We start from the raw sequence: 72,089 nt of genomic DNA, 5'->3' as shown, positions 1-72,089 counted from the left end.
TCTATGTTTTACTTTTAATGTTCAATGACAAAAGTTGGAAGCTACAGCACTTATTGTTATTTGATTGGAAACAGAAAATGCCTCATATTGTCTTGGATAATTTGACACTTGGCAATTGTTTTGAGCTCTCAAGTAGATCATGTTTAATTTCATGCACCATGTAGTTTAAACCTATTAATGGAAAACTACCGTAGAGCTTGTTGAAATTGGTTTGCATGATTGGTCTCTCTAAGGTCTAGATATTTTCTGGTAAAAGTGTTTGAGCAACAAGGAAGACAATGTAGAGTATTATAATTCTTGCAATATGTTTTATGTAAGTTTTGATGTACCGGTTCATACTTGTGTTTGCTTCAAATAACCTTGCTAGCCAAAGCCTTGTACTGAGAGGGAATGCTTCTCGTGCATCCAAAACCTTGAGCCAAAACCTATGCCATTTGTGTCCACCATACCTACCTACTATGTGGTATTTCCTGCCATTCCAAGTAAATACTTCATGTGCTACCTTTAAACAATTCAAAACGCTTCTCAATTTGTGTCAATGTTTTATAGCTCATGAGGAAGTATGTGGTGTTTTATCTTTCAATCTTGTTGGGCAGCTTTCACCAATGGACTATTGGCTTCATCAGCTTATCCAATAATTTTGCAAAAAGAGCTGGCAACGGGGTTCCCAGCCCCAATTAATCACAAATAGACACTCCTCCATGGTATATGAAATGTTGGAAGGCACCCGAGGATTCGGTTAGCCATGGCTTAAGAAAGCAAAGGTGGGGAGGAGTGATGCGCGTGGTTGACGTATTGTCTTTCCGTTCGACACGCGTCCGTTGGGAACCCCAAGAGGAAGGTGTGATGCGCACAACGGCAAGTTTCCCTCAGTAAGAAACCAAGGTTTATCGAACCAGTAGGAGTCAAGAAGCACGTGAAGGTTGATGGCGGCGAGATGTAGTGCGGTGCAACACCAGAGATTCCGGCGCCAACGTGGAACCCACACAACACAAACCAAGTACTTTGCCCCAACGAAACAGCGAGGTTGTCAATCTCACCGGCTTGCTGTAACAAAGGATTAGATGTATAGTGTGGAAGATGATTGTTTGCAGAAAATAGTAGAACAAGTATTGCAGTAGATTGTATTTCAGTATAGAGAATTGGACCGGGGTCCACAGTTCACTAGAGGTGTCTCTCCCATAAGATAAATAGCATGTTGGGTGAACAAATTACGGTTGGGCAATTGACAAATAGAGAGGGCATGACCATGCACATACATATTATGATGAGTATTGTGAGATTTAATTGGGCATTACGACAAAGTACATAGACCACTATCCAGCATGCATCTATGCCTAAAAAGTCCACCTTCAGCTTATCATCCGAACCCCTTCCAGTATTAAGTTGCTAACAACATACAATTGCATTAAGTATTGCGCGTAATGTAATCAATAACTACATCCTCGGACATAGCATCAATGTTTTATCCCTAGTGGCAACATCACATCCATAACCTTAGAGGTTTCTGTCACTCCCCCAGATTCACGGAGACATGAACCCACTATCGAGCATAAATACTCCCTCTTGGAGTTACTAGCAAAAACTTGGCCAGAGCCTCTACTAATAACGGAGAGCATGCAAGATCATAAACAACACATAGACATGAATTGATAATCAACATAACATAGTATTCTCTATTCATCGGATCCCAACAAACACAACATATAGCATTACAGATAGATGATCTTGATCATGTTCGGCAGCTCACAAGATCCGACAATGAAGCATAATGAGGAGAAGACAACCATCTAGCCACTGCTATGGACCCATAGTCCAGGGGTAGACTACTCACACATCACTCCGGAGGCGACCATGGCGGCGTAGAGTCCTCCGGGAGATGATTCCCCTCTCCGGCAGGGTGCCGGAGGCGATCTCCTGAATCCCCCGAGATGGGATTGGCGGCGGCGTCTCTGGAAGGTTTTCCGTATCGTGGCTCTCGGTACTGGGGGTTTCGCGACGAAGGCTATTTGTAGGCGGAAGGGCAGGTCAAGGGGCATCACGAGGGGCCCAGGAGACAGGCCGGCGCGGCCAAGGGCTGGGCCGCGCCGCCCTACCTCCTGGCCACCTCGTGGCCCCACTTCGTTGACTCTTCGGTCTTCTGGAAGCTTCGTGTGAAAATAGGCCCCTGGGCGTTGATTTCGTCCAATTCCGAGAATATTTCCTTACTAGGATTTCTGAAACCAAAAACAGCAGAAAACAGCAACTGGCTCTTCGGCATCTTGTTAATAGGTTAGTTCCAGAAAATGCATAAATATGACATAAAGTATGCATAAAACATGTAGATATCATCAATAATGTGGCATGGAACATAAGAAATTATCGATACGTCGGAGACGTATCAGCATCCCCAAGCTTAGTTTCTGCTCGTCCCGAGCAGGTAAACGATAAAAAAGATAATTTCTGGAGTGACATGCCATCATAACCTTGATCATACTATTGTAAAGCATATGAGCTGAGATCAAATCATTCAAAGCAAGTATCTATATTGATATAAGAGATGATAATGCAAGAGTTAGACAAGCTAGAAGTTTTCATGAACTATTGCTTTAAAGACATGCAACCGTACAAAGTTCATTAAAGATGTATTAAGTATTCAGCATAGAAGTTCTATCCTTCATTCCAAGCATCAAGTAAATTTTCACAACATAAGAAGGATTCAGTCAAGTAAACATAAACATGAACGTCATGAATCAACTGTTTCGAAGGCTACTCAACCGGTGAGCGCAAGCATTTGGTATTAGCACCAGGATGTTATGGCATAAAGAACGTTAATGGGGGTTTGGAAGGCCAAATGGAAGAAAGGCTTGCAAAGCTGTAAATGACCATTAGACAAGAGGAAGCCTTATGATCGAAGCTATGCAAGGAGTAGTGATTGCCATGCAACAGATGCACATAGAGCTATATGTGTATGAAAGCTCTCCAATGGAACTAGTGGGGGTGCATTCAACTTGGTTGCTCACGAAGACCTAGAGCACTTTTGAGGAGGCTCATCATTGGAATATACAACCCAAGTTCTATAGTGTAAATTCCCCACATAGTTATACTAGTAAAACATGAAAACTCTCTCATATGAATGTAGGTGCTAAACATGAGCACAAATGATGACTATGAATAATGCGGGTGCTAAAACATGAGCACAAGTGTGGATAAAAGATAGTAATGTTGCCCCCTTTTTCTTTATTCTCTTTTTTCCTTTTTTCTTTTTTTTTCTTTTTTTTTCTTTCTTTTCATTTTTTTCTTTCTCTTTTTTTTTTCTTTTTGATGGCCTCCACGGCTCTTTTCATTTTTTGGGGCAACATCCTAATATGACAACACACTTTTTGGTACAAATAACTCATAATGAATGAAACATGAAACTGTATGCCTCTGCCAGTGTAGCAGGATGTGCAATGATCTAGCGTAACATGGGTAACCACACATCAGCTGTATATGATCATGCAAAGCGATATATAAATAATAAATGACAACATGACATGTAATGTAAAAATGGATGTCGCATGGCAATATATCTCGGAACAGCTATGGAAATGCTGTGGTAGGTAGGTATGGTGGCTATTTTGAGGAGATGTATGGGCTTATGTGTAGGAGAACAAGAGAAAGTTCTCCCACGGGTTTGGATGTACCGGCGAAGTATGCACAATTCTCAATGTGAGCAAAAGGCAATGCACAGTACCGAAGAGGCTAGCAAATTTGGATGGTGGAAGTGCCAAAAACCGTAGCTTAACATTAGTCAAAAAGAACTCACAAGCTTATTGCAAACAACTAGCAGGTTCATCATTAAGAGCATGATTAAAATTTACTCCAAGGAGGGCCGTTCACGGTGGCACAAGTACCCCACTAGCTCCCTCGACCTTCAGCACAACTTAGTTATTACGATGAACTCTCAGACATGGAAAGCTATCAAGTCCAACTACGCCTTCAACTATTTAAATAGAGTTTGTAGTACGGCACAAGCTTAAAGACAACAATCCAATACTAATTTTAACTTATTTATCCAGCAAGCCTTACCATCTAAATACCTCAAAACATTTGCAAAGAATCAAGTTATCAAAGCTCAATGTTCTACAAGTATTTTATTATACACTACCACATGCAACATTTCCCGTTTCCAACCATACAACAATTTAACGAAGAAGAAACTTCGCCATGAATACTATGAGTAAAGCCTAAGGACATACTTGTCCATATGCAACAGCGGAGCGTGTCTCTCTCCCACACAAAGAATGCTAGGATCCATTTTATTCAAACAAAACAAAAACAAAAGCAAACCGACGCTCCAAGCAAAGCACATAAGATGTGATGGAATAAAAATATAGTTTCAGGGGAGGAACCTGATAATGTTGTCGATGAAGAAGGGGATGCCTTGGGCATCCCCAAGCTTAGACGCTTGAGTCTTCTTGATATATGCAGGGGTGAACCACCGGGGCATCCCCAAGCTTAGAGCTTTCACTCTCCTTGATCATGTTGTATCATCTCCCTCTCTTGATCCTTGAAAACTTCCTCCACACCAAACTCAAAACAACTCATTAGAGGGTTAGTGCACAATCAAAATTTACATGTTCAGAGGTGACATAATCATTCTTAATACTTCTGGACATTGCAAAAAGCTACTGAAAGTCAATGGAATCGAAATATCCATCGAGCATATCAAAACAGGCAATGCGAAATAAAAGGCAGAATCTGTCAAAACAGAACAGTTCGTAAAGACGAATTTCATTGAGGCACCAGACTTGCTCAAATGAAAATGCTCAAATCGAATGAAACTTGCGTACGTATCTGAGGATCACTCACGTAAATTGGCATAATTTTCTGAGTTACCTACAGAGAATTTTGCCCAGATTCGTGACAGCAGAGAAATCTGTTTTTGCGCAGTAATCCAAATCTAGTATGAACCTTACTATCAACGACTTTACTTGGCACAACAAAACACTAAACTAAGATAAGGAGAGGTTGCTACAGTAGTAAACAACTTTCAATACTCAAATATAAAACAAAATACTGTAGTAAAAACATGGGTTGTCTCCCATAAGCGCTTTTCTTTAACGCCTTTCAGCTAGGCGCAGAAAGTGTGTATTAAGTATTATCGAAGGATGGTGCATCTACAGCGGGGTTTGGAGTTTTCTCAACCATGCATAGTATATTGGATACATAAGTTTTAGCGGCTCCCTTTTCATTAGTCTTGGGCTTGCTACTCTTCATCGAACAAATTTTCAGGAACAAGCCAAGCATAGTTATTTTCTAGTGCGTCATTCATCGCTAGGAGTTTACATGGTATTGGTGCTTTGATCTCCCCACCATCATTAATATTATTAGTGTACCTTATTCTCTCCATGTCCATCTTTTCAAGGAGACTAACAAAATTGGTATAAGAACCAAGCATCTTATATTTAATAAAGACCTTTCTAGCCTCTCTTGCTATACCACCAAATTCTCTAAGAAGGGTTTCTAAAACAAAATCTTTCTTTTCCCCTTCTTCGATATCACCGAGTGTAAGAAACATGTGTTGGATTATAGGATTGAGATTAACAAATTTAGTTTCCAACATGCGAACTAAAGCAGCAGCAGCAATTTCATAAGTAGGAGCAAGTTCTACCAAGTGTCTATCTTCAAAATCTTCAACGGTACTAACATGATTGAAAAATTCTTCTATATTATTTCTTCCAATTATAGACCCACGTCCTACCGGCATGTCTTTTACGGTAAAATTAAAAGGAAACATGTTGAAACAAGTAAAGCAAATGCAAGTAACTAATTTTTTTGTGTTTTTGATATAGCAAACAAAATAGTAAATAAAGTAAAACTAGCAACTATTTTTTTTGTATTTTGATTTAATGCAGCAAACAAAGTAGTAAATAAAACTAAGCAAGACAAAAACAAAGTAAAGAGATTGGGATGTGGAGACTCCCCTTGCAGCGTGTCTTGATCTCCCCGGCAATGGTGCCAGAAATTTGCTTGATGCGCGTGGTTGACGTATTGTCTTTCCGTTCGACACGCGTCCGTTGGGAACCCCAAGAGGAAGGTGTGATGCGCACAGCGGCAAGTTTCCCTCAGTAAGAAACCAAGGTTTATCGAACCAGTAGGAGTCAAGAAGCACGTGAAGGTTGATGGCGGCGAGATGTAGTGCGGCGCAACACCAGGGATTCCGGCGCCAACGTGGAACCTGCACAACACAAACCAAGTACTTTGCCCCAACGAAACAGCGAGGTTGTCAATCTCACCGGCTTGCTGTAACAAAGGATTAGATGTATAGTGTGGAAGATGATTGTTTGCAGAAAATAGTAGAACAAGTATTGCAGTAGATTGTATTTCAGTATAGAGAATTGGACCGGGGTCCACAGTTCACTAGAGGTGTCTCTCCCATAAGATAAATAGCATGTTGGGTGAACAAATTACAGTTGGGCAATTGACAAATAGAGAGGGCATGACCATGCACATACATATTATGATGAGTATTGTGAGATTTAATTGGGCATTACGACAAAGTACATAGACCGCTATCCAGCATGCATCTATGCCTAAAAAGTCCACCTTCAGGTTATCATCCGAACCCCTTCCAGTATTAAGTTGCTAACAACATACAATTGCATTAAGTATTGCGCGTAATGTAATCAATAACTACATCCTCGGACATAGCATCAATGTTTTATCCCTAGTGGCAACAGCACATCCATAACCTTACAGGTTTCTGTCACTCCCCCAGATTCACGGAGACATGAACCCACTATCGAGCATAAATACTCCCTCTTGGAGTTACTAGAAAATACTTGGCCAGAGCCTCTACTAATAACGGAGAGCATGCAAGATCATAAACAACACATAGACATGAATTGATAATCAACATAACATAGTATTCTCTATTCATCGGATCCCAACAAACACAACATATAGCATTACAGATAGATGATCTTGATCATGTTCGGCAGCTCACAAGATCCGACAATGAAGCATAATGAGGAGAAGACAACCATCTAGCTACTGCTATGGACCCATAGTCCAGGGGTAGACTACTCACACATCACTCCGGAGGTGACCATGGCGGCGTAGAGTCCTCCGGGAGATGATTCCCCTCTCCGACAGGGTGCCGGAGGCGATCTCCTGAATCCCCCGAGTAGGGATTGGCGGCGGTGGCGTCTCTGGAAGGTTTTCCGTATCGTGGCTCTCGGTACTGGGGGTTTCGCGACGAAGGCTATTTGTAGGCGGAAGGGCAGGTCAAGGGGCGTCACGAGGGGCCCAGGAGACAGGCCGGCGCGGCCAAGGGCTGGGCCGCGCCGCCCTACCTCCTGGCCACCTCGTGGCCCCACTTCGTTGACTCTTCGGTCTTCTGGAAGCTTCGTGTGAAAATAGGCCCCTGGGCGTTTATTTCGTCCAATTCCGAGAATATTTCCTTACTAGGATTTCTGAAACCAAAAACAGCAGAAAACAGCAACTGGCTCTTCGGCATCTTGTTAATAGGTTAGTTCCAGAAAATGCATAAATATGACATAAAGTATGCATAAAACATGTAGATATCATCAATAATGTGGCATGGAACATAAGAAATTATCGATACGTCGGAGACGTATCAAGGAGTGTCATCTAAATAAAACTAAAATAAATAGACACTCCTTCATGGTATGTGATTGATGGAAGGCACCCGAGGATTCGGTTAGCAATGGCTTGTGAAAGCAAAGGTTGGAAGGAGTGTCACCCAAAAATAAAAATAAACTACATCATGGGAGCCGCTCTTCGAAAGTTTGTTTGGCAAGGGGGTTAGAGTGCCCACTACCATTCGTTGACAACAACAAACACCTCTCAAAACTTTACTTTTATGCTCTCTTTATGATTTCAAAACTTGAAAAGCTGTAGCACATGATTTTATCCCTGCTTCCCTCTGCGAAGGGTCTTTCTTTTACTTTATGTTGAGTCAGTTTACCTACTTCCTTCCATCTTAGAAGCAAATACTTGTGTCAACTGTGCATTGATTCTTACATACTTGCTTATTTGCATTCATCATATTACTTTGTGTTGACAATTATCCATGAGATATGCATGTTGAAAGTTGAAAGCAATTGCTGAAACTTAATCTTCCTTTGTGTTGCTTCAATGCCTTTACTTTGAATTTATTGCTTTATGAGTTAACTCTTATGCAAGACTTTCGATGCTTATCTTGAAAGTACTATTCATGAAAAGTTTTGCTATATGTTATCTATTTGTTAGCAACTATAGATCATTGCCTTGAGTCACTTCATTCATCTCATATGCTTTACAATAGTATGATCAAGGTTATGTAAGTAGCATGTCACTACAGAAATTATTCTTTTTATTGTTTACCTACTCGAGGACGAGTAGGAACTAAGCTTGGGGATGCTGATACGTCTCCAACGTATCTATAATTTCTGATGTTCCATGCTTGTTTTATGACAATACCTACATGTTTTGCTCACACTTTGTAATGTTTTTATGCATTTTCCGGAACTAACCTATTAACAAGATGCCGAAGTGTTTAAAGATAGCTCTCAAGCAATTTACTTTTGGAATGGCGGAGAAATACCATGTAGTAGGTAGGTATGGTGGACACAAATGGCATAGTGGTTGGCTCAAGGATTTTGGATGCATGAGAAGTATTCCCTCTCGATACAAGGCTTAGGCTAGCAAGGCTATTTGAAACAAACACAAGGATGAACCGGTGCAGCAAAACTCACATAAAAGACATATTGTAAACATTATAAGACTTTACACCGTCTTCCTTGTTGTTCAAACTCAATACTAGAAATTATCTAGACCTTAGAGAGACCAATTATGCAAACCAAATTTTAGCATGCTCTATGTATTTCTTCATTAATAGGTGCAAAGTATATGATGCAAGAGCTTAAACATGAGCACAACAATTGCCAAGTATCACATTATCCAAGACATTATAGCAAATTACTACATGTATCATTTCCCGTTTCCAACCGTATAACAATTAACGAAGCAGTTTCAACCTTCGCCATGAAAATTAAAAGCTAAGAACACATGTGTTCATATGAACCAGCGGAGCGTGTCTCTTTCCCACACAAGCATTTATTCAAACAAAAACAAAAACAAAAGCACACAGACGCTCCAAGTAAAGTACATAAGATGTGACCGAATAAAAATATAGTTTCAAGAGAAGGAACCTGATAATTTGTCGATGAAGAAGGGGATGCCTTGGACATCCCCAAGCTTAGATGCTTGAGTCTTCTTGAAATATGCAGGGGTGAACCACCGGGGCATCCCCAAGCTTAGACTTTTCACCCTTCTTGATCGTAGTATATCATCCTCCTCTCTTGACCCTTGAAAACTTCCTCCACACCAAACTCAAAACAACTCATTAGAGGGTTAGTGCATAATCAAAAACTCACATGTTCAGAGGTGACACAATCATTCTTAACACTTCTGGACATTGCTCAAAGCTACTGGAAGTTAATGGAACAAAGAAATCCATCCCACATAGCAAAGGAAGCAATGCGAAATAAAAGGCAGAATCTGTCAAAACAGAACAGTCCGTAAAGACGAATTTTATTGAGGCACCAGACTTGCTCAAATGAAAATGCTCAAATTGAATGAAAGTTGCGTACATATCTGTGGATCACTCACGTAAATTGGAATAATTTTCTGAGTTACCTACAGATAATTTTTGCCCAGATTCGTGACAGCAAAGAAATCTGTTTCTGCGCAGTAATCCAAATCTAGTATGAACCTTACTATCAACGACTTTACTTGGCACAACAATACACAAAACTAAGATAAGGAGAGGTTGCTACAGTAGTAACAACTTCCAAGACACAAATATAAAATAGAGATACTGAAGCAAAATAAACACATGGGTTATCTCCCAAGAAGTTCTTTCTTTATAGCCATTAAGATGGGCTCAGCAGTTTCAATGATGCACTCGCAAGAAATAGTATTTGAAGCAAAAGAGAGCATCAAGAGGCAAATTCAAAACATATTTAAGTCTAACATGCTTCCTATGCATAGGAATCTTGTACACAAACAAGTTATGTAGGCATAATGCAACAAGCATAGGAAAACTAGACAAGCGAAATTTCAAGATTTTTAGCATATAGAGAGGTGTTTTAGTAACATGAAAATTTCTACAACCATATTTTCCTCTCTCATAATAACTTTCAGTAGCAACATGAGCAAACTCAACAATATAACTATCACATAAAGCATTCTTATCATGAGTCTCATGCATAAAATTATTACTCTCCACATAAGCATAGTCAATTTTATTAGTTGTAGTGGGAGCAAATTCAACAAAGTAGCTATCATTATTATTCTCATCATCAAATGTAGGAGGCATACTGTAATCATAATCAAATTTATCCTCCATAACAGGTGGCACGAAAAGACCACTATCATCATAATCATCATAAATAGGAGGCAAAGTATCATCAAAGAAAATTTTCTCCTCAATGCTTGGGGGACTAAAAAGATCATGCTCATCAAAACCAGCTTCCCCAAGCTTAGAATTTTCCATAGCATTAGCAACAATAGTGTTCAAAGCATTCATATTAATAACATTCCCATTAGCATGCATATAAAGTTCCATGGGTTTTTTAATTCTCTCTTCAAACACATCATGTCCTAATTCAAGATAAAGTTCATAAAGATCTCTCATATTTTTGTTGTTTTCCATTATGCCTTACTAGTGTAAACAAGAAACAAAAAGATGCAATTGCAGGATCTAAAGGAAATAGCTTCGAGCACAAACACAATGGCGCCAGAAAAGTACTGTTACCTGGAACCGGAGTATGAGTGCCTTTTACCTTTCCTCCCCGGCAACGGCGCCAGAAAAGTGCTTGGCGCGTACAGTTGACGAGGGAGGAAATGGTGTAGCTTTCCTTCGTTCCCCGGCAACGGCGCCAGAAAAGTACTTGATGTCTACGGGAGCTTCTATTCTTGTAGACAGTGTTGGGCCTCCAAGAGCAGAGGTTTGTAGAACAGCAGCAAGTTTCCCTTAAGTGGATCACCCAAGGTTTATCGATCTCAGGGAGGAAGAGGTCAAAGATATCCCTCTCATGCAACCCTGCAACCACAAAGCAAGAAGTCTCTTGTGTCCCCAACACACCTAATAGGTGCACTAGTTCGGCGAAGAGATAGTGAAATACAGGTGGTATGAATAAATAGTAGCAGTAGCAACGGTGCCAGAAAAGTGCTTGCTGGCGTGTAGTTGATGGTGGTAATATTGCAGGCAGTAGAAACGCAGTAAAATAGTAAACAAGCAGCGATAGCAGTATTTAGGAACAAGGCCTAGGGATCATACTTTCACTAGTGGACACTCTCAACTTTGATCACATAACAGAATAGATAAATGCATACTCTACACCCTCTTGTTGGATGATGAACACCATTGCGTAGGATTACACGAACCCTCAATGCCGGAGTTAACAAGCTCCACAATTCAATGTTCATATTTAAATAACCTTAGAGTGTAAGATAGATCAACACAACTACACCAAGTACTAACGTAGCATGCACACTGTCACCTTCACGCTACGAAAGGAGGCATAGATCACATCAATACTATCATAGCAATAGTTAACTTCATAATCTACAAGAGATCACAATCATAGCCTACGCCAAGTACTAACACGGATGCACACACTGTCACCTTTACACCGTGCAGGAGGAATAAACTACTTTAATAACATCACTAGAGTAGCACATAGATAAATTGTGATACAAAAAACATTGCAATCATAAAGAGATATAAATAAGCACTTCACTATGCCATTCATAACAGTGAATAAGTATTCTGTGAAATATAGCCTAAGAGACCCACACAGTGCACACACTGTCACCTTTACACACGTGGGACAAGGAATCTCCGGAGATCACATAAGTAAAATTCACTTGACTAGCATAACGACATCTAGATTACAAGCATCATCATATGAATCTCAATCATGTAAGGCAGCTCATGAGATTATTGTATTGAAGTACATAGGAGAGAGATTAACCACATAGCTACCGGTACAGCCCTTAGCCTCGATGGAGAACTACTCCCTCCTCATGGGAGACAGCAGCGGTGATGAAGATGGCGGTGGTGTCGATGGAGAAGCCTTCCGGGGGCACTTCCCCGTCCCGGCGGCGTGCCGGAACAGAGACTCCTGTCCCCCAGATCTTGGCTTCACGATGGCGACGGCTCTGGAAGGTTTCTCGTACCGTGGCTTTTCCGTGTCGAGGTTTTTGGTCGAGGGCCTTTATATAGGTGAAGAGGCGGCGTCAGAGGGTCGAAGAGGCGGCGAGGAGATAGGGGGGCGCGGGCCACCCCCAGGCCGCGCCGGCCACCCTCCTGGTGGGCCTGTGGCCCCCCTCTGGCGACTCTCGGGTGTTCTGGAAGCTTCATGGAAAAATAGGATGCTGGGCGTTGATTTCGTCCGATTCCGAGAATATTTCCTTACTAGGATTTCTGAAACCAAAAACAGCAGAAAACAGGAACTGGCCCTTCGGCATCTCGTCAATAGGTTAGTTCCGGAAAACGCATAAATATGACATAAAGTATGCATAAAACATGTAGATATCATCAATAATGTGGCATGGAACATAAGAAATTATCGATACGTCGGAGACGTATCAGCATCCCCAAGCTTAGTTTCTGCTCGTCCCGAGCAGGTAAACGATAACAAAGATAATTTCTGGAGTGACATGCCATCATAACCTTGATCATACTATTGTAAACACATGTAATGAATGCAGTGATCAAAACAATGGTAAATGACATGAATAAACAAATGAATCATAAAGCAAAGACTTTTCATGAATAGTAGTTCAAGACAAGCATAAATGAGTCTTGCATAAGAGTTAACTCATAAAGCAATAATTCAAAGTAAAGGTATTGAAGCAACATAAAGGAAGATTAAGTTTCAGCGGTTGCTTTCAACTTGTAACATGTATATCTCATGGATATTTGTCAACATAGAGTAATATAACAAGTGCAATATGCAAGTATGTAGGAATCAATGCACAGTTCACACAAGTGTTTGCTTCTTGAGGTGGAGAGAGATAGGTGAACTGACTCAACAATAAAAGTAAAAGAATGGCCCTTCAAAGAGGAAAGCATCGATTGCTATATTTGTGCTAGAGCTTTGGTTTTGAAAACATATAGAGAGCATAAAAATAAAGTTTTGAGAGGTGTTTGTTGTTGTCAACGAATGGTAGTGGGTACTCTAACCCCCTTGCCAGACAAACCTTCAAAGAGCGGCTCCCATTTTATTTTATTTTTGTGTGGCACTCCTTCCAACCTTTCTTTCACAAACCATGGCTAACCGAATCCTTCGGGTGCCTGCCAACAATCTCATACCATGAAGGAGTGCCTTTTTATTTTAGTTTTATTATGATGACACTCCTCCCAACCTTTGCTTACACAAGCCATGGCTAACCGAATCCTTCGGGTGCCGTCCAACAATCACATACCATGGAGGAGTGTCTATTTTTGTTAATTAATTTGGGACTGGGAATCCCATTGCCAGCTCTTTTTGCAAAATTATTGGATAAGCGGATGAAGCCACTAGTCCATTGGTGAAAGTTGCCCAACAAGATTGAAAGATAAACACCACATACTTCCTCATGAGCTATAAAACATTGACACAAATAAGAGGTAATAACTTTTGAAGTGTTTAAAGATAGCACTCAAGCAATTTACTTTTGGAATGGCGGAGAAATACCATGTAGTAGGTAGGTATGGTGGACACAAATGGCATAGTGGTTGGCTCAAGGATTTTGGATGCATGAGAAGTATTCCCTCTCGATACAAGGCTTAGGCTAGCAAGGCTATTTGAAACAAACACAAGGATGAACCGGTGCAGCAAAACTCACATAAAAGACATATTGTAAACATTATAAGACTTTACACCGTCTTCCTTGTTGTTCAAACTCAACACTAGAAATTATCTAGACCTTAGAGAGACCAATTATGCAAACCAAATTTTAGCATGCTCTATGTATTTCTTCATTAATAGGTGCAAAGTATATGATGCAAGAGCTTAAACATGAGCACAACAATTGCCAAGTATCACATTATCCAAGACATTATAGCAAATTACTACATGTATCATTTCCCGTTTCCAACCGTATAACAATTAACGAAGCAGTTTCAACCTTCGCCATGAAAATTAAAAGCTAAGAACACATGTGTTCATATGAACCAGCGGAGCGTGTCTCTCTCCCACACAAGCATTTATTCAAACAAAAACAAAAACAAAAGCACACAGACGCTCCAAGTAAAGTACATAAGATGTGACCGAATAAAAATATAGTTTCAAGAGAAGGAACCTGATAATTTGTCGATGAAGAAGGGGATGCCTTGGGCATCCCCAAGCTTAGATGCTTGAGTCTTCTTGAAATATGCAGGGGTGAACCACCGGGGCATCCCCAAGCTTAGAATTTTCACCCTTCTTGATCGTAGTATATCATCCTCCTCTCTTGACCCTTGAAAACTTCCTCCACACCAAACTCAAAACAACTCATTAGAGGGTTAGTGCATAATCAAAAACTCACATGTTCAGAGGTGACACAATCATTCTTAACACTTCTGGACATTGCTCAAAGCTACTGGAAGTTAATGGAACAAACAAATCCATCCCACATAGCAAAGGAAGCAATGCGAAATAAAAGGCAGAATCTGTCAAAACAGAACAGTCCGTAAAGACGAATTTTATTGAGGCACCAGACTTGCTCAACTGAAAATGCTCAAATTGAATGAAAGTTGCGTACATATCTGTGGATCACTCACGTAAATTGGCATAATTTTCTGAGTTACCTACAGATAATTTTGCCCAGATTCGTGACAGCAAAGAAATCTGTTTCTGCGCAGTAATCCAAATCTAGTATGAACCTTACTATCAACGACTTTACTTGGCACAACAATACACAAAACTAAGATAAGGAGAGGTTGCTACAGTAGTAACAACTTCCAAGACACAAATATAAAATAGAGGTACTGTAGCAAAATAAACACATGGGTTATCTCCCAAGAAGTTCTTTCTTTATAGCCATTAAGATGGGCTCAGCAGTTTCAATGATGCACTCGCAAGAAATAGTATTTGAAGCAAAAGAGAGCATCAAGAGGCAAATTCAAAACATATTTAAGTCTAACATGCTTCCTATGCATAGGAATCTTGTACACAAACAAGTTATGTAGGCATAATGCAACAAGCATAGGAAAACTAGACAAGCGAAACTTCAAGATTTTTAGCATATAGAGAGGTGTTTTAGTAACATGAAAATTTCTACAACCATATTTTCCTCTCTCATAATAACTTTCAGTAGCAACATGAGCAAACTCAACAATATAACTATCACATAAAGCATTCTTATCATGAGTCTCATGCATAAAATTATTACTCTCCACATAAGCATAGTCAATTTTATTAGTTGTAGTGGGAGCAAATTCAACAAAGTAGCTATCATTATTATTCTCATCATCAAATGTAGGAGGCATATTGTAATCATAATCAAATTTATCCTCCATAACAGGTGGCACGAAAAGACCACTATCATTATAATCATCATAAATAGGAGGCAAAGTATCATCAAAGAAAATTTTCTCCTCAATGCTTGGGGGACTAAAAAGATCATGCTCATCAAAACCAGCTTCCCCAAGCTTAGAATTTTCCATAGCATTAGAAACAATAGTGTTCAAAGCATTCATATTAATAATATTCCCATTAGCATGCATATAAAGTTCCATGGGTTTTTTAATTCTCTCTTCAAACACATCATGTCCTAATTCAAGATAAAGTTCATAAAGATCTCTCATATTTTTGTTGTTTTCCATTATGCCTTACTAGTGTAAACAAGAAACAAAAAGATGTAATTGCAGGATCTAAAGGAAATAGCTTCGAGCACAAACACAATGGCGCCAGAAAAGTACTGTTACCTGGAACCGGAGTATGAGTGCCTTTTACCTTTCCTCCCCGGCAACGGCGCCAGAAAAGTGCTTGGCACGTACAGTTGACGAGGGAGGAAATGGTGTAGCTTTCCTTCATTCCCTGGCAACGGCGCCAGAAAAGTACTTGATGTCTACGGGAGCTTCTATTCTTGTAGACAGTGTTGGGCCTCCAAGAGCAGAGGTTTGTAGAACAGCAGCAAGTTTCCCTTAAGTGGATCACCCAAGGTTTATCGATCTCAGGGAGGAAGAGGTCAAAGATATCCCTCTCATGCAACCCTGCAACCACAAAGCAAGAAGTCTCTTGTGTCCCCAACACACCTAATAGGTGCACTAGTTCGGCGAAGAGATAGTGAAATACAGGTAGTATGAATAAATAGTAGCAGTAGCAACGGTGCCAGAAAAGTGCTTGCTGGCGTGTAGTTGATGGTGGTAATATTGCAGGCAGTAGAAACGCAGTAAAACAGTAAACAAGCAGCGATAGCAGTATTTAGGAACAAGGCCTAGGGATCATACTTTCACTAGTGGACACTCTCAACTTTGATCACATAACAGAATAGATAAATGCATACTCTACACCCTCTTGTTGGATGATGAACACCATTGCGTAGGATTACACGAACCCTCAATGCCGGAGTTAACAAGCTCCACAATTCAATGTTCATATTTAAATAACCTTAGAGTGTAAGATAGATCAACACAACTACACCAAGTACTAACGTAGCATGCACACTGTCACCTTCATGCTACGAAAGGAGGCATAGATCACATCAATACTATCATAGCAATAGTTAACTTCATAATCTACAAGAGATCACAATCATAGCCTACGCCAAGTACTAACAAGGATGCACACACTATCACCTTTACACCGTGCAGGAGGAATAAACTACTTTAATAACATCACTAGAGTAGCACATAGATAAATTGTGATACAAAAAACATTGCAATCATATGAATCTCAATCATGTAGATTACAAGCATCATCATATGAATCTCAATCATGTAAGGCAGCTCATGAGATTATTGTATTGAAGTACATAGGAGAGAGATTAACCACATAGCTACCGGTACAGCCCTTAGCCTCGATGGAGAACTACTCCCTCCTCATGGGAGACAGCAGCGGTGATGAAGATGGCGGTGGTGTCGATGGAGAAGCCTTCCGGGGGCACTTCCCCGTCCCGGCGGCGTGCCGGAACAGAGACTCCTGTCCCCCAGATCTTGGCTTCGCGATGGCGGCGGCTCTGGAAGGTTTCTCGTACCGTGGCTTTTCCGTGTCGAGGTTTTAGGTCGAGGGCCTTTATATAGGCAAAGAGGCGGCGTCAGAGGGTCGAAGAGGCGGCGAGGAGATAGGGGGGCGCGGGCCACCCCCAGGCCGCGCCGGCCACCCTCCTGGTGGGCCTGTGGCCCCCCTCTGGCGACTCTCGGGTGTTCTGGAAGCTTCGTGGAAAAATAGGATGCTGGGCGTTGATTTCGTCTGATTCCGAGAATATTTCCTTACTAGGATTTCTGAAATCAAAAACAGCAGAAAACAGGAACTGGCCCTTCGGCATCTCGTAATAGGTTAGTTCCGGAAAACGCATAAATATGACATAAAGTATGCATAAAACATGTAGATATCATCAATAATGTGGCATGGAACATAAGAAATTATCGATACGTCAGAGACGTATCAGCCATCTCCATTGACGCCACCGCCTCCATCATGCTCCGTGAGTAGTTCCCCCATGGACTACGAGTTCTAGCAGTAGCTAGTTGGTACTCTCTATCCCATGTACTTCAATACAATGATCTTATGAGCTGCCTTACATGATTGAGATCCATCTGATGTAATCGGTGTTGTGTTTGTTGGGATCCAATGGATGATACATTGTGATTAGTCTATCTATAAAGTTTGTGAAGTTATTGTTGCTGCAATCTTGTTATGCTTAATGCTTGTCACTAGGGCCTGAGTGGCATGATCTTAGATTTAAGCTCTATAATTATTGCTTAGATTGTATCTACAAGTTGTTTGCACATATTGCTGTCCGGAACCCGAGGCCCCAAAGTGACAGAAATTGGGACAACCGGAGGGGAAGGCTGTGATATGAGGATCACATGTTTTCACCAAGTGTTAATGCTTTGCTCCGGTGCTCTATTAAAAGGAGTACCTTAATAGCCAGTAGATTCCCTTGAGGCTCGTCTGCCACCGGCTGGTAGGACAAAAGATGTTGTGCAAGTTTCTCATTGCGAGCACGCACGACTATATATGGAAAACATGCCTACATGATTAATAATCTTGATGTTCTGTCTTAATGATATTTCAATCCTATCAATTGCCCAACTATAATTTGTTCACCCAACACTTGTCACTTGTTATTGGAGAGTTACCACTAGTGTAGATCGCTGGGAACCCCGGTCCATCTCTCATCATCATATACTCGTTCTATATGACATTGGAAGTAGTATCAACTATTTTCTGGTGCCATCGCCTCTGTGTTATTGCTACTGCTGATGTGTTACTATTACTACTGCTCTCATATTACTGCTACTTTCACATCACCCCTGTTACTAGTGCTTTTCCAGGTGCAGCTGAATTGACAACTCAGTTGTTAAGGCTTATAAGTATTCTTTACCTCCCCTTGTGTCGAATCAATAAATTTGGGTTTTACTTCCCTCGAAGACTGTTGCGATCCCCTATACTTGTGGGTTATGACCAAGCCATGGGCAGCCCCCTCCCTCTCCTCCTCATTATATAGGTGGAACCCCAAGGGTTTTCCCAAAGTCTTCGAATAAGACCCCAACAGAAAAACTGCCTTATGGACGAAACCTAGAGGGACAAGGACTCTCCCCTTCCCCCTTTACTTGGCCGGCCAAGGAGGTGGAGTCCACCATGGACTCCACCCTCCCACTTGGTTGGCTAGTTAGGGTTTGTGGAGTCCCTTCGGGACTCCTCCTTCCATAGTGATTTATTCCGGATAATTCTAGAAACCACCTTCCATAAATTCACCGGATCATTTCCAAACTTGGAAAGTGACTTCCTATATATGAATCTTATTCTCCGGACCATTCCGGAACTCCTCGTGATGTCCTGGATCCCATCCGAGACTCCGAACAAAACTTCGAACTCCATTCCATATTCCATATCTACTTAAACGACATCAAACCTTAAATGTGTCACCCTACGGTTCGCGAACTATGCAGACATGGTTGAGACTTCTCTCCGACCAATAACCAATAGCGGGATCTGGAGATCCATAATGGCTCCCACATATTCAACGATGACTTAGTGATCGATTGAACCATTCACATACGATACCGATTCCCTTTGTCAAGCGATATATTACTTGTCCGAGGTTTGATCATCGGTATCTCTATACCTCGTTCAACCTCGTCTCCTGACAATTACTCTTTACTCCTACCGTGATATGTCATCTCTTATGAACCATTCATATGCTTGCAAGCTAATTAGATGACATTCCACCGAGAGGTCCCAGGGAATATCTATCCGTCATCGGGATGGACAAATCCCACTGTTGATCCATATGCCTCAACTCATACTTTCCGAATACCTAATCCCACCTTTATAACCACCCATTTACGCAGTGGCGTTTGATGTAATCATAGTACCCTTCCGGCATAAGTGATTTATATGATCTCATGGTCGAAGGACTAGGTAACTATGTATCGAAAGCTTATAGCAAATGAACTTAATGACGTGATCTTATGCTACGCTTAATTGGGTGTATCCATTACATCATTCACATAATGACATAACCTTGTTATTAATAACATCCAATGTTCATGATCATGAAACTATGATCATCTATTAATCAACAAGCTAGTTATACAAGATGCTTACTAGGCACTCCTTATTGTTTACATAACACACATGTATCAGTGTTTCGGTTAATACAATTATAGCATGGTATGCAAACATTATCATAAACACAAAGATATATTATAATAACCATTTTATTATTACCTCTTGGGCATATCTCCAACAAAATATATCAACAACTATAATACCAAATGCATATAGTATGAAAATATAGCTTATGGTGATTCAAATACTATAACTTTTACATTGTGGATGTTGATATTTTTTCCTAAATATTTAGTAAACTTTACAAAGTTTAACTTTGACTAAGTCCAGAACCACGAATTAATTGTAACTGCAGGGAGTATGCACTTTTTTTTTTTGCATGGAGGGTGTACTTTAAATTTTATTATGTTTTCATCTATTGTAGTGTGGCTTATTTTCCTATTAGTTTTTTCCCAAATATATTATTACTTTTAGAATGAATAAATATTTATTTTCTGATGTATGGACTCTACTGTCTGAAGCACACCTATTTTTCATATCTAATTTTTGGACACATAAATTTTTACATGTGGGAGCATGAATATTTGGTTATTAATTTTGATTTTTTAAAATTTTAATGCATGAATATATTTTTATGATATATACACGTTTAATTTGAAACAAATTTTCATTATATTACATTTCAACTGGCCGTTGTTTTAAACATATGAACAATTTGCACGAACCAGAACTTTGTTTGATGCACATACTCTTTTTAATGCATGAATATTTATATTAACATACATGACTATTTTTTATGCAACACAAAAAATGATTTCATTTTTGTACTAACAAAGAAAGTAAGTAGATGGTAAAAAAAAACTATTAGCTATGTTACAAATAGAAAATTATAAAAATAAAACAAATGTTACTGGCCTCTCAGAATACAGCTCATGTGACAAATTGATACTTCCGTATTGCCCGTTGTGAGAGAGGTGAATAGTAGCTCACAAATCAAAACCTGTGGCAATAACTCGTGCTCTTCATGCATGCCACAAATAACACACGAGAAAGAAAAATATCCTAGAATAAAATGAGAAGTTGGTAACAAACTTCGAGAGGTTAATCAGCCCATGCTGAATATTTTTTAAGCAGGCAGAGGATAATTATATTAAGTTAGAGGGCTTCAACAAATTGTGATTCATTTAGCTACCGATTTTTATCTTCCGCCTAAAACACAATTACATAATTCTTATATTTTATTAATAGGTGAAACTACTATGTCTTGGATATAAGAAAACTAAAAAAAAACACTAGAGATTCTAAGGGTTGCAAATATAAAATAAATAATTTAGAAAAAACCCACCTACTGCCAACACATATCTTCTTTCTTTTCATTTTTGTAAATGTAACTTTTTATTGTAATTTCTTTGATTGAATTTTTTATTGTATATTGTTGAATCGGTTCAATTCTTGTCCATCTTTTTGACAATCAATCCCACATATATTTACAGTAGCAAGTAGTACATTGTAGATATACATGAGCTCGAGCAATTACATAATAAAATTTAAAAAAACTAGCAAATCTTCAAGGTATAAAGTCTCTCTTCTTTCATGGCACAATATAGTACTTTTTAGAAGGCAGCTGAATGTAGATACCAAACCAATGATGTGTAAGAGCATCTCCACCAGCGGCCCCGATAGCATTTTGGGCGTCGGCATCGAAAATGGGCTCGCACCAGCGCGCCCCAAATAGCACCGGAAGTTTTCCGAGCCCAATAGAAGCGTTGGCAACCCTGTGCCGGCCCCTTCGTGAAGGGCGCGAATCAGGCGTGCCGGCGCCTTGCGGCACGACGGTTTTTGCGGGTGGGGGCGTCTTGTCAGCGAGAGGACACGACGGTTCGCATCGGAAGCAACACGGGAAGGTTGGTCATCGGCGTTTAATGGTCTTTCGTGCGGAAACTGAGGCGGCGATGAGGGCAGCAACTGGCCACGCGGCAACCACTCGCCTACGCCGCCGTAAATGCGGGTAGTTGGCACTCGTATTAGTACGTACGCCATCCACCGCCGCGGTGCTATCCTCTCATCTCCACCACCGTAGCCGCGTTGTTCTCTCTCGTCTCCACCATCGTCGCCGCGCCATTCTCTCCTCTCCACCTCAAAAATTCCGCGCCATCTTAAAACGGAGTACTCCATGCTTGGCTTCAACGGTCGCGCGCTGCCTGCGGCGCCTCAACCACCACCGCAGCCTGACGCCAACTACAGCTCCGACGACGCAGTCGACCCACGGTTTGTGGTGTGGCACGAGGCCTACGTCACAGACGCAGAAGCTGAGGAGGCGACACAGTGGGGCGATCAGCCGCAGGCCCCCGACGACCCGGAGCAGGCGGCGATCCTGGCGTTGTTGAACGCGCAGCGCTTCTGGAGGTTGAAGGAGGAGGAGCGGCAGTTTTTCAATGACGCGAACTTCGAGCATGCCCTCGAGATCTCGCGCCAACGAGCGGCCACGGAGGAGGTGGGACGCCTCCTCATGGAGGCGGAGCGACAGAAGCTCATCGAGCTGAACGCTCATCGCCATGCCGAGGCGTTCGCCCGCCAGCAAGCGAGGCGCACCGAGAACGAGGCTTCTCGACAAAGGCTGGCAGTGCGGGGACAGCGCCGCCGACAAGCTCCTACGACACCGACCACCATGCTCCACCGCCAGATCGATGCACGAAGCAAGGACCGAGAGGTGGGCACGGATGCATGCGGCAAAGGGGAAAAAACGATGATGAGGCAGGCCCGCCGCGCACCCCAACCGACGGCCAGTAGCTGCCTTGTCAACGTCGTTTTGTAGACAATTATATGAAACACCATTATCGGAGACATAACATCCGGGACAAAAAATTTGAGAACCATACTTCTCTTGATAACCTTGATGCCCTGTTTGGATGCACAGACTTGGGCTTGGTATAGGGGAATCTGGAATTGTGGCCCCAATTCCGCTGTTTGGACGTGTTAGATATTGGGTTCTGGAATCATGGGCCAATTCGGGGCAAACTAACCCGTCGCTCGATTCAGAGGTGAAGAGGTCCGTATTCGCTCTGAATTGGCTCACATCTTCTCTCTCCCGAAAAACTGTGCGAGTACCGGGGATGCTCGCTCGCGTCGCTTGCTGGTGAAGGCGACCCGGCGGTGCTGCTAGGTAAGCTCTAACACCCGCCCTCTCCCCATCCGTTTCTCACTCATGGTGCCCCTGCCCTTCCTCTTCCCCTTCCCCCCTTCCCCCTGGCTGCCCCCTCCCCGCACGCCCCGAACCCTAACTCTAGTTGACTGATGGCGGGAGGTGGTCGACCGGCAGCCTTCCTTCTCATCTGTGTGTGGCGGCGGCCGGAAGCGGTGGTCGACCGGTGGCCTCTCCTCTCCTCTGTGTGTGGAGGCAGCCCGAAGTGGTGGTCGACCGGCGGCCTCCCCTCTCCTTTGCGTACTATTAGTTGATCTAATGCATTTTTTTGATTTCGATTTTGCAGAAATTGATTTTGATTTCAATTTCAATTTTTTGATGTGATGTGAAAGTTAACATTGAGAAACATCTGAAATATAGAGGTTATTGTTCAAAGTCAAAAAAACCTTTCAATTCCACACATTGTACATCCAAACAAGATTTGGTATTCCACTGAAACCTTAATTCTACAGGTGAATACCACGCGCATCCAAACACCCAAAATGGTATTCCATTGAATTGGTTGATTTGGTATTCCATTGCCAATTCAATAGGGAGGTCAATTCTGTGCAACCAAACAGGGCATGATAGAAATTCTAAAATAGATATGGTGAAGCACGTTTCGAAAGACCGTACCTGTGAAGCCTTAATCTTTCCACACCACCATTGATTTTAAAAGAGATATCTCGCCATGAAACGAAATGAGCGAAGGTTGCTTATTGTAGGCGATGCCATCTCCATTGACGTGCAGACAAGAAATAGGAAAACTGCCAAGATTCTAAATTAATCCCTTAAAACACTACTTTTTTTGACAATCAATACCACATATATTCATAACAACAAATAGTACATAGTAGAGATACATGAACTGACTCCAATGATTACAAAATAAAGTCTAAAAGATAGTAACAAATCTTCGAGATCTTCAATTTCTTTCTTCTTCCATAACACAATCTTGTACTCTTCTGAAGGCAGCCAAAGATAGATAATAAAACACAGACCTGTAGATACCGACGAAAGTTCTTCCATAATTTTTTGAGCCGCAATGCCAAGGCTACGTGCACGCACGCATCCATTAAAGCAGTCATACAACATCGGCAAGAGTACCAACACCAGTATGTCAGGGAATAATAACCGACTAGCTTTGTCGTCGTCGTCGATGAAGAGCCGAGAGTACGAATCACCATTGTCGAGGACGTAGCAGCTGGGACAAAAACTGCAAGGATAATCCTCCTCGCGGAAACAACAACAAAAGATCCAAAATCGATCTGGCGAAGTAAGATCCGAAAGCCCATACCTAGAAAATTGTGATAGTTCAACACCATCATTGACGCCGGGAAGAAGATCTCGTCGCCGAACGAAAGGCCGAAGATCACTTATTGCAAACGATGCCATCTCCATTGAGGGGAAACCAACAAGAAGGCGGTTACCAAAATTCTAACATAATCTAATGAAAACAATACTTTTATTCGAAACTCCACGCATAGATCGGGTTCCCTACTCCTCCTAACACCGGCGAAGCCGACCGGAGGAGGAGGAACCAATCTATGGTGGAGGATGAACTGGAGGCGGCTAGGGTTGAGGCGGCGGCTCTTAAAACACGACTTTTATTAAAAACTCAACTCATAGATCGAGTTTCTCATCTCTCCTAACAACGATAAGGCCAGTAAGAGCATCTCTAACAGAGCCCGTAAAAACGCGAACTGAAAAAGTGAAGTTCAGTTCACCGAACTCGTGTATTCGGGTCGTAAAATGACCGGCGCAGATCAGAACCCGAGACTAAAACTGCAAAAAAGCATATTCCTGAAGATGCCACTGGACCCACATGTTAGACTCTTTTTTTCCTTTTCTCCTTCTTCTTCTACCTCCAACCTGTCTGGCCACGCACTCTTCCGGTCGAGGTCCATGTCGGCCGCCCCGCCCGCTCCTGCTCCGCCCCGGCCTCGCCTACCCCGGCTCCGCCTGCGCCTCCCTGGCCTCCCCGCGCCGCGCCGCCCCCGGCGCCCGCTCTCGCTTCGCCTCGCTTCCGCGCCGCCCAAGCTCCGCCACGCCCGACCCCGCCAGCCCCACGCCACCCCGGCCCCGCCTCACGCCGTCGCGCTGCCCCCGTCTCGGCTCGACCCCGCTCGCGCCGGCCCGGCTCCGCCATGCCCTGGCCCGACCACGACCGCGCCGCCCCGCCTCGGCTCCGGCTGTGCCCGCTCCGTCCCGAGCCGCAGCGAGCTCGCCCCTCCCCACCCCGGCCACGCCCGCTCCGCCCCAAGCCGCCCCGCAGCGAGCTCACCACGCCCCGCACCGCCCCACGCCGCAGAAAGCTTGCCCCGCCCCGCACCGTCCCATGCCGTCGCGAGCTTGCCGGAATTTGGTTGGATTCCAGCAAATTTAGTTGGATTCCGGCTACTGTTTCGGCGGAAGCAGTTAGCTCGAGCTGAAATTTCAGCGCGCCACGAGTAAAAGCCTCGTGTTCAGTTCGCACTTTCAGCCCCTACAAATACAACCCGTAAATTAGCAGTTATTTTTCGATTTTGGCCAGTTTACGGGCTCTGTTAGAATGCTCTAAGGGAGACCGAGAGAGAGAAAGTTGGAGGCGGCGGCTGTTTAGGAAGAGGCCCGCTGGGGCTGGGAGTATCTCGGTATAGAGATTGTCCTGGTATTGAAATGGATCGAGGCCTTTGTCTCTGCGCTTATTTTCCTCTTTCCAGGACTGGGCTGTTGGGCTGATATGATTTTATTCTTGGGCTGTGTCTGTTCTGTTTCCTGAAAAAACAAACCGATTCTCTTCCAAGTTACTGTAGAATTCTTTCCTCCGGCTCGCATCCCTTCCAAATCGGCATTTGCTTCCTAAGATAAGATACTAGTGTGAGGATGAAGTTTTGCCACTTTCGCTGCCTCATAATATCTTAATATACATAGCTACAAATAAGTCGGTGATTTGGTCGCACACATTTTGCATGGAAAGCCGTAAATGCGGCCACCCTAAAAAGGAAAATAGTGATACACTCGATCGCCATTTGCCATCCTATCAGCTGCTGGCTGGGATCTGACGAATAAGCTTGATTCCCCTTTCAAGATTTACCATAGACAAACTCAATACCGTGCGCATCCATGCTGGCCTATATATAGTGCCAGTCTAGCGCATGGTATAGCCAAAGAAACATACCCACTGAAATCAAGAAGTATAGACACGCAGCGTTCCCTGCCAGTTGTCAGTCCACCGATGGCAATTCGCGTCTTCCTAGTTTTCCTCGCCGTGCAGGTGTGCCTGGTGCTGCTGACGATGATGGCGGCGGCGCCGACGGTCCAGGCCGCCAGACCCGGCCCCTCCGGGCCGTGGATCTGCTGCCTCAACAACCCCATGTGCTGCGCCCCCAACGACGTCGGCCCCCTCGCAGGCGTCATCGCCGCCAAGCCTTGACCGTCGTTGCTTCGCTCCATCGATCTCCTCCCAGCGCTAGTAATCCGGCCGGTGAACGTGTGTCTTCCGAGTAATGTCATTTGTAATGGTTTACTTTGCTAATAAAACGGGAGGAGCTTCTTATATGATTCAATCTGCTTTCGAATCTCGATTGTGCTGCCAAGATATTCAGGACGTGTTCTGAACTTCTAATACTTCAACTATTCGAAAACTAATGAGTTGGATTTTACTAGATTCATCAGGTTCACGGCCTTGGGGCTAGTGTGTTCGTCGGAGTGGCGGCTCCGGTGTGGTAGGGTGATGATGGCTTGGACAATAGAGCCGGTGGATCAGTTGGTGTGTGGTTTCAAGACCCATGTGTGCCGCAAATGTATTAATTTTCAGCACGTTTTTCATGGTTAACCGGCATGTGACTTTTCCCTCTCGCCAAGATCAGTCACGACGCTTGTGCGGGCACCGATCCTGGTCCAAAACCAACGTTGCATGACTGATCAATAACGGAGGGTACATTAAGCCAAGGATGATCGCCTTTATGAAGAGGAAAACTAAGTATTGGCCTAATACAAAAATTACTACTAGATTTTGTTTTCCATTTTTAATTCACATAAATAACTCCAACGAGGTCTTCCTCCTTGACTCCACCTCCACGGCTCCATTGTGGCTGTTGAGTCGTCCACAGACCACAGTTGTGTCTCCCTATCCTAACACCTCTGGCGAGGTGTCCTTCCTCAGCTATGTTGCCATATATGATAGAAAGTCTTCCGCCTCGGAATTCGCTGGGCCTTGACAATAGAAAAGAAGTAGCCTAAGCTATATATAACAAGTACACAGTTCTCTTATTTTGTGGATTAAGTCAAAACTGGGTAGTAATGAGAAAAGACTGAAGTAGAAAATAGTTCAAATCTCTCTGAAGCATATTCCAAACAAGACAAATAATATCTCCTTCCATTTTATTCATTAGCAGTACAAAAGTTATGAGAATTAGGGGGTACATGCTCTAGCTTATTACTCGAAGGAGAATGAAACCAGATATCAGTTCCCAGTGGAGGAAACGGATCCATTGGCCACCAAGCCACAACAGTAGAGATATCCCTAGGGCAGCAAACTGGATTATATCCCAAAGGCCTGGCAGCTGCCTGAGTTACCGGTGCTGCTATCATCATGAGCAAGCAGACTTGCGCCACGAGGAAAACAATGAAGATTTGTAGGATGCTAGTGTTATTTGCCATCGCCGAAGTGTACAGAGCAAAAGAGACGAAATATGAACTACTCCTTTCCCCGGTATATTTTGTTTGGTCATAACAAGTATGGTTGAATTGCTTTATATAGATGCTATGGCAGGAAGGGTTGTGCTTATCCAAATAAATTCAATTAAAACTAAATATCGTCTTTACAATAGCCGTGGTGTTACTGTCTTAGAATTGGAAAGATAATTTATTCGGTGAATATTAAATACTAAATATATCCAGTACAAAAAATATATGAAATTTAAGGGGGGGATTAACATGGACACGTTCACTGTATCTAGTCAACATCTTTGCATACAAAAAAGTTTGTTTTATTCGAAGAAGAGGGAATAAAAAGTATCTACACAATATGGTAAGTATTTATAAAAATCTGATAACAAATGGGAAAATTAACTAGGCAAAATCTAGTGTATCTTGCTTTGCATACTAGAAAAAAAATGTACAAAAAGGCTAATTAAGGCGGAATCAAGTAAGATTTTGATAATAAATTCCACTAATATTCACATTTATAAGACGTTTTGGCAAGACTACGTCTTATAACAGGAACAAAGGTTGTACAAAATATCAACCTTCATCATAGTATCTTGTGGATGTGTAACACGAAATCCACAAAGATATGCAATGAGATCTTCCGTTACCATAGCGAAAAATGGTAGACCTTGCTATTTGGGCCACGTTCCAACCACACAGTAGTATTTAGATGTGGGGTTTATCGCCACAAAGACCAAAGGCCTTGGGTCACAAACACCGGCGGCTCTTTCGACGCACATGTTCGTGGAGAGATTTCTCGCGGACTTGAAGATTCTGGCGCCTGCGCCTGTAGCTGTAACAGCGGAACGGATGTTAGTCCCAAAGTGGATTCCGCCTCCGGTGGGTTTCGCTAAGGTAAATGTTGACGCAGCCCTATCGAAGAACTCCTCGACTGGGGCGATCACGGCAGTGGTTCGAGGATCAGATGGACTGTTCCTTGGCGCCTCTTCGGTGGTGATCATAGGAGTGACGGATCCGGAGATGTTGGAAGCCATGGCATGTCGTGAAGGAATGGCTCTGGCAGCAGACATTTCGCTTCAGAGGTTTATACTGGCTTCTGATTGTAGCAACGCCATTAGCAGTATCAGAGGAGAGGGAATGGGATCATATGGGCATATCGTCCAGGAGATTAAGGCGCGCGTCATGGAGTTTCAGACGGTGCAGTTCGTCCATGAGGGAAGAAAGTCAAATGTTGATGCTCATGTTCTAGCTCGCAGTTCGATTTATCTAGTGTTAGGTAGACATGTTTGGTTCATTGATCCACCCCAGGGAGTTTGTAAGCAGCAGACTATCATTTAAATAAATGGGTGGTGATTTCTCAAAAAAAAAACAACAATAAAAAAACATTCCTACTACAACAAGCTCTACTACGACAAGCTTTGTCCGGCTCCGGTGATGAAGAGGCTAGGACAACGGCGCGCCTTCGGCTTGCGTCAGTGTTTGTAGTCGTCGCTAGATGGTCGAAATATCTACTTGTAATTTTTATTACTTTTAGGTTAGTTTGTACTGCCATTGATGATTATTAATAGATCGGTGGAATATTCGCAAAAAAAAAACTACATGAAATCTTTCGACTTCACAGGAATCACAGATATTGTCAATTTCCAACACTATATCACCATGAAAACATCACAACTGTAGCTATGTAAATATGATAGTACAGAATACAGGTGACACCTAGAGCATTGGAAGAGCAACTGTAATATCTTGTACTGCTCACCGAGCAACAATATATAGACAATAATAGTGTATATTTGTATGTGGCATGAGTTCATGAACCAGCCGAAGAAACAAATGGTATGATTTGATATAAAAACAAATTTCTAAAACAAACTGCTAGTCTAAAAATAAAAGGACAAGGAAAGGATTCCAGAAGTACTGAAATAACCATTACAAGTCTGTTATACTAGATACTTTTCAATGTCGAGGCGTGCTACTGCCTGCAGCGAAAAAACTTGAGAACGGGTGGATAGTGGAGGTCGTACATTCGGCAAAAGGATTGCGGTCAAAGATTTTCTTAAACTGCATTGTCTCGAGATGAACCATGAAGGCGCCTCTGTTTGTCGACACGAATATCACGTTGTCGTCCCCAGCAACCCCCATGACGGTCTGGAGATTCGTCCACTCCCCAGGCCGCAGCGGGAGAAGCTTGCCCAACTCAATCGCTTGAGCCGGCATCCATTCAGCGGCGCCATCAAAACAGGTGGTCCTCAGCCATAGCTGAGCCACGTAGACGTCCGACACGGTGATGAAGCCAACCCCGCCGCCCAGCGTGCTCAGGTACAGGCCGTGGTGGCCATCAATGGCGTCCTCTGGGAGCTCCACCGCAGCTGGGATCTGCGTGTCCAGATCAAGCTCGAGCATGCCGGTCCCGGAGCCAAAGATGAGCCAGTGGAGCGAGTTCCCGACCAGGATGCTTCGGCTGCCGATGCATGACATGGTGTGGTGCTGAACCTTGGTTGACATGGTGCTGCCCCAGGAGCCGGTCTCGGAGGAGTAGACGCAGGACCGGGCGACGTGCTTCTGGGCGCTCACCAGGACCACCTTGAAGGGGGTCGAGTGGCAGGCGCCGTGCACGTGGCCGTCGTCGCCGCCGGTTCTTGTGGCGGCGACGCAGAGCACATCCGCCTGCACGTGGGCGTTGCCCCAGTCGTGGTCCGGCTGCGGCGGCGGGCCGGCTATGAAGCGCTGCTCGCCCGTGACGGGGTCCCAGACCAGGACCTGGCGGCAGCCCCTGCCGAGGTGGTCCCCGCCGGTGAGGACGACGAGGCCGTGGCGGCAGCCGCGGAAGGACCAGGTGCCGGTGTTGCTCTTGCAGCCGCCCTCGATGCCGTCGAGCCGCAGGGAGAAGCGGGGGGTCGGGATCCGGTCCGGCGGGTCCAGGACGGACCGGAATGAGAGCTCGCCGCGGTAGAAGTCGAGGAAGACGCCGATGATGGGGGCCTCCCGGTGGTGGGCGCAGAAGCGGCGGAGGAATTGCGGGTCGGCGGCGACCTGGCGCCAGCGCTTGCAGACGAGGGAGGCGCGGGGCAGAGAGGAAGGGCGCGCGGGGAGGCGGAGGAGTAGCTCGGGGAGGAGGTTCTCGTCCTCCGTCGGGGAGGCCGTGTCCGGCGGCGGCGACGCGGAGCGGCGGCGGCTGCGAGGGTTCATCCCGTCGCCCCCCTCAATCTGATCTGATTTCCTAATCTGATCGATACGCGCGGTGGCCTCAATATCCTCGTCGGGACTCGGGGGTATTTATTTATTTTGGTTCTACGGGCCTCTTCCGATTCCGAGTACAAACACGATCGCGTATACGTACACAAAAAGAACTGAAAACGAAAAAACAAATTATGATGGTTTTTCAAGGTGCTCCTTATTTTTTACATGTAACACAGCTATTGCATTAACTTTTTTTTTTTTCACTACGACTGCATCTCCATTAACTTTCTTTTTCATTACGACTGATCCTGATAGAGATCCAATCGCATAAGGGAACAAGAGAACATGAATTGAGTCGAGCCGAGGCGAGGAAAAGCAAGAAACAAAATGGAAACTAGATTGAACATACTAGCAGTCATCCTGAATCTCTCGGCAGCACAAATCAAAGCACATTGAGTCAAATGCAGCTAAAAAAATTACTCCCTCCATCCCATGAAACATGTCAGTGTCATGATATCCAAATTTAAATAAATCTAAAACTTCTTTCTGAGGACAGAGGGAGTATTTGATGTGGGTCACAGCAATGTATGAAGAAATGGCAACTCTAGAACGCATAACATCATCCGCAGGCATCACTTTTTTGGTCAGATATTGCTGAATAACATGGGATGCATGCGTCCAAGTTTGCCAGTAGTAGGATTATAGAAAGAAAAATCAAGTTTATCCATGACATGTTAAGACGAAAGGCTTTTTACAGCACCCTAATTATGCTAACAGCAAAGACAGAGACAAGAACTGTACGAGGGTTTACCCCCTTACATCTTCCAGCATCACATATGTTACACTTTTACACATATAAGAGAAAACACATAGAAAGATCCCGTAAACCCTAATATCAAGAAGTCCCAGATTGGCTTCCATCATGCGCTTCAGAGACGATACGTCGACCAAAATCCACAGGATCAGTATTCTAAGGGGTTGTGCCACCGACTCCAACTTCATCTTGTCCTATTCCGTCACGAAGTTTACCAATTCCTGCATGAAGAACGAAATGGTTTACAGGAGAACAGTAGTGTAATAAATATGTTTGTTTTCAGTAGCCATTTTATACTGATATTCCATACAGACCACACACTAGCTGCAAGACCGGTGGGCAGTTAGATAAAACCATCGACAGGGACTATCAAAGATGAATTCGGACTATGCTTTGTCGGTTGAAGAAGGTGTAGCTGGAAGTGGAGGAGCAGCCCAAGACACTGCGTCTTTCTTAGGAGCATGGTGCAGGGTGTATCCAGGTCTGTCGGATCCTCTAACCATCGAAGCTGTAGCCCAGCGAGATGCTTGTCTTTCGCGGTGGACAGGAACTACAGTAGGGTAGTCTTTGAGGTGGACTGAGCTGATTTGGTGCGTATCTGGAAGGAGTGGCGTAAAGATCGCTCGATTATTTTGCCAATCCTAGATGATATTCGTGAGCTAGGTTTTTGCTTTGAAGCTTTTAGTATTAGTTTAGTTCGCCCCACAGCCAATCATCCAGCTCACAGTTGCGCAATATTTGCTTGCAATAATGTGTCGTCTAATGTTTGGTTGGGGACAAGTCCTTAGTTTTTAGAACACAACCTCTTGGCTGATTTGTAACTCTGTCTTTGAACTAATAAAGCTCACGAGTTCTCCAAAAGGAAAAAAAAAGTAGCTGCAAACCTAAAGATCATTGTTAGGACTCCTATGATCATATCCCTCACACTCAGACCAAAAGAATAAAGCCAAAGTACAGTCAAAAAAAGCTCACGAGTTCTCCAAGAGAAAAAAAAAATGTAGCTGCAAACCTAAAGATCATTGTCTAGGACTCCTAAGATCCTATACCTCACACTCAGACCAAAAGAATAAAGCCAGAGTACAGTCAAAAAGAAGATGTTAGCCACCAAACACAATGATAAATGGGTAATTTATCTTGCACAACAATTTATTCTTCCAAAGAAACAACTTTCATATATTTCTCAAAATGATATTTCCAATCTAATGTATCTTGCACAGTTTATTGCCAAAAGCCCAAAACCAGTTCTTTAGCAAGGGTAGGGTTTTTCCTAGGGCTTCCAGCTAGCTAGTGCGTTTGTTTGTATTAGCTCAGGCTAAGGTCATTGTCTCCCAGGTTTTTTCTGGAGTCTGAAACCTCAGGCTAAGGTCATTGTCTCTCTAGTGGCCATTGCTTGTTGATAGCAAGCTTGAGGTTTTAGACTCCAAAAGACACTGCCACCCCGAATCAGAACTATTTGAAGAATGCCCTCACATGAAGTTTAGTGTTCAGCCATGTTGTTACTGTGTGTTTGTTTGCACCAAGTTAGAGAGCTCTTACTTCAATTCTGTATTCGGGCCAACAGAGCCTTTCCTATGATGTTTTTGTTCCACTGATTGCTGCTAGGAGCAGGGTTAGTGGAGGGTGCATACCTGTTTATGCGTGGACTACAACTGATAGAGCTAGAGCATGGACCTAAATTACACAAATTTTCAGATGTTTATGGCTGCCATTTGAGTAGCACAAGCCTCCATTTGCAGTTTGAGACTTCTGACTCACAATGTAGTCATTATTTTAACTTGTTCAGTTACAACATCCAGTACTTTTTTTACCAATAGACAATATTAGTAGTTCAATTTCCAACTGTTGTGTATCTCATGCATGCCAAAATGATGTGTACTATACCCACACCAATATGAACTTACATAATACAGGTTGCAAATAGCAGCAATAGACAAGTGAGTTCACAATGATTTAAAATGTTGCGTTATTGTTCTGGCAAATAATATCAAATGCAACAAGAGATGAAGCAGCGAAAGAAGCAATTGCTTTACTGGAATTTAGATTGCTAGCCAACACTCGGGAAACAAAACCATAAGTAAGGAATATAAAAATTGCGGTGTAAATTAATGTATGTTATTACCTGCAGCACAGAAACTTGCGAATGGATACGGAAAAACGGAGGATCGCCGATGCTCAGGGAAAGGGTGGCTTTTGAAGATCTTCTCAAACTGCAACGACTCGAGATGGAACATGAAAAGGCCATAGCATGTTGACACGAATACCATATTATCCTCACCAGCACCCATTACTTTCTCGATATGTTCCCCTGGTTCCAGGGGGAGAAGCTTGTCCAGTTCGATTGTTTGTCCTGGCATCCACCGAGCGACACCGTCAAAATCAATCGTACTCTGCCACAGCTGAACTCTGTATAGATTGGACACAAAGATGAAACTAAGTGCACCACCCAGGGTACTCAGGTAGAGGCCAAGGTGGTCGTCATGGGCATCCGGTGGCACCTCGATCACGGCTAGGCTCTGGCTATCCAAATTAAGCTCTAGGATGGCAACCTCAAGACCAAAAAGAAACCAGTAGAGAGAATTCCTAACCAGGATGCTTCGACTGCCAACAATAGAGATAGGTCGATGGTGAGCTGGTGCCCAGATTAGATTGTCGCCCCATGAGATGAGATTGCCCCATGAGTTGGTCTCTGATGAGTAGACGCAGGCTCGGGCGACTTGGTTGTTGCCGCACACCAACACCACCTTGAAGGGGCTCGAATGGCAGGCACCGTGCACGTGGCCCTTGTCGGCGGCCACACAGAGCACATCCGCTTGGACATGGTACTTGCTCCAGTCGTGATCCAACTGCGGTGGACTGCCTATGAAGCGGCGATCGCCTGTGACGGGGTCCCATACCAAAACCTGGCTGCAGCCCTTGCCGGAACGATCCCTGCTGGTGAAGACGACGCGGCCGTGGCGGCAGCTGCGGAAGGACCAGATGCCGCCGCCATCGATGCTACCGCCGCCGTCGATGCCATCGAGGCGGGCCGAGAAGCGCTCGGGCGGGATGAGGTCAGGTGGATCCAGAATCGACCTGAACGGGGATTCTTTGAGTTCGGGGTTGAACTTGAAGAACACGCCGACGATGGGCGGTTCCCGGTGGTAGTCGCAGAATCTGCGGAGGAATTGGGCGTCGGCGACGATGCGGCGCCAGCGCTTGCAGACAAAGGAGACGCGGGGGAGAGAGGAAGGCCGCGGGGGCAGGCGCAGGAGTACCTCTATGAGGAGGTCGTCGTCGTCCATCGGCGACGCCGGCGGCGAGTTCATGTCGTCGTTCCCCTCGCACGCCAAAACCGTGTTTTTTTTACGGCGTATGGTAATTTCGGTGGATATGGTTTTCTTTATGATTTTGAAAACAGAGGACTCTAGCTTACTTTTTTTTTTGAAACGAGCCAAAAGCTTTGCCTTTCATTGATATATAGGAGAAAAGAGTTGACCTGTTTATGAGGAAAACTGGCCGAAAAAACCATTACAACACGACACCACATGCCAGCCCCGAGGCTGCGCTCCACACGGGTCGACGACCAGCCAGGCCGACACCACACCTCAACGCAACAGGCGGAGGCGAAAGACCGGAGCCACCGCTCCAACTACCACGCCGGCCCCGAGGCCGCGCCCCGCCTGGCCGAAGACGAACCCGCCTCCGCCGAAACCACCAGAACACTTCACAAGTCCCATTGTCCGGTGGACATCCAAAGCGAGGCCTCAAGAGGCAAAGCGACGCAAGAGCGCCGCCCACGCCCGATCCCGAGAGGGATCTAGGGTTTCCCCCGGAGAGCCCGAGCGGAGAACAAGAAACACCCGCTACGACGACGCCTTCAAGAAGTATGCGGCGCCCACAGGCGTCACCATCGTCGGTCCTGGCCGGCCGCCAAGACAGAGCTTTCGCCCAGCGAAGAGTTCCAAGACCTCGCGCCCGCCAACAAGGACCGGCACAAACCACCACCTTCAACCGCCTGTATCCGCCGACGCGCAGAGGGCAGAACAGCCTGAAGCCAACGGAGTACCACCGAAGATCACCGTGGGCGCCGCCGGAACGCCACATAGAGGGGACGCCGACCAACACCGGCACGAGGCTCGAGGACGAACGTCGAAGACAACCTCTGCACACACCCACCAACACGCCGCCGCTGCCCGGGGTCGCCGCCCCGGCAACACATCAGAACCCCTCGCAGCCCCCAGGAGCACCTCGCCACGGCCACCGCCGCTGCCCGGGGGCACCGCCCCGGCACACCACCACCTGTTATCACCAGAATTTGACCGAATCAGAGGTGTGCCGCGATCAAGATGGGCTTGAAGAATATACATGGAAGAAATACGTGAATCGGCCTTATATGCAAAGTTTGGGCTAGTTTGCCCGTGTATCTGTAATATAGTAGGATACGTGTTAATTAGATAGAGTTTGGCCCGTGCCCGGTTGGGATTATTCCCACGTTAGAAAGTCTACGGACTATAAATATGTATCTAGGGTTTATGAAATAAACAACAATCACGTTCACCACAAACCAATCTAGGCGCATCGCCAACTCCCTTGTCTCGAGGGTTTCTTCCGGGTAAGCATCATGCTGCCTAGATCGCATCTTGCGATCTAGGCAGTACAAGTTTATTCGTTGTTCATGCGTTACTCGTACTGAAGCCTTTTTGATGGCGAGCAACGTAGTTATCTTAGATGTGTTAGGGTTAGCATTGTTCTTCGTATCATATGCTGTCGCCGTGCAACCCTTAGACATCTAGCCGCCCTTACACCTATCTTAGGTGTAGGGGCGGCACCCCGCTTGATCATTATTTAGTAGATCCGATCCGTTATGGTTGCTCCTTGTTCTTCAAGGATTAGTTTAATATCTGCATAGTTAGGCCTTACAAAGGGTTGAAGGATCCAGTGGCACGTAGGGTGTAGTTTGCTAGCCCTAGACAGGATGTTCCGAGGATCAGCTTCGTGTTGGTTTTTAGGCCTTGTCTAGGATTGGTTTACGATCACCGTGCGTGGCCGCGAGGCTCAATCACGAGTAGGATGTTCCGATTATGTGGTGAAAACCCTAAATCGTAGTAGGTCGTTTTAGCTTTATTCTGATCAAGCAGGACCACCATATATTCGTACACCTCGTGCGAATCATGGGTGGATCGGCTCTTTGAGCCGATTCACAGGACAACCTGAGAGCCGATCGAGGCTCGTATTTAATGTTTACGTGTATGCCATGCAGGAAACTAAGCGAGGCACATCCATCACCTTCCTGACCAGGTATAGGTCAGGTGGCACGCCCTGCACCGGCATCGGACGTGCGTGCCGAATCTTTGCGGGCCGTCGCTCGGAGGGACCAGGGCCAGCCGCGATCTGGGAGCCTCCCGGCTCTACTGTGTTGCCCGTCGCTGCTCGCCGGTGGGTTTCTGACCGCAACACATTCTGGCACGCCCGGTGGGACCATCTTCGACATCAACCACCTCGCCATCTACATCTGAGATGGCGGACGGCACTCCAGTCACGTCCGAGGATTTGACCGAGGAGCTCAAGAAGAAGTATGACGAGGTCAAAGCAATCCTCGAAGCCGACCTCATCGGCTCTTTTCACAGAACCCGCTCACATGGCATCAGGTGGAAAGGGTTCTCACCTGAAGGCGCGCTCGATGGAGTGGACCTGTCCGCCCGTCGAAGAACGCACCAGGTCCCTGCGTCAGAGATTAACTTCATGGTAGCTCACTCGCCGCACCGCCACTCGAGAGCCTGGTGAACACTTTGGAGCGTGTCGCTCTTCGGGTGATCCAGGAAATCATGAGGCATCAGTACTCTCCGTCAGGACCAGCTCTCGGGACTTACCAAGGAGAGATGCCACTCCAGTCCTGTCCACCGCTGCCATTCGCGTTGGCAGCACCAGAAGTGCCGAGCTCACCTGCATACGTCGTCTACAAGATCGGTGGTGACCCTAGTGACTACCAGTTCTTGCATGAGGCGCCTAAGGAGATCCCTCACGGATACACGTGCACATACGTGCCAGACTGTAGTAACTGAGCACTCACAAACCAGACTGCAACAGCAGGGACTTCTGGAACAACAGGGGGAGCTTCGGGAACAGATCTTGAGAAGCAGACGTGGCTAGCCAAGTATGCCACTCCGACAAACCTCCAGAGCTCAGCTCCTGCAGTTGGCTCAGAGCTGGAAAAGCAAGCATGGCTGGCTAAGTATGCCACTCTGGCGAATCTTCAGAGTTCGACTCCTACAGCCAGCACCGCGGATCGATCGATACCATCTGAGAGACCAGTTCGGCATGGTGCCGAAAAGGAGGACAATCGGCTATTCCAAGCCGTACCCCAACGAGTACGAGTTGATCCCGCTACCACCCAAATATCGGCTCCCTGATTTCTCCAAATTTAATGGATCAGATGGTTCCAGCTCCATCGAGCATGTGAGCCGATATTTGGCACAGCTGGGCACGATCTCAGCATCAGATCCACTACGCGTGAGGTTCTTCGCACAGTCCCTCACAGGATCGGCTTTCGGGTGGTACACTTCGTTGCCACCAGACTCGATCCGGACTTGGAAGCAGTTGGAAGAACAGTTCCACATGCAGTATCACTCAGAGGCTTCCGAGTCTGGCATTGCCGATCTAGCACAAGTACGTCAGAAGCGTGGAGAAACCGTGGCAGAATACATCCAGCGCTTCAGAACTGTTAGGAACCGATGTTATTCGGCTCGTTTGACTGAAAAGAAGCAGTCGAGTTGGCGGTGGTGGGCCTTGCATCACCAATCAAGGATATGGCCTCCCAAGCAGACTACCCTTCACTGGCGCACATGGTTCAGAAACTGTCGTTATATGAAAACGCCACCCAGACTTGTACCAGGACAAATTCAAGCGTGCGGTAGTCCTGGTTGAAACGGAAGAAGATGAAGGGTCTGCGGGAGATCAAGAGGTAGCAGTGGCTGAATGGACTCGGGGGGCAACCCCCATATCCTGCAAATGGGTTAAGCCACCAGGTCCGCCCAGAGGGTTTGATTTCGACGTAACTAAAACTGAGCAAATTTTTGACCTCTTACTTAAGGAGAAGCAGTTGAAGTTACCCGAAGGCCTCAAAATCCCCACGGTACAGGAGCTGAACGGAAAGCCATACTGCAAATGGCATAACTCGTTCTCCCATACTACCAACGACTGCAGGGTGTGGCGTCAGCAGATCCAAATGGCGATAGAACAAGGACGTCTAATTTTCAACCAGTACGCCATGAAAGTCGACACGCACCCCTTCCCCGCCGTTAACATGGTGGAGTACACTTACCCTGGAGGGTGCCAGCCAGGATTCTCGTTCAGCATCAACATGGTAGGACCTGGACACCACTCTGGTAGGGACGGAGACGAGGGCAGCTGCTCTCGTAGCAAGGACACAGAGGAAGCCGTTCCACGCGATCGGTGATACGTCCAAAACGTATCTACTTTCCCGAACACTTTTGCTATTGTTTTGCCTCTAATTTGTGTATTTTGGATGCAACTAACACGGACTAACGCTGTTTTCAGCAGAACTGCTCTGGTGTCTCGTTTTTGTGCAGAAATCCAACTTTCGGGAAAATCCTCGGAATTTATGCAGAAGGCCCTATTTTCCCAGAATACTGACGGAGCCAGAAGGTCAAGTAAGGTGGAGGCCCGAGGGCCCCACACCATAGGGCGGCACGGCCCAGGGGGGGCCCGCGCGGCCATGTGGTGTGGCCCCCTCGGCCGGCCTCCGACGCCCTCCTTCGGACTATTTATCGGTCTCGACCTAAAAACGCACGGAGAGAAGAAAAAGTCGCCAGAAACCCTCCAGAACGCCGCCACATCGCGAAACTCCGTCGCGGGAGCCAGAAGTCTCCGTTCTGGCACTCCGCCGGGACGGGGAATTGGAGGAGATCATCGCCGCCATCACCGCCAACGCCTCTACATCAACCAGCCATGTTTCCCCCATCCATGTGTGAGTAATTCCCCCGCTGTAGGCCGAAGGGGATGGTAGGGATTGGATGAGATTGGTCATGTAATAGCATAAGATTGTTAGGGCATAGTGCCTAGTGTCCGTAATTGGTACTTTGATGATATTGTTGCAACTTGTTATGCTTAATGCTTGTCACTAGGGCCCGAGTGCCATGATCTCAGATCTGAACATGTTATTGTTTCATCAAGATATTCATTGTTTATGGTCTTACCTATAAGTTGTATACACATGTCGCTGTCCGGAACCAATGGCCCCGAAGTGACAAGAATTGGGACAACCGGAGGGGATGGTAGCGATGTGAGGATCACATGTGTTCACGGAGTGTTAATGCTTTGCTCCGGTACTCTATTAAAAGGAGTACCTTAATATCCAGTAGTTTCCCTTGAGGCCCGGCTGCCACCGGCTGGTAGGACAAAAGATGTTGTGCAAGTTTCTCATTGCGAGCACGCACGACTATATATGGAGCACATGCCTATTGATTGCTTTGTACTTGGACACCGTTTTATTATTATCTGCAAATGCCCTGCTATGATTGTTACATGAGTTTCTCTCATCCATGCAACGCCCGTTCATCCGTCCCCGTGCCTACAGTATTTTAATCCTGCTGTTTACTAAAATCACTACTGCTATCTTTGTTACTCTGCTGCTGTTATTTCACTATCGCTCGCTATAAAACTGTTACTACTGATAAACCCTTGCGAGCAAGTCTGTTTCCAGGTGCAGCTGAATTGACAACTCCGATGTTAAGGCTTTCAAGTGTTCTTTGTCTCCCCTTGTGTCGAATCAATAAATTGGGTTTTACTTCCCTCGAAGACTGTTGCGATCCCCTATACTTGTGGGTCATCAAGACTATTTTCTGGCGCCGTTGCCGGGGAGCATAGCTTTATTTGGAAGTTCACTTGGATTGATATTGTTCGCTGCAAATTCTCCTTCATGGGTAAACCTCGCGATTCTAAAATCGCCATATTACCATCCACTACAAGAAAAGGTACAATTCTGAGTACCTCCGCTACACTTGATTCACCATCTGTGATTGATAAACTTGTTTCACCGCCACATGCTTCACATGCGGGTACTTCTGCTGAATCTGAAAACTCTCATAATATTCATAATATTTCTGATGTGCTTGATGATAGTGGTTCATTGGGATCCTTTCTAGATGCTACAATTGCTAGGTCTAGACAAATTGAAAATACTGAAACTCCTAATGCTACTACACCTGTTAATTCACCTGAACTTGATTATTTTAGTGATGATCCTGATGAAGATTATGTGGAGCTTAATAATGATTTTATTAAAAAATGCAATGCTACTACTGATGCAAGAAAAATTAAAAAGTTGCTTGCAGAACATGCTGTTAGATATAAACTGTCTCCTGATCCTAAGTTTGCCACATCTCCTATAAACATTAAGGATAAAGATTATGATTTTTCTCTTGATCTATCTCATATAGCTATTGTTGAGAAAACACCCTTTTGTGGTACTGAAAAAGAAAGTGTTGTTGAACACATGATTGAGTTATCTACTCTAAGTAGCTTGTTTTCTGATGATGTCAAGATACGTACTTACTTTGTTGCTAAAATCTTTCCATTCTCATTAAAGGATGACGCTAAAACTTGGTATAATAGTTTGCCACCTAATTCTATTAAAAGTCCAAAAGAATTGCTTGATGTTTTCTTTCGGAAATACTTTCCTGCTAGTGCTCAACATATTGCTTTGCAGAGAATTTATAATTTTGACCAGGGAGATGGAGAGAAATTGCCTGAGGCTTGGGCGAGATTTTGCTCTGTTATTAGAGCTCGGCCTGACCATGATTTGGAAAAGCATGATTTACTTGATATATTTTATAGTGGACTAACCATTGAGTCTAGGGCATACCTGGATAGTTGTGCTGGTTGTGTTTTCAGGAAAAGAACTCCAGACGACGCTGAAGAATTATTGGCTAAAATAGGCCGGAATCATGATGATTGGACTACGCCTGAACCAACCCCGACACCGATACTAAAGAAGAGGGGTATGATTAAATTAAATGATGAAGATATGAGGGAAGCCAAGAAGTCTCTCAAGGAGAAAGGTATTAAATCTGAAGATGTGAAGAATCTTCCTCCCATAGAAGATATATGTGAGATAATTCCCCCTTCATCCATGATTGAGGTAAACTCCCTTCAACGTTTTACTAGGGACGATATTCCGTATTCGAAACCTCCTGCACAATGCTTAGATGAGTTTGATAATTATATTGTTAAGCAAGAAAATTTTAATATGAGAGTAGAGAATCATTTAATGGAAAATTCTCGAGCTATTAGTGAATTGCATGATATTGTAGAGAGAACCTCCAATGATGTTAAGATGCTTGTTAAACATTTTCATATGGTTCAAACTCAAATTGATCAACTCACTAAAGTGCAAAATGACTTGTTGGGGAATAATTCTAAAGAAAAACATGCTTATGAAGTAACAACTAGAGGTGGTGTCTCTACCCAGGATCCTCTATATCCTGAAGGGCATCCCAAAAGAATTGAACAAGATTCTCAACGCATTGAACCTAGTGCTCCTTCTAAGAAAAAAAAGAAGAAGAAACATAAAAATGTTGTAGAATCCTCTGAACCTGCTAATGATCCTAATAGTATTTCTATTTCTGATGCTGAAACTGAAAGTGGTAATGAACATGATAAAGATAATGATAAGAATGATGCTTCTGATAAAGAAGATGTTGAAGAAGAACCTGAAAAGCATGCTAAAAATAAAAAGTACACTAAAGAAGATTTTATTGCTGAGAAACATGGTAATGAAAGAGAACCTTGGGTGCAAAAGCAAATGCCTTTTCCTGCTAAGAAACTAAAATCAAAGGAAGAAGAACACTATAATAAATTTTGTGATTGGATGAAACCTTTATTCTTGCAAATCCCTTTGACTGATGCTATTAAATTGCCTCCTTATTCAAAGTATATGAAAGATATTGTGTCTAACAAAAGGAAAATCCCCAATGAGGAAATTTCCACTATGCTTGCTAATTACTCTTTCAATGGCAAAGTTCCAAAGAAGTTGGGCGACCCAGGTATACCTACCATTCCTTGTTCTATTAAGAATAATTATGTTAAAACTGCTCTATGTGACTTGGGAGCCGGTGTTAGTGTTATGCCTTTTTCTCTTTATAAGAGACTTTACTTAGATAAGTTGATACCTACTGATATATCTTTGCAAATGGCTGATAAATCTACTGCTATTCCTGTTGGTATATGTGAGGATGTTCCTGTTCAAGTTACTACTAACTGCTTGATATTAACTGATTTTGTTGTGTTGGAAATGCCTGAAGATGATAATATGTCTATTATTCTTGGGAGACCCTTTCTTAACACCGCAGGGGCTGTTATTGATTGCAATAAAGGAAAGGTTACTTTCAATGTTGATGATAAAGAGCATATCGTCTATTTCCCCAAGAAGATTGATAAAGTATGTGGAGTCAATACTATTTTTAATGTGAGAACTATCAAAGTTGGAACTATTGATTGTCCTATATATGAGCCTAAAGAAGAATATCAAACTCTCGTGATTGGATCCATATCAATACAATTCAAGGTAACATGATTGATTTGAGGTTTATTTCTTCTTATGCTATGTAAAATTTATTTGGTGGCAAGACTTGATCAACCTTGTTAACAAATACTTTTTATATGCATAGAGGAGGTAAACAACATCTCTTTCTCACTCCATTTGCTCTAGTTGCTGTAGCACTTTTAATTTGCAAAGTTCCTTAGTTAATTGGAGATTTCAAAATTTTCCTTGCCAGTAATAATAAACTAAATACCCAGAAATGCTCATTTTTCAAAGTTTTCAAAAATTCACAAAAATTATACCGTTGGTCCTATTTTTCGTCGAGGCACCTGGGAGCACCAGAGGATGACCTGTGGGGCACCACAGGGTGCCACACCACAGGCCGGCGCGGCCAAGGAGGGGGGCGCGCCACCCTGTGGTGTGGGCCCCTCCTTGCCCCACTACTTCATCTCTTTCTCCTAGCATCTTCTCTCTCCCGAAAAAACTCGCACCAGGTTCCTCTCACTCGCATTTTTGCTCAAGAACTCCAGATTTCTCGATCTCTTTGCTCAGCCCAGATTTCTGTCTGAGATTTGGCACATTTGCTCTTCGGTATGTGACTCCTCCGATTATCCAAGTAGAATTTTGTTTGGTGGAGTATATCTTGAATATTTTGCTGCTGTAGGTAACATATTTAGTGAGCTTGCATGCTTGTTCTAAGTAGTAGAAACTAGTTTTGATGCATGATTAGTACTCTAGCAAGTTCCTATAGTAGTTTCCCTCAATTATATGTCACCAAATCAAATTTTATATTGTTTGTTGAAAATTTCAGAAAATGGAGTCGAGTAGATATCAACTTAACCAACAAGAATTGGAGGTCCAACAAGTTATGAGAGTGAATCGTGAAGAGGGAGTATACCCCTCTTACTACCCATGCGTGGACTTTATGAGAAGTGCGGGGATTTTACAAGATGTTCAAACTCTAATCTCTCGTGCAGGGCTGAGTGATTTTGTTGAAGGAGAGCCAAGACAATATGCAAAATTAACTATGTCTTTTGTGCAGGACTTTAAGTTCAATTGGTCGCGATCTAACCCCACGGTTCAGTATAAAATTTACAATAAAGCTGTCAACTTGCCATTCAGTGATTTTTGTGCAGCAATTAGAGTACCGCAATGGGGATCATGCGAGAAGATAAGGGGATCGCCTCAAGAACTCTTAAGCCTCTTCAAGATGATTTGCTGTGGAAGGAGTTTCTCAGAGGATAGTGGTAAAATCACTAGTATTCAGTTCCCAGCTATCCGCTACTTTGCTTATTTCGTTACTAAATGCGTTCTTGCTAGAAAGATTGGTGGTAGACTTTCTATCCCGGATTTAGCTTTTCTAGCTGCGGCACTACAAGGCAGTAGGACTTATAATTTGGGGGCATTAATAGCTTATAGACTTGCTACTAACCGTGAGAAAGGTGGAATTTGTGGAGGTCTCATTGCCTCTCGTTTACTAGCTTTGCATAATGTAGAACCTCATCATCTTGACATTCCACTTTCCATAGAAAAACTTGACATAGCCTCTATGATTAAACATGAATTTGTTTCTAATTCCTCCAAGTTGGGTAACCTGTATTACAAGATGACATTTTATAAGAAAGTCTGGAGAATAACTAAGAAAACTGAGAAATTAGTAAGGTTGCCTGCGCCTGTTCTGTTTAACCTTGATTCCAGGGAGGATTGGTCGGTCGCAGAAAGTGCGCTGAATGCACACATAGAGGGAGGAGGCCATCATGCAAGAGACGACACGGAGGTCGAGGAACACCTCGACTCATCATCCGATGCAGCAAGTTCCTCGCATCAACATGTTGGGCATATGGAGCCTCCACGCTTTTCTTCTGCATCGGTACCTTATTATGACTACTCCATGTACGATCCATCGGCATGGAACCCAGACCCTCGATGGGGTTGATCTCCACTTAGGCCAAAAGCCTAAGCTTGGGGGGAGGTATACCGGCATCACTCATTCTTTGCATATTATGATTGCTGGATACTTGTACATATTTGTTTTGTTCGTTTGAGTGGTTTTCTAATGAGAGGAAGATGAAATTTGGGGAAGTGCTGCCTGAAAACAGATTCTGGACTGTTACTAGAAAAATTCCTGCACACAGCCAGAACGTTATTTTGAGCTGCCAATTTTTGTGCAGGTTCCCCAGGTTGTTATCTAACTTTCATTAGTTGAACACTTTTCGAGCTGAGGAACGTAAGATTTTTGTAAAAATCGATTTCTGTACTGCTGTCAGGTTTTGGCAGATTTCTGCCATCTCGCTTTTTCTGTATTTCTTTTAGTTTGCTATTTCTTGTTTTTGCTTTGTTTCCTTTCCAAAACACAAAAAGACCAAAAATATTTCTGTTGTTTCTCTTCATAATTTGTTTGCTTTGGTTTCTTGTATTTGTTTCGCTTTATTTGCTATTGCTAGTTTACTATAAGAAAACCCAAAAAGATTTTGCTTTGTTTGTTTGTTTCCTTTTGTTCTTGTTCTCAAATTCGAAAACACCAAAAATATTTGCTGTTCTTCTTTGATTTTGTAAAGTCCTTTATGAGTTCAATGGTCTTCGGTGGCTGGAGCGTGGTTTTCATTTCATATTATCCAAGTTGCACAAGTGAAAAGGCAATAATGACGATCTACGACAATTGGATTGTGGTGAGAGGCTGGTATGAACTCTATTTGTTTTCATTTTTGTACATATACTCATCCATGTGAGCATGCTTAGTTGGTTCATGTGAGGGATATGTTATTTGAGAAAGTCTAGTAGTTTATGATCTCTCATGTTTAGCTCCAATCTATTAATATGAGTAGCATGTCATGGATGTTTGCTTGCATTGTTTTATTCATAAGTAAGTATGGCATTGTGGTATCCTCCTCTGAATAATTCATTTATATCGACTTGGCACATGCTCACGCATGCATATGACTGAACAAAAAGTCAATTAAGCCTCGATGATCTATATTGCTTCAGAGTTCTTGTATCACTTTTATGCCTCCGTTAATTTATTTTGCCGCAAGCATGATTATGACAGTTACTGCTCTCTTGATTTGTCGCTCCCTAGTCTATTGCTAGCCTTCACTTGTACTGAGCGGGAATGCTGCTCGTGCTTCCAAACACATGAAAACCAAGTTATTCCAGAGTGTCCACCATAAATACCTATGCATGGCATTTCAAACCATTCCAAGTGAATTCTCATGCGCTACCTTTAAAACCTTCAAAATGCTTCTCAATTTGTGTTTATGTTTCATAGCTCATGAGGAAGTATGTGGTGTTTAGCTTTCAACCTTGTCATTTACTTCTGACGGGCTCTCATATGGACTAGTGGCACATCCGCTTATCTAATAATTTTGCAAAAAGAGCTGGCAATGGGATTCCCAGTCCCGAATTAATTAACTTAAATAGACACTCCTCCATGGTATGTGATTGTTGGATGGCACCCGAAGGATTCGGTTAGCCATGGCTTGTGTAAGCAAAGGTTGGGGGGAGTGTCATCATCATAATAAAACTAAAATAAAAAGGCACTCCTTCATGGTATGAGATTGTTGGCAGGCACCCGAGGATTCGGTTAGCCATGGTCTGTGTAAGAAAGGTTGGAAGGAGTGCCACATAAACATGCAAATAATTCATGGGAGCCGCTCTTGAAAGTCCGGTTGGCAAGGTAGTTAGTGTACCCATTACTATTCGTTGACAACAACAAACACCTCTCAAAATAATTTTACTCCTGATTTCAAAAAAATGAAAAGCTCTAGCGCATGTTAATCCCTGCTTCCCTCTGCGAAGGGTCAATCTTTTACTTCTATGTTGTGTCTCCATTATTTCTTTGAGCACTATCTTGAGAGCACAACTGTCATTCTTAGTATAATATGCTTGTCTCAAAATATTATTGATTGTGGTATAACTTTGATGCGTTTATCTTTGACAATCTCTATTTCTAGTCTTTCTATGAACCTCAGAGGTGCCTGAGCATTTATGTTTTGCCAATCAAATACAGGCAAGCGAGATATCACTTTATCATACTTTCTTATGAACATTGCAATCCTGCTTATATACATGATTCATGATGCTTATTATTAATTGTTGGTACCTCTTCATGATTGACATAGCTGTTAGATGATCTTATTTGCATGTATCTCATTATGAACTGCTTAAGTATTAGACATAGCATGAGAATATATACATCATATGAGCAAATGTGTTCGTGAAAGTTCTTTTATCGCTCAGTTGTTAACTGAATTGCTTGAGGACAAGCAATAAGCTAAGCTTGGGGGGAGTTGATACGTCCAAAACGTATCTACTTTCCCGAACACTTTTGCTATTGTTTTGCCTCTAATTTGTGTATTTTGGATGCAACTAACACGGACTAACGCTGTTTTCAGCAGAACTGCTCTGGTGTCTCGTTTTTGTGGAGAAATCCAACTTTCGGGAAAATCCTCGGAATTTATGCAGAAGGCCCTATTTTCCCAGAATACTGACGGAGCCAGAAGGTCAAGTAAGGTGGAGGCCCGTGGGCCCCACACCATAGGGCGGCGCGGCCCAGGGGGGGCCCGCGCGGCCATGTGCTGTGGCCCCCTCGGCCGGCCTCCGACGCCCTCCTTCGGACTATTTATCGGTCTCGACCTAAAAACGCACAGAGAGAAGAAAAAGTCACCAGAAACCCTCCAGAACGCCGCCACATCGCGAAACTCCGTCGCGGGAGCCAGAAGTCTCCGTTCTGGCACTCCGCCGGGACGGGGAATCGGAGGAGATCATCGCCGCCATCACCGCCAACGCCTCTACATCAACCAGCCATGTTTCCCCCATCCATGTGTGAGTAATTCCCCCGCTGTAGGCCGAAGGGGATGGTAGGGATTGGATGAGATTGGTCATGTAATAGCATAAGATTGTTAGGGCATAGCGCCTAGTGTCCGTAATTGGTACTTTGATGATATTGTTGCAACTTGTTATGCTTAATGCTTGTCACTAGGGCCCGAGTGCCATGATCTCAGATCTGAACATGTTATTGTTTCATCAAGATATTCATTGTTTATGGTCTTACCTATAAGTTGTATACACATGTCGCTGTCCGGAACCAATGGCCCCGAAGTGACAAGAATTGGGACAACCGGAGGGGATGGTAGCGATGTGAGGATCACATGTGTTCACGGAGTGTTAATGCTTTGCTCCGGTACTCTATTAAAAGGAGTACCTTAATATCCAGTAGTTTCCCTTGAGGCCCGGCTGCCACCGGCTAGTAGGACAAAAGATGTTGTGCAAGTTTCTCATTGCGAGCACGCACGACTATATATGGAACACATGCCTATTGATTGCTTTGTACTTGGACACCGTTTTATTATTATCTGCAAATGCCCTGCTATGATTGTTACATGAGTTTCTCTCATCCATGCAACGCCCGTTCATCCGTCCCCGTGCCTACAGTATTTTAATCCTGCTGTTTACTAAAATCACTACTGTTGTCTTTGTTACTCTGCTGCTGTTATTTCACTACTGCTACTGCTATAAAACTGTTACTACTGATAAACCCTTGCGAGCAAATCTGTTTCCAGGTGCAGCTGAATTGACAACTCCGCTGTTAAGGCTTTCAAGTGTTCTTTGTCTCCCCTTGTGTCGAATCAATAAATTGGGTTTTACTTCCCTCGAAGACTGTTGCGATCCCCTATACTTGTGGGTCATCAATCGGCTCCGTCACGATGGCAAGCGTTACATCACAGAGGGAGAAGTAAGGAATGTGAGATATCAGCGACCTCTCTCTGATCACCTCCTCAACAAGTATGTGAGTCAATATGACCAACGCCGACGACCCAACGACGATGATGAAAGAGATCGTCTGGCTAGGGACGCCAGGAGACATCGTCGGTATGATCGCGATGAGGAGGAGTACGAGCGCCGTGCCAAGGAAAAGTCAAGAGAGCAAGACGACGAGGATAGGCACTGGGACTGTCCCTTCTTCAGACACTGCTGGGATTCAGGAATGAGCCGATTGCCTACAATCGGCAACTGCCCAGAATGTAGACAGAAGAAGAAGGATGCAGCTAACGTGTCCGTGTTCCAACGTCTAGGGCCTCTCCCGCCTCGGAACAAGCACGCTGAGTCCCCTCGGGTGGAAGATCTCGAGGATTTGGAAGACGATGATGGGGAAGAAGAAGACAGGTACCACCGTCCAAGGTGGTGCCCTGATGGACTCAGCCGTTCCCAAAAGCGTAGGGTTCAGCGACTGCGTGGCTTGGAGGAAGCCGAAAGGTTATACCTGCACACGCTAAGGAAGGCGCGGCCTGATCTGGCTGCGAAAATTCAACGAACCCTGGATGAATAGGGTCGACCACACAAAATGGAGTGGCGCCCCAAGCAAAGGAAAGCCGATGATGAAACATCGGCTGGCACAAACATGGTGTTCATCCTTCCGACGGAGTTTAGCGCTCCAGGATTAGACGAAGCACCTGTGGCACAACTTGACTGCGGCCCACGGCCGGTTATCTTTGAGAAGCCACGAGAAAGAAGCTACAGACATCTGAAGGCCCTGTACTTGCGAGGTTATATCGATGGGAGGCCTGTCAACAAGATGCTGGTGGACACCGGAGCGGCAGTCAACATTATGCCATACTCCATGCTACGTCGGTTGGGACGCTCTAGCTCGGATCTGATCAAGACCAACGTGACATTGAGCGATTTCAATGGCCAAGCGTCTGACGCACAAGGTGTTCTGAACGTGGATCTGACCGTAGGAAGGAAAACCATCCCTACGACGTTCTTTATTGTCGATAGCAAGAGCACCTATGCTGTCCTGCTGGGAAGAGATTGGATCCACGCCAACTGTTGCATTCCATCCACGATGCACCAATGTGTTGGGGGGATAACCCCCGGTATGCCAAAGGCATGCCAAACCGGATGGTTTGAGACATCGAGATACCGGTTTAATATTCTTACCGGAACACAAGGTAAGAGTTTGGGCTAAGTGAAGCTAAGCCGGAATCCCCAAGGGGGTATGCCGGAACCCGGTAAAGAAGATACCGGAGAGAAGGGCCTGTCGGCAGGACTGGTCAAAGATTCTCTTCAGAGCAAGAAGACAAGGATGAGCTAAGCAAAGCGGCTTTAATCAGAGCCCTGGCGCCAAAGAGAGAGATGACGCTGAAAGAAGCCGGAGGACGTCAGCGTCCCTGATTAAAGAAGACTCCGGCGTCATCCCTGATTAAAGTAGCTTTGTAAAGTAGTTTGTCCAGTCAAAGATGCCATTAGGGTTTCTTGTTCTGTAAGCCACCCTCTCCCCTATATAAGGAGAGGGGGTACTGCCTCATACAGGCGCGTGACCACAGAGGAGATTAGACGATAGAGCTTGTATCCAAGCACCTGTAATCGTGTTGAGATCAATGAAGCAAGCGATCTAGTAAAGAGTTCTTCCTCTTGTCTCTCTTCTTGCATACCGGCCTTTGGTTGTGTTCTTGAGGAAAGCATCCGGAAGTTCATCCCATCTAGTCGCAAACCCTCCCCCGAATCCTCTAGCGTCCATTCGGCCCCAATCTAAGCCATCCTATGGCATCTGTCTGTTCACCACGACGACAGTTGGCGCCCACCGTGGGGCATGAAGTGGCGCTTGCAGGAGTTCACATTCGGGCGGGCATCCTCGAGGTCGCCGGCGAGCGTACGGTGTCCGCGCTTGTGCAGCGCATCTACGACATGGACTTCATCAACGACAACGCGGGCTGCTTCGCCAACGGCGGCATCTTCCCCAAGAACGGCCGCACCATCGAGTTTGGTAGCCACCGCGTCTACTTTGGCACCGTCCCTGTGCGCCAGCGCCTCTCGCCGGTGCTGGTGGCACCGGACCCGCCAAGGTGGCTCTGTGCTGGCCGCGCCGCCGGCAGCGTCGAGGTAATGATGACCGGCGTGGTTGGTGCAGGAAAAGAAGCTGTGGGTGAAGGTGCTGGTCGTGCGGCTTCGACCCGTGCGGCCAAGCCATCACTGGAGCGCGACGCTGGCGCAGCGGGAGCATCATCCGCGCTACCGGAAACACCGCTCCAAGCAGCGATGAACGTCCTCGCCACCCCCATCGCGCAGAACATCGACCCGGCAGCGGCTCAGGCGGAGCTGGAGGCGCAGCGCCAGAAGGTGCTCGAGAGCGGCAAGGACATCGTCCGGGCGCAGCGCGAGCTGAACCTAACCCTACGTGAGTATAACGCTGCCCATGGCTTTGCTTCTGTTAGCGCGCATGCTGCTAGGATACCGGAAAACCGGCTAAAAGCTCGAAACCTAGATCAAGATTTGCGCAAAGAAGTTCTTGCCGGCAAAAGTACCTCTGCATCTGTTAGCATCGTGGAAAAACCTAAGTACAGTAGCCCGGATAAAACTATAAAAGCTGCTAAAGCTGCAGTAGAGCTATGCGAATCGCTTTCCGGAGATGCTTTGGCGAAACAGCAAGAGCGTGTTAGAGAGCTGCTGGAAACTATTGAGCATCAGAATGCTGAGCAACTGGCTAAGCTGAACAAGGCCGCGGCCTCAAAGTCCGCGCGTTCAACAAAGAATGCCGGAAGCAAGTCCCATGGGCAGGCATCGTCCCCCCTTCCGGACAGAAGAAGAGAAAAAGAGATGAACGCACAGCAGATGACTGTGTACGATCCGGTTCTTGCCAGAAAACAACAAGTCGGGCAACACGATGCCGGTAGAAAAAGCCAAGGGGCAGGTCGAGGCTACGCCAGAGGAGGCTGTGCCGGAAACAATCGTGCCGGTAGATATGAAACCGGGCAAAATTATCGAGCTGCAAGGGCAGCGTATGAGGAGATGCCACCACCAAGGTACCGGCAGGCAAGAGCCGCGGAACCGGAAAGATACGGAGAGGGAGATTCCGAAGTAGAACGAACAAGAGTCTACCGGAACCCCTTGGGGGATCGCCTGGGGGAAAGATGTTTGCCAGACCAGGATGCGAGGCACAGGCTGGACAGAGTACATCTTTCCGAAATGATCGAGTCTGAGGGTCCTCCTGGCCCAAAATGTTTTGGCCCACGGATCATGGGAGAAGAGCCACCGGTACGCAATTTCCAGCTGCCCCGAGACACTAAAACGTATGATGGCACGACCAAGCCGGAAGATTGGCTGGCGGATTATGTCACAGCTGTTTATGTAGCTGGTGGTGGAGTAAACCGGCGTTGGGCGGTGAGAATCATACCGTCCTACCTGGTAGGCCCTGCACGGATTTGGCTTAACAACTTGCCGGCAGGAAGCATTAACGGATGGCTGGACTTTGAGGAAGCCTTCGTGAACAACTTCAGTAGCACTTACAAGAGGTCAAACCGGCCCCAACAGCTCGCTTTATGCCAGCAGCGTGCCGGTGAGACAGACAGGGATTATCTTACCCGATGGAACTCAACAAGAAACACGTGTGAAGGAGTGATTGAAGCACAAGCAATTGCTTGGTTCAGTCAAGGATGCCGGAGAGGGTCACCGCTGTGGCAAAAGCTGCAGAGAAGCATGCCAGCAACCTTGGCAGAGATGATACGCGTGGCGGATAGCTATGCATTGGGAGACCCATTGCAACCAGCAGTACAAGCTGAGCCGGAGCAGCGACAGGAACAATACCGGGACAACCGGAACAACAAGAGAAGGGAAGATTTCCCGGATCGAAGGTACGCTCCGCAGCACGTTGCTGCCGTGCAAGAAAATTATGATGCCGGCGGTAGCCAAAGGCAAAAAACCGGACCGCAGCCATGGGCGGGTCCAAAAAAGCAGTGGGTCGAAAAGAAACCCTGGGGCCAGAAAAAGAATTGGCAGGAACCCGTAAAATACACCATGGAGGCCGCCATGGATCAACCTTGCCGGTGGCACACGCCAAACCCGGATCACCCGTCAAATCACCTGACGAAGGATTGTTCTTGGACCAAGTACTTGATGCAAAAGGGAGCGGTAAAAGATGCGCAAGCACAAGGGTGCTCAACAGTGTTGCCACCGACACAAGATATGTTGCGTCAGCAACAACTACCACCACCGCCACCACTCACCGGAGCAAATGCTTTACCGGTACAGCATCAGCCAAATAGGCAACAATACCAGCAAGTTAACCGGGTGGAGCAAAACGATGATCAACCACCCCCACCGGCACCTTTAGGCCGGAATGTTTACGAGGGCCCGCATATGTGCTGTGTTGTCTTTGTCACTGAGCCGACAGACAGGCAAAGTGTGCATCGCCGCTCTATGGAGGTAAACGCCGTGATGCCGGCGGTTCCCAGATACATGCTGTGGTCAGATCAGGAAATTACCTGGTCATTTAAGGATCACCCCAAAATCATGCCGAATCCGGGTGGATACGCTCTTGTTGTGGACCCAATCATGAAAGGGCCGCAAACTCGAGTAAAATTCAGCAAGGTGCTGATAGACAACGGTAGCAGCATAAACATCATGTACAAGCATACCATGCATACGCTGGGCATAACAGAAAACATGCTTCAGCCAACGCGTACAACGTTCCACGGAATCGTTCCGGGCTTGTCCTGTGCTCCGGTAGGAAAAGTTCAGGTGGACGTAGCGTTTGGAGGACGTGACAATTGCCGGGTTGAAAATGTTGAGTTTGAGGTGGTGGACCTAGACAGTCCTTACCATGCGTTGCTGGGAAGACCAGCATTGGCAGCTTTCATGGCTACGACTCATACAGCTTACCTCAAGATGAAGATGCCGGCACCTCGTGGACCCTTAACTGTGGTGGGGAACTATAAGGTCTCACTGGAAACTGCATCTGCCGGATCAAACCTAGCGGAATCGCTGGTGATCGCGGAGGAAAAAAGAAGAATGCAAACCGCGGTTGCGCTGGCTCAGTCCTCACAATTGAGTTTAGCGGCAATGAGTGGAAGCTTGGGCTCACTGGCATTCAAGCCGACAAATGAAACAAAGGACATTGTGCTGGATCCGGCTTACCCAGAGCGCACCGTTCGCATCGGTGCCGGACTCGATCAAGCATAGGAAAACGCGCTCGTCAGCTTCCTCCGTGAGAATCGGAATATCTTTGCCTGGTCAACTGATGACTTGGTGGGTGTTCCGAGGGAGCTGGCTGAGCACTCTTTAAATGTCCGGAAAGACGCCAAGCCGGTGCGGCAACCCTTGCGCCGGTTCGCTGAAGATAGGAGGAAGATTATTGGAGAAGAAGTGACTAAACTGCTCGTTGCCGGATTCATTATGGAGGTCACGCACACAGAGTGGCTGGCCAATCTGGTAATGGTTGAAAAGAAAAAAGATGAGAACTTGGAGGCAAAAGCTCCAAAGGTATGGCGCATGTGCATCGACTACACCAACCTAAACAAGGCTTGCCCAAGAGATCCATTCCCTTTGCCACGGATCGATCAAGTGATTGCTTCAACTGTTGGGTGTGAGTTGTTGTCCTTTCTGGATGCGTATTCCGGTTTCCACCAAATTCCCTTGAAAAAGGAAGATCAAATAAAAACTGCGTTCATTACCCCGCATGGGGCTTATTGCTATGTCACTATGCCCTTTGGTTTGCGCAACGCTGGTGCAACGTACCAGCGCTGTATGCAAAAATGCTTGTTTGATCAAATCGGAAAGAATGTGCAAGTCTATGTAGACGACATTGTGATAAAAACTAAGGTAAAGAACACCTTAATCGATGACATCCGGCAAACATTTGATAACCTAAGACGGTTCCAGATGAAGCTTAATCCGGCAAAATGCACTTTCGGTGTCCCTGCCGGCAAGTTGCTCGGTTTCCTTGTGTCAAGCCGGGGCATTGAAGTCAATCCGGTAAAAATCCGGGCAATAGAAAGAATGACTATCCCACGAGAACTAAAGGATGTGCAAAAATTTACCGGAAGCTTGGCATCGCTAAGCCGGTTCATAAGCAGGCTAAGAGAGAAAGCTTTGCCATTATACGCTCTAATGAAAAAATCCGATACGTTCGTCTGGACCCCTTAGGCAGACGCGGCATTTAAAGAGCTAAAAACCATGCTTGCAACGGCCCCAATATTGGCCTCGCCCTTAGAAAGGGAACCTATGTTGCTTTACATAGCAGCAACAAACCGGGTGGTTAGTGTTGTAGTTGTGGTAGAACGAGAAGAGGAAGGAAAAACCGTGCAGAGGCCGGTATACTACCTGAGCGAGGTGCTCTCCCTCTCAAAACAAAACTACCCTCACTTCCAAAAGATGACTTATGGCGTGTACATGGCCGCCACAAAACTCAAGCATTACTTTGAAGAACATCCTATGAAGGTGGTGAGTGAAGCACCAATCTCCGATATCATGTGCAACAAGGACGCTAGCGGAAGGATTGCAAAGTGGGCAATCCAGATATCACCATATGTACCAGCGTACGAAAGAAGAGATGCCATAGAATCACAGGCTTTGGCTGATTTCCTCGTCGATTGGGCGGAGATGCAATACAAACCGCCAGATCAGAGGACAGAATACTGGAAAATGCACTTTGACGGATCCAAACTTAATGAGGGTCTAGGTGCCGGTGTGGTGCTCACCTCACCAAAAGGAGATCATCTTCGGTATGTTTTGCAAGTACATTTCAGGGCATCAAACAATGTCGCTGAATACGAAGCTTTGATCCATGGGCTTAAGGTCGCAAAGGAAATCGGTGCGCACCGGATCATTTGCTATGGAGATTCAGATCTTGTGGTACAGCAGTGTTCCGGGGATTGGGATGCAAAAGATGCCAACATGGCCTCGTACAGGTTTCACGTGCAAAAGATTGCCGGATTTTTCGAAGGATGTGAGTTTCACCATGTGCCGCGCGCAGAAAATGAAGCCGCGGATGCTTTGTCCAAGCTGGGCTCATCCAGGCAAGAAATTCCTCCCGGAATAGCTTTAGCTCACTTAAGAGTACCATCGATCAAACCAAGCCCAGAATCGGAATCAATTTTCGTACCGGAATCGCATGTAGTACCCATGGATATCGATGAAGGAAACTCGGGGACTGCTCCGGCAAGCTCGGGGACTGCTCCCGCAAGCTCAGGGACTGCTGCAACCATACCGGAAGAAACGATGCTGGTAGATAGCATGGAGATAGATGCACCGGTGTTTTTGGTTCGAGAGACACCGTCGTGGGTTAAACCTATTAAGGAATTCCTGATCAACGGCACCTTGCCGGATGATGAAAATGAATCAAGGAGAATCCAAAGAAGGTCCAAAGCATATACATTCATCAATGGTGAGGTGTACAAGAGAAGCGTTACCGGTGTCCTTCAAAGATGTGTGGAACCGAAAGAAGGGAAAGAAATGCTTGAGGAGATTCACCAAGGAGAATGTGGCCATCATGCTTCATCAAGGGCGCTGGTAGCAATAGTATTCCGGCATGGGTTTTATTGGCCCACTGCTTTGGAAAACGCTGAGGATTTAGTAAGAAAATGCAACGGGTGCCAGAGGTACGCCAAGCAAAATCATACCCCAGCGTCCGGGTTAAAAACAATACCATTAACAAGGCCGTTTGCCGTTTGGTGCCTCGATATGGTTGGCCCATTCAAAACTGCAAGGAGCAGCATGACTCACATCTTGGTTATGGTGGATAAATTCACCAAATGGCTAGAAGTGAAACCTATCGCAAAATGTGATGGGCATACAGCGGTGAAGTTCTTGAAAGATGTCATTTTGCGGTATGGATACCCGCACAGCATCATCACTGACAATGGAACCAACTTTGCTCAAGGTGAGTTCAAAAGGTTTTGTGAGGACAACAACATCCGGTTGGATTTGTGCTCAGTGGCACACCCACAAGGCAATGGCCAAGTGGAAAGAATGAATGCTTTGGTACTTTCCGGTATCAAACCAAGGCTCGTTGATGCGGTGGAAAAGTCACCGGGATGTTGGCTCGATGAGCTATCATCAGTACTGTGGAGTATAAGAACAACTCCAAACCGGTCTACCGGATACACTCCATTCTTCATGGTTTATGGAGCAGAAGCGGTCATACCAACTGACATCATTCATGATTCACCAAGAGTACAACTCTATACCGAAGAAGAGGTAAAGGAGGCCCGAGAAGATGATGTGGACTTGCTAGAAGAAGCAAGAGAATTAGCATTGGCAAGAACAGCCATTTACCAGCAAAACCTCAGACGCTATCATAGCCGGAAGGTTAACCCGAGAGTTTTCCGGGAAGGAGATCTGGTGCTATGCCTAGTGATACGTCTCCGACGTATCGATAATTTCTTATGTTCCATGCCACATTATTGATGTTATCTACATGTTTTATGCACACTTTATGTCATATTCGTGCATTTTCTGGAACTAACCTATTAACAAGATGCCGAAGTGCCGATTCTTTGTTTCTGCTGTTTATGGTTTCAGAAATCCTAGTAAGGAAATATTCTCGGAATTGGACGAAATCAAAGCCCAGGGGCCTATTTTCTCACGAAGCTTCCAGAAGTCCGAAGGAGAGACGAAGAGGGGCCACGGAGGGGCCACACCCTAGGGCGGCGCGGCCCCCCCTTGGCCGCGCGGCCCTGTGGTGTGGGGCCCCCGTGCCGCCTCTTGACCTGCCCTTCCGCCTATAAAAATCTCCGTGACGAAACCCCCAGTACCGAGAACCACGATACGGAAAACCTTCCAGAGACGCCGCCGCCGATCCCATCTCGGGGGATCCAGGAGATCGCCTCCGGCACCCTGCCGGAGAGGGGAATCATCTCCCGGAGGACTCTACGCCGCCATGGTCGCCTCCGGTGTGATGTGTGAGTAGTCTACCCCTGGACTATGGGTCCATAGCAGTAGCTAGATGGTTGTCTTCTCCCCATTGTGCTATCATTGTCGGATCTTGTGAGCTGCCTAACATGATCAAGATCATCTATCTGTAATTCTATATGTTGCGTTTGTTGGGATCCGATGAATAGAGAATACTTGTTATGTTGATTATCAAAGTTATGCTATGTGTTGTTTATGATCTTGCATGCTCTCCGTTACTAGTAGATGCTCTGGCCAAGTAGATGCTTGTAACTCCAAGAGGGAGTACTTATGCTCGATAGTGGGTTCATGCCTGCATTGACACACAGGACAGTGAGAAAGTTCTAAGGTTGTGTTGTGCTGTTGCCACTAGGGATAAAACATTAGTGCTATGTTCAAGGATGTAGTCACTAGTTACATTACGCACCATACTTAATGCAATTGTCTCTGTTGTTTGCAACTTAATACCGGGAAGGGGTTCGGATGATAACCTGAAGGTGGACTTTTTAGGCATAGATGCAGTTGGATGACGGTCTATGTACTTTGTCGTAATGCCCAATTAAATCTCACTATACTCATCATGATATGTATGTGCATGGTCATGCTCTCTTTATTTGTCAATTGCCCAACTGTAATTTGTTCACCCAACATGTTGTTCGTCTTATGGGAGAGACACCTCTAGTGAACTGTGGACCCCGGTCCAATTCTCTTTACTGAAATATAATCTACTGCAATACTTGTTCTACTGTTTTCTGCAAACAATCATCTTCCACACAATACGGTTAACTCTTTGTTACAGCAAGCCGGTGAGATTGACAACCTCACTGTTTCGTTGGGGCAAAGTACTTTGGTTGTGTTGTGCAGGTTCCACGTTGGCGCCGGAATCACTGGTGTTGCGCCGCACTACATCTCGCCGCCATCAACCTTCAACGTGCTTCTTGACTCCTACTGGTCCGATTAAACCTTGGTTTCTTACTGAGGGAAACTTGCCGCTGTGCGCATCACACCTTCCTCTTGGGGTTCCCAACGGATGTGCCAACTACACGCATCACCTAGTGCAGCACACTGAAGGCCGACATAAGCTCTCACCACCATGGGAAGGTCCCTTCATTGTAAGCAAAGTGCTTCACAATGATGCATACTACTTGATCGATGCACAGGAGTGGAAAAAAGGAAAGGCGGACAGGTCCGGAGAGGAGAGCAAGCGTCCATGGAACGTAGCTCTGTTGCGTCCTTTCTACTCTTGAAGTTGTGGTGTAAGAAGTTCCTTTTTGTACCTTACATGCTATGAATAAAAGATGCCGGAACCTTGAATGAATCTCGGGGACTACCCCAATAAGGTTGCATGTAACTTGTTTATTTTTTCAGTTTACCGGTTGATTATTGAACGTTTTTTCTTTCCGGTTTAGTAGTGTGCTAAACCCTACCGGAGTCTTCGACTCTGCTGCTGTCCGCAACCCGGCTTCATGGCAAGCAAGATAAACCGGTAGGGGATAAGCACATGAACTGCGAAGAGGGAGAGCAGGAAAGAACAATCCGGAAAATTTAACTAACCCCGGTTAAACCGGTTTTTTTGCAAAATTTAGAAGTTATTTCTAAGTTCAAGAAAATGCTTGTTTGGTGAAAGAACCTTGCGCTCATATGCCAAAGAACGCCCAGAGAAGGCAGGCAGAGCCAAGGCAAAAGAACCAAGTGTGCATCGAATTGGATGCGGAAACAATTTGGAAATCTTTGCAGTGCAGGATAAAAGCAAAACCAAATGCAAATATGCTAAGGCAAACTTAAGATAATTAACTACCGGTATAACTTACCGGCATAAACTGTTATACGGCAACCAAAAGCGAACTTAGAGTTTTACATCATAAACCCCGGCATACCGGGGTAGAATTTAACGAGGCATTGTTTTGAGTCAAACAGGACAACCAGATATTTCACAGGCAAACATTGAACAGTAGGGGATCAGGCAGCAGGGGCTTCTGGAGGAACATCGCCAGCACCAGCATCGCCCAGAGGCTCCTCCTCGGCTTCATCCTCCTCCTCGTCGAGATAATCTTGGACGTCAGGAGGGGGAGGGATGAAGGTGCGCATATCGGCGTACTCCGCGATGTGGTACGCGCGATCCTGCCGCTTAGCGGTAAGAATCGGGTCCAGATCGGTTTCCGCGCCTTCACGCACTCCGGTGAGGGCATCCAAGTTCAGCTCCGGATACCATGAGCAAGCGACGCGGAGGGCAGAGTCTGCTCCAGCGTGGGCAGCAGAGCACTGCCACTCGCGGATCCTCTTGCCGGCGCCCTTAAGGCGGTCGCTGATCAGTGAGAAAGTATCCGGCACCTCCTCGCCAGGCCATAGAGTCCTGAAGAGCTGGGTAGCTACATCAGGAATATCAGACAGGTTGCGATCTATGGCGCGCATATGAGACGCCCGCGCACTCAGCGCGACCAGATGGTCATAGGGGGTCCATGGCACGCCAAGATTCTCTTGGCCCTGGGCAGTGCGGCGCTCATCAACTTTCTTGACAGCAAACCTCTGAGAGTCCGGGAAGAGGCCTGTGCAAAGAAAGAAAAAGGCTAAGGAAAGGAATCCGGAAGAAAAGGCAACCGGAAGAAAAAAGGCTTGTGGGCAGTAATCAGAAAGTGCAAAAGGAAAGGACTTACGGTAGGCATGTGTGTCAGTTTGCAAGACCAGCCGGTTGCACTCCTTCTGCTCCGCCTCCAGCCGTGCAGCTTTTTCCTCGGCACCCTTCCGGGCTTTGGCCAGCTCCTCCAGCTCAGCTAGCAACACCATGTTGGCGTTGCCGGCATCTTCAAGAGCCTCATCCATCTTGGCCGCTGCATCAGCTTCAGCAGCTTTGAGAGCCTTGGCATGATCAAGCCCCAGTTGGATGAACTGGGACTTGAGCTCCTGGTAGCTAGTCTTTTGGGCGCTCAGCTCCTCCTGATGCTGCCGGATGAGCTGGTCCTTCTCCCCTGAAACCCGGAAAAGAGGATGTTAACAAAATTGTGCTGGTTAAGATGAAAAGAAAACCAAGCTAACAGGAAAGAGGAAAAATTGTACGTTGGGCAGCGGCGAGCTGCTCCTTGAGAGCATCAATGGAAGCTTCCGGGATCACTGTTAAGCAAAAATTATAAATGTTAGGAGGAAAAAAGGTTTCCGGTAAGAAGATGCCGGTGGTACAAAAACTTACCTTGGCACTTATCATGTGCCTCAGCGAGGTCCCGATGTTCCCATAGAAGCTCCTCAAAGAGGGCCTTCCGAGCATCAGCCGTGAGCTATTCAAGAAAAAGAGATTAGCTAAGTTTGGCGCTAAGGACAAGGTTCTTAACCCGAAACTCGGGGACTGGCAGTGCTAGTTTCGCGCGTTTTAAGCCAAATTTCGCGCTAAGAACAAGGTTCTTAACCCGAAACTCGGGGACTGGCAGTGCTAGTTTCGCGCGTTTTAAGCTAAGTTTTGCGCTAAGAACAAGGTTCCTAACCCGAAACTCGCGGACTGGCAGTGCTAGTTTCGCGCGTTTTAAGCTAAGTTTCGCGCTGAGAACAAAATTCTTAACTCGAAGCTCGGGGACTGGCAGTACCGGTTTCACGCTAAGTTATTAGGTTAAAGTTTTGTGCTAAAAGCTGCGCTCTCACCACAAAACTCGGGGACTGGGAAGATAGACAAGAGAGGAACCGGCATGAAACTAAAGAAAAGATAGAAAAAATCCGGAAGCAAGGAAACCGGTAAAAGTTGAAAAGAGTTAGTAAAGCGTACCATCAAGTTGTTCGTGGCATCATACCCCGCGCTGTCGAGCTCCTTCACGGCGCAGCGAAGCCGCATGAAGTGCTCCTCGGAAGACCGGTCCCCAACGGGGTCAGGTGCCGGCAGCCTGTCCTTGCCCATACCGCGGGTCGCCGGAGTCATATCTGCGGCGTTCCACTTCTGGGCGTAGGGCAGCAGATGCCCCAGCTCCCGGCCCCCGTGCTGGAACTCAGTGATACGGCCAAGTAGGCCGGTGGCCTTCTTGCTAGCAGCACTGGCGGCCTTGGAGACGTGCAGCACCAGGGGCTGCTGGCCGCCGGAAGGGGCGTTGGAGGCCGTCGCCTTCCCCTTGATAAGCTTAGAGATCTTGGGCGGCGGCGCAGTTGGAGCAGCCCCGGAGGGCTTGATGCGAGGAGCATCTGGCGGAGGCATTAAAATGGTTCGTGGAGAAGGGGGAGCGCTAGGCGCGTCACCCAGGTTGGAACTTTCCAGCGCGGAAGTTTCCGGCGCGGAAGTTGTCTTCTTTTCAAGGACGGGAGGAGCCGAAGGCTCCGCCCGCCCGGCAGCTTCTTCCTCGGCGCCGATGTTGCTGGCGCCGGTATCCTGTTTCTCTGGAAGGAAGGAAAGATCCTCCTCCGTGCGGTGTTCTGGCGATGTAGGGGCCGCACGCCCCAAACTTGTTGTGCCCCCCGAAGAAGGCGGAGATATTCTTGGCACCAGATGGTGCCGGGCTTGAGCGAGGAGGAGGGGTTGAGGTCCTTGCGGAACCTTCAGAGCCCGCTGGCCCTGAGCCAAGCTTGAGTGCAGGGCTGAGAAAAAGAAAGAAAAACAGTTGGAGAAAAGCAACCGGATGAAGAACTTGGCAAAAAGAGGCAAGCAAGAAAACAAGAAACTTACCCGGAGGCAGTCGGCATCTTCTTGCGCTTGTAGCGACGCATGCCCACTTCCTTCTCCCCCAAGGGCTCAGTCCGGAAGCGCTTGGAGGGAGGGGCCTAACTGGAACCGGCATCAGATGCCGGCAGCTTGTTCTTTTGGCCCTGGGCCATGAGTTTGTCCACAAACTCGGAGCCAGCCTTGGCGCGCAAGGGCGGCACGTGCTCATGGACCTATGAGTTAAAAATGGCTAAGAAGCGATTCGCGAGAAAGCAACAATGAAAAAAGAAGAAGAAACCGGAAAAGAAAAATACCTCAAGCATGGTCAGATCATCCGAAGAACCGGTTGGCTCCGGCGGAGACCTGCCAAGGCGCGAGGCTGGGGTCTTGCCCATCTTCAGATCTTTCCAAAAAATGTAGGGATCTGGGTCGACGGAGTCAAGGGCGCGCTTCACGCAGATCCCACGCCGCTCTGCTTGAATGAGAGGGAAGCGGTCCTTGGCCTGAAACACGAAAAAAGAGGGTTAACAAGAGCAAAAAAGTTACCGGCAAAACCGACCCTGGTTGCGTAATCTCTTACTTCTTGGGTCGGAGGGTTAGTAGTGCTGAGGGGGAGGAGGCCCCATTCCCAGTCAAATGGCATGGCAGTTTGGCAGATCTGCTTAGCCTTGCGGACGACGTCCTTCTTGCTAAGGGGACGGCCTGTGATCTTGGTGGGATCGCCAGGACCGTACATCTCGCTCATCCTATGCATCAGGCGCTTAAGAGGAAGCACCCGGCGCGAAATAAAAGTGCGGATGATATCATCCGAGCAGATGTTGGTCTCCTTCTTCAAAGAGGCCATGAAGCGTACCACCTGGTTGGTTTCGATGTGATCCGTCTTCGGGTTATAGCTCCAGTTGGCTCTACTGGGTGGCCCCACTTTGAACGGTGGAAGATCAATGAGATTCGCGCGGCCGTTGTTCTTCACGTAGAAGAAAGTTCCTTGCCAGGCGCGACAAGACTCGAGGCCGGTGAACTTAAAGAAAGGACTCCCCTGGCGGGAGCCAACGATGCAGGACCCGCACTCCACAGGCGGCTTGGGCTTAGGAATTTCCTTGCCCTGAACGGAATTAATCCGCAGAGAAAAGAAGCGGGCAAATGTCTCACGAGTGGGACGAATGCCGATGTAGGCCTCCATGAAGGTGGCGTAGCAGGAAAGGTAAAAGATGGCGTTGCCAGGAAGGTGATGAGGTTGGAGTTCATAGAAATCTAAGAACTCCTGGAAAAAAGGCGAGGCGGGAAGGCCGAAACCACGCTCAAAATGAGCAAGGAAAACAACATGTTCACCGGGCTGGGGCTCCGGTTCAATTTCGTCACCGGGAAGCCGGCAGGTTACTCCTTCCGGAATCCTGCGGGACCGGTATAGCCAATCGATCTCGAATTCGGTAACATTGGAGCCCATCCAGGCTCCACGAGTGATGGGGGAAGGCTCTGCGCCGGATGCTTGGCTAGAGCTACCGGATGCTTGGCTAGAGCTACCGGATTCTAGGTGGCTACCGGATTCTTGGCGGCTACCGGATCCCTGCTGGTTGCCGGAATCGGTATCCATCAGATCTAAAGCCGTAGATCCACCGGAAGATTGCCTACGCTGGCTACCGGAGAAGGAAGAAGACGAAGCAGAGGAAGATTCCTCTCTAGACATGGGTTTGGAGGCGAAAAAACAGAAATCCCACAGTTGAACCCCGCGCGAAGATCTACGAGTAAGAAGAAAATCAAAGAAAAAGAGGAAATAAGAACACTATCGACCCAAGATCTAGAAAACAAGCAAATAGCAAGCAAAGTGAAATTGGCACTAACCTCGAGCGGCGCAGTCGTTGGGGAAGATGTTCGCCGGTGAAGAGCGGACCTACTGTCGCCGACGAGCACCATCGACGGTGGAGCGGAGAAGGACGCGAAGAAGCAAGAATGCTGCGGACGCGACGGAGGTGCTGCGGAAGATTTCCGCACGGCGAGGTCCGGCGGAAACGCGGCGTGAGTTCGCCGGGCGACAGAATTCAAGCAAACGACGGTGGATGAAGAGCGGCGAAGGCGCAGAGGCGAGGAGTACTGTGCGCGAAGGTTGGGGAATGCAAGAAGAGGAAGAAGAAAGGGCAGTTCTCCTTATAAAGAAGAGAGAAGGTGGGCCGAAAACCGCCGGGCCGCGGCGGTTCGCCTCACGGCCCGCGACGGTTCGCGCCACGGGCCGCCACGTGGCGAGGAAGTACACGCGAAAAAATAAGAAGCCACACGGAGGCTCACACGAGATCCGAAGTGGCTAGTGGGATCCGCAGTGCTGCATTTAATGAACGCGCGGGAGTCGAAGCGAAGTGACATCTGACACTGGCGCGCCAGTTAACAATGCGCATGTCACTGACAGGCGCGGGGTGTCGTGGTATCGTCACGGCATATGCCATAGGGTGGCTAATCGAAGGTGGTTCCTGAGAGATCTCACGGCGGTATCCGGAAGCGGGTATGGGGACGAGCGACACGGCGACGTACCCAGGCTCGAGGCCCTCCGATGGAGGTAACACCTCTACTCCTGCTATGAGTGTATATGATGATCACACAGTACAATGGTGCTCCTAGAGCTGTGTCCGGCTGCTCCTGGGAGGCTAAGGGAGACGATGGTCTCTCTCACAGGGCAGCGCTAAGGGTGGAATGAACTGAGAATGATCGATCCCCTGCACGAGAGGGGGTAGTGCGGCTTATATAGGCACCGGCACTTTACATATAAGACCCTATAGTTTACTGGCCGGCTTGGCCGGCTCCAGCTTCCGCTCCTTCCCAAGGCAGTGACGTCAGGAGCCGTTGAGGCCTCATGGCCTGTCCCATCCGGCTGCCTCGGTCAGCGGTATGGAGAGGAGTCCCTGTCGCCATCAGCCACTGTAGCCAGTACGGATCGACGTAGACCATGATGGCCTGTCCGGTGCGTGGCACTATTGCTCTACAGTGCCCCGCGCTTTACGGAGGATGAAGTCAGCGTGGACTTTGGGAACCCGGATCACCAACCCGGTTCCTTCCAGTGCAAGACTCGCCAGCCTCGAGTCGGTCTGAGGTACAAACCCCCAGTCGGATATGGCTTGTAGAAGCCGGCCCAGCTACAGCATTGGCGGCCGTAGCCAGGCCGACTAGGACCTAGAGCCAGCCGGCTTCCGGACCAGCCGGCCTTTGCCGCGAGCCGGCCAGAGGCCAGCCGGCTGCTCTGCGTCCATTGCCCTACCCGGGGTCTTCCCCCCGACACGGGGCCCGAAATATTCTCGACTTCGCCGAGGAAGGAGTAAATGCGAATGATACCGGAGAAAAGAGATGCCGGGGAATGCCTTGCAAAGAGAGAAAAGACAAATAAGGGCAAAGATGCTGGATCCAAGTTCGAAGCCGGAGAGATTAAACCGGTATCCTAAAAAGATAAAAACCTGGCATGGTCTGTAGGATAGAATCCGCCAGACTATACCAGCTTCGGGGACTAATGTTGGGGGGATAACCCCCGGTATGCCAAAGGCATGCCAAACCGGATGGTTTGAGACATCGAGATACCGGTTTAATATTCTTACCGGAACACAAGGTAAGAGTTTGGGCTAAGTGAAGCTAAGCCGGAATCCCCAAGGGGGTATGCCGGAACCCGGTAAAGAAGATACCGGAGAGAAGGGCCTGTCGGTAGGACTGGTCAAAGATTCTCTTCAGAGCAAGAAGACAAGGATGAGCTAAGCAAAGCGGCTTTAATCAGAGCCCTGGCGCCAAAGAGAGAGATGACGCTGAAAGAAGCCGGAGGACGTCAGCGTCCCTGATTAAAGAAGACTCCGGCGTCATCCCTAATTAAAGTAGCTTTGTAAAGTAGTTTGTCCAGTCAAAGATGCCATTAGGGTTTCTTGTTCTGTAAGCCACCCTCTCCCCTATATAAGGAGAGGGGGTACTGCCTCATACAGGCGCGTGACCACAGAGGAGATTAGACGATAGAGCTTGTATCCAAGCACCTGTAATCGTGTTGAGATCAATGAAGCAAGCGATCTAGTAAAGAGTTCTTCCTCTTGTCTCTCTTCTTGCATACCGGCCTTTGGTTGTGTTCTTGAGGAAAGCATCCGGAAGTTCATCCCATCTAGTCGCAAACCCTCCCCCGAATCCTCTAGCATCCATTCGGCCCCAATCTAAGCCATCCTATGGCATCTGTCTGTTCACCACGACGACACAATGCGTAATACAGTGGGATGGAGATGAGGTAGAGGTCATCCAGGCAGATGACTCAGCCGAGATTTCAACGGCTGGCATGAACGCTTGGGAAACAGCAGGCCAAGAGCCACTCTCAGGCATCAATTTGGACGACTGCGAGCGCATCGACGTGACGAAGGATGGGGTTAGGCTGGTCTTATCCACCGGCCTGACCGTGTAGCAAGAACAAACCTATGGACAAATGTGGCGAGGCCGATCCTTGGGATCGGCCCCAAAGATCTATGGAGGGACATTGCAAAACCTTCATTGAGCGCTTCGATCAACATGGAGGCCGATTCCAGCAATCGGCCAAAATTAGCCTCACCATACGTTCTGCCTGTGTTCAACGTCGATCTAATGGGCAGCGGTTTTACGTCGGCTGGTGAGAGTCAACATAAGTCCTAACGGAGCCGACGTTCAAATACAGTGCCTTGGCTAACTACAGAGCCGATATCTACAGTTACCTGACAGATTCGGCTCGGGGGGCACCTAATCAGAGGGACATGTGCGATACATGTGCAGTGAAATATTGGGGGCCGATAGAAAATCGGCCAGTAAAAAAAAATTCTCATGGTATACAGCCGATGCACGAGCATCGACTTTAGAGCTAAGAAACAAAGCCGATGTGCAGCCATCGACTCTAGTACAATTACACAGGATCTACCTGCTGCATGTTCAAGACGCGGATTTTCACCAAGTCCAGTTCAGCCGTGAGGCCTTCTGCTTCCTCGAGGGAGAGAACAATGAGAGCTTCCTCAGCTGCAAGGAGCCGATTTTGGTGCCCGAACCTCCTCTTCAAGGACTTCCAACCCTTTGCGCCAGTTCAGCAGTACTGTCAGAAGCATCAGTTTTGGCATGCAAGGCAGCCTCTTTCTCATTAAGCGGTTGGTGTTTCGTCTGCAACATCGGCTTTCAGCGGAAGAAAGGTGATCGATGGGGGCAAGTTTGGCTGACTCTGCATAATGGTTGTCTCAGAATTACATGAGTTCAAAGCCCTTTGTCGAATCTGTGCATCATCACCGCTATTCTCGCCTGGACTGAGGCTCGGGGGGCAGCTGGCCTGGTAGATGCTCTGTTTTTTAGGAGCCGATTGGGGTGTCATCGGCTGGTCCTTCGTCGCAACCTTCTTTAAAAATGGTGAGTTCTTGCAGAAGAGATCACTGGAGCTGGCGGGAGGAATTTAAAGGCTCTCTGGAAAGCAAGGGTCTTCTACATTATCCACCAGAGCTTGAAGTCATCAGTCGAAGAGTTGAAGGATAGTTTGTGAAGGACCGATGCGTTGCCATCGGCTCATTGAGCATTGGCTAAGGAACAATCGACAAAATCAGTATGAGAGGAAATCGGCTAAATTAGCTTAAAGGAAATTGGCAAAATCAAATTGGGGGAAATTCTTCATTGATAAACAGGATTTCTTACATAAAGAGCTGATTACTCTCAAAAGGAAGTACTAGGGGATACATTGCCCCATCTACTACTGCTGATCTTATGCTAAGGATCCTATCTACGGGCCGTCGCTGCCCTCGTCGTCGCCGTCGTCGCCGCTGTCGGCGCTACTCCCGGCGGGCTCGTCGTCGCTGCTGAAGCGGCCGCCGGCGGGGCCCTCGTTGTCCTCATCCTCCTCGTCAGCGTCGTCGTCGTCGCTGTCGAAGTCGCTGAGGTTCCCCGGCCAGGGACAGAAGCGCTTGGCCGGCGGTTCGTCGGAGGAGGTGTCGTCCTCCTCCTCCTTCTCCTCCTCCTCCTCCTCGGGGGAGGTGAAGTCATCACAGGAGAAGCGATCGTCATCACTCTCCTCCTCCGTTTCCCCGTTGGCGAGGAAGCGGAGGTCACTTTCCCCGTCGGTTGAAGACTTGTCGTCCTCAGACCAGACGGAGAAGTCGTGACTGGACTCTTCCCCGGCTTCGATGGCGCGGCGGATGTTGGCCGCGTGGGCCTCCTCCGGGTTCCACTCTGGCGTCGGCTCGCGGGAGGAGGAGGATTGGGTGGAAAGACCCGATGAGGCAGAGGAGGAAGAAGACATGGTGGCGCAGGAGGGCTTTTGGAGTGCTAATGCGAAGGGGATGAAAAAGCAGACTGTTTGGAGCGGTTAAATAAAAGGGGATATAGTAGAGATTCAATGCCGCAGCAGTTTGCGAGGAGATGGTGCCCAACAAAAAAAAACTGCCAAGTCACGCAGAGAAGTTGAGAAGGCAAGGCATCATGATGAAGGATACTGCGACGGTTTTGCTCTGCCACGACATGACCCGACGAAGAAAAGCAGAGTGATTTTGGAATTATCAATTCCAAAACCAGGGGGGCATGTGTTATCACCAGAATTTGACCGAATCAGAGGTGGGCCGCGATCAAGATGGGCTTGAAGAATATACATGGAAGAAATACGTGAATCGGCCTTATATGCAAAGTTTGGGCTAGTTTGCCCGTGTATCTGTAATATAGTAGGATACGTGTTAATTAGATAGAGTTTGGCCCGTGCCCGGTTGGGATTATTCCCACGTTAGAAAGTCTACAGACTATAAATATGTATCTAGGGTTTATGAAATAAACAACAATCACGTTCACCACAAACCAATCTAGGCGCATCGCCAACTCCCTTGTCTCGAGGGTTTCTTCCGGGTAAGCATCATGCTGCCTAGATCGCATCTTGCGATCTAGGCAGTACAAGTTTATTCGTTGTTCATGCGTTGCTCGTACTGAAGCCTTTTTGATGGCGAGCAACGTAGTTATCTTAGATGTGTTAGGGTTAGCATTGTTCTTCGTATCATATGCTGTCGTCGTGTAACCCTTAGACATCTAGCCGCCCTTACACCTATCTTAGGTGTAGGGGCGGCACCCCGCTTGATCATTATTTAGTAGATCCGATCCGTTATGGTTGCTCCTTGTTCTTCAAGGATTAGTTTAATATCTGCATAGTTAGGCCTTACAAAGGGTTGAAGGATCCAGTGGCACGTAGGGTGTAGTTTGCTAGCCCTAGACAGGATGTTCCGAGGATCAACTTCGTGTTGGTTTTTAGGCCTTGTCTAGGATTGGTTTACGATCACCGTGCGTGGCCGCGAGGCTCAATCACGAGTAGGATGTTCCGATTATGTGGTGAAAACCCTAAATCGTATTAGGTCGTTTTAGCTTTATTCTGATCAAGCAGGACCACCATATATTCGTACACCTCGTGCGAATTATGGGTGGATCGGCTCTTTGAGCCGATTCACAGGACAACCTGAGAGCCGATCGAGGTTCGTATTTAATGTTTACGTGTATGCCATGCAGGAAACTAAGCGAGGCACATCCATCACCTTCCTGACCAGGTATAGGTCAGGTGGCACGCCCTTGCACCAGCATCGGACGTGCGTGCCGAATCTTTGCGGGCCGTCGCTCAGAGGGACCAGGGCCAGCCGCAGTCCTGGGAGCCTCCCGGCTCTACTGTGTTGCCCGTCGCTGCTCGCCGGTGGGTTTCTGACCGCAACACCACCCAGCTGTAGCAGCATGCCGCATCACCTCCACGGCCAGGGGCCCCCGCGCCAGCTGTAATATCCCAGGTTTAGAGGCTATAAAATGAGAGAACACCGAAGTGTGCATTGCATTCATGCATAGAAAATCCGGAGAATTTTCGCGCTTCAAATAAAACTTACCACAGTAACTGAAGTTTCACTTGACTTGCTGGAATTGAAGTAGATCATCAAGTCAAGCGCTATAAACTTCACTGTGATCTTTGCTAAAACCTTGTTTTGGGTAGAGATGATTTGATCTATGGGCTAGATCAAATAGAAGTAGATTTACAACAACCAACACCTTAAGTAAGGATCAACTACAAGATCTTATAAAGGATCTCAACATGCCATTCCTTACAACAACACATGAATAATTATTCAATCCTAAATCAAGGAACACAATTAATTAAGAAACTATTCTATACTTATCTTATACATGTTTTCTACTAAATAAATGTTCCTACCATGAGTCACATGGTATATCTTTTCCACTACAATACTTGAATCCATGTCAAGAACATTCATATTCATTCTTCATTAAACCTTGACCATTCCAATCTTGTTTCTCAACTCATATCATTAAACCTAGAGAAAGGAGAGAATCATTCATGTGCTTATTCTATCCATTGAATAAAACCTAGATTACTATTTAAACCTTATCCAATTGAGGTACTTGTTGATACTAACCCAATGATACAAGAAATGTAAGTCAAGTTCTAAACCCTATTTGACCTAGCTAAAACTTGATAGTAAGTAAGAACCTATTCTTCTAGTAATTATAGAGATGGCAAGTGTTGTGATCATTACAACTTGGTAATGATCATAAACCCTAGAGAAACCCTACCTATTTAGAATAGCTCAACCTTAAGAGGTATACTCAAGTATATGTACCACTGTTCAAAAAATCGGCCGAGATACCGATTTATCGGCCGATTTATCGTGATTCGGGTGGTAACCGATAGGATTTTGGCATCTCGGCTAATTTATCACCGCACCGATATTTCGGCCGATTTTCAGCCCGATCACCGATATTTTAGCCGATTTTGAGTGAAAGTTTGCCGAAATTCGGTTTGACAGTCGATATTTTCGTTCTATAGTCTTGTAGAACTATGCATTAGCTCAAAATTTCCATTTTTATTGATTCAAATGCAAGGAATCAAGGTAATACTTCTGTTCAATGCTTCAATATTATCTATACATAGCATATTATAGAAAATTTATTGCCGAAAATTAGAATTTACAAAAAATTAAGCCGATAAATGATCGACCGATAAAATCGATTAATCGTTCGATAAGTGATTAATCTCCATTTTGAGGCTGACCGATAAGTTAGCGATTCACGATTTCTTGAACATTGATATGTACTTATGCTTGATCTTGGAAAGAGAACTATAATTCACCAATGAATTGTTATGAGGCCAATACTTTGATCATTAAAATTGGGTGATGATCATAAACCCTAAGAATCTAAGTGAGTGTGTTGAGAGAAGTATTATAGAAGAGAGATTAGTGAGGGATAAGTGGATCATGTCTAATGCATGATCTTACCTTATAAATTGAGATGCTAAGTTAAACCTCTACAAGTGATCCGTAGATCTCATTCTTCTCATGAAATAATAAGTGAATCAATAGTAGTTAATCCAGACCAATACTCATGCCTTGTATGGAGTAGTTATGACATTAGTGGTAAACCCTGCCTATCTAAACACTTAAGACAAACCTAGCATTGCCTTGATACATTAATTCTACCTAAGTAAGGAAGATAACCCTAGCCACTAAAATATGATCAAAGCTTATACCATACCCTAAACCTAGTTGTGTATCACATTGGTGATCAGAACTAAAACCCTAGGCCATATTTGAATTCCAATCCAAGCATTACTTTGGATTATAAATAGAACCCTGCTGATGACCCACAAGTATAGGGGATCGCGGCAGTCTTCGAGGGTAGTATAACCCAAATTTATTGATTCGACACAAGGGGAGGTAAAGAATACTTATAAGCCT

The 72,089-nt window shown here is 46.1% G+C and overlaps 2 protein-coding genes across 2 annotated transcripts; both read right to left on the bottom strand.

Moving 5' to 3' along the window:
• Positions 1 to 29,349: 29,349 nt before the first annotated feature.
• Positions 29,350 to 30,819, bottom strand: LOC127308087 (uncharacterized). The gene has a single exon (XM_051338857.2). It carries the CDS (start codon positions 30,763 to 30,765, stop codon positions 29,533 to 29,535), a length of 1,233 nt encoding a protein of 410 aa, XP_051194817.1. The 5' UTR covers positions 30,766 to 30,819; the 3' UTR covers positions 29,350 to 29,532.
• Positions 30,820 to 31,429: 610 nt separating this feature from the next.
• LOC127308076 (uncharacterized) lies at positions 31,430 to 34,969 on the bottom strand. Its single transcript, XM_051338846.2, has 2 exons — positions 33,690 to 34,969; positions 31,430 to 31,791 (listed from the first exon to the last, which is right to left on the bottom strand). The coding sequence occupies exons 1-2, from the start codon at positions 34,873 to 34,875 to the stop codon at positions 31,727 to 31,729; spliced, it is 1,251 nt and encodes a 416-aa protein (XP_051194806.1). The 5' UTR covers positions 34,876 to 34,969; the 3' UTR covers positions 31,430 to 31,726.
• Positions 34,970 to 72,089: the final 37,120 nt, after the last annotated feature.

Source organism: Lolium perenne, chromosome 1 (genome assembly GCF_019359855.2).
Source record: "Lolium perenne isolate Kyuss_39 chromosome 1, Kyuss_2.0, whole genome shotgun sequence".
Classification (NCBI taxonomy): domain Eukaryota; kingdom Viridiplantae; phylum Streptophyta; class Magnoliopsida; order Poales; family Poaceae; genus Lolium; species Lolium perenne.
This window is presented reverse-complemented; position numbering and strand designations above follow the sequence as displayed.

Bases quoted from the DNA above. Each gene is read 5' to 3' on its own strand.
- LOC127308087 (XM_051338857.2), bottom strand. From the start codon at position 30,765: ATGAACCCTCGCAGCCGCCGCCGCTCCGCGTCGCCGCCGCCGGACACG.
- LOC127308076 (XM_051338846.2), bottom strand. From the start codon at position 34,875: ATGAACTCGCCGCCGGCGTCGCCGATGGACGACGACGACCTCCTCATA. The intron at 31,792-33,689 runs GTAATAACATAC...TTCTTCATGCAG, and splicing joins CGCAAGTTTCTGTGCTGCAG to GAATTGGTAAACTTCGTGAC.